The sequence below is a fragment of the Grammomys surdaster genome, unplaced genomic scaffold (assembly GCF_004785775.1).
Source record: "Grammomys surdaster isolate TR1022 unplaced genomic scaffold, NIH_TR_1.0 126660, whole genome shotgun sequence".
Taxonomy (NCBI): domain Eukaryota; kingdom Metazoa; phylum Chordata; class Mammalia; order Rodentia; family Muridae; genus Grammomys; species Grammomys surdaster.
This window is the reverse complement of record NW_021621449.1, coordinates 2,390,451-2,462,539: the sequence shown is the minus strand read 5'-3', so window position 1 is coordinate 2,462,539 and position 72,089 is coordinate 2,390,451. Positions and strand designations below refer to the sequence as shown.

Genomic DNA, 72,089 nt, shown 5'->3' with positions numbered 1-72,089 from the left:
ATTAATTTTCTGTCAGATGAATAACTGGAAAAGTTTGTTTCTCATTCGCTATCGTGTTTCTTCACTCTGTTAGTAGTTGTTTCTTTGCTATTCTGTAGCCTTTTCACTTCATGGAATCCTGTTTGCCAATTTCTGATATTATTTCCTGAGAAATTAGACTCCTATTTAAATCTCTATTTCTCTATATTTTCTTTTAAATGTTTAAAAGTTGAAGTCTTACATTAAGGACTTTGAGCTATTATGATTGATTTTTTAATAGGGTGAGGAATAGGGATTAAATTTTAGTCTCCTAGGTGTGAGTATCCAGTTTTCCCAGCACCACTTGCTAACATGGATTCTTCAGCGTATGCTTTTGGTGCCTTTATGGAGAATCTGTTGATTGCAGCTGTCTGGCTTTATTTCCGTGACTCAGTAGTGTGTTTTGAAATCTCTTTCTTTCTGTTTGTGTGTGCATATGTTTGTTTCTTTATAATGTTTACCTTTTTTTCTATTTCTATGAAGAGGGTAAGTGGAAGAAATTTATTACATCTCTAGATTATTTTTTAACAATATGATCATTTACTGATTTGTGGACTTGGAGGCCATTCATTGTGCCTTCCGATGTCTTCTTCAGCTTCTTCATTTAGGTCTTCTTCACAGAGGTCTTTATATCTTTGATTATGTTTATACTTAGGTTTTTCATCATTTGAGGCTATTGTGAATGTAATATTTGTACCCTAGGTAGTCCTCCTCCTACTTTTCTGACTGTATTTATCAAATATAAGAGTCTATTGGTAGAGTGTGTAGTGTCTATTGAGACCATTGTCATTTTCAAAAGGTAAATTGATGTCCATACTTCTTATTTGCATTTCTTTTATTTGCTCTGTCTTTTCTTCTGTTTCCTTTCCTTTCCTTTCCTTTCCTTTCCTTTCCTTTCCTTTCCTTTCCTTTCCTTTCCTTTCCTTTCCTTTCCTTTCCTTTCGTTTCCTCTTCTTTCCTGTCTTTCCTCTCCTGTCCTCCCCTCCCCCCCCCCCCCCCCCCCCCCCCCTGCCCTCCCCTCCCCTGCCCTCTCCTCTCCTCTGTTTTCCTCCCCTACCCTCCCCTTTTCTCTTCTCTTCTTTTTTCTTTCTTTTGAGATAGGGTCTCACAATGTAGATCAGGCTGGCCTTAAAACTACAGAGATCCATCTGCCCCAGCCTACAAGTGCTGGGATTCAAGGCATGTACCATCATGCCTGATGTGGTTCAAGTACTATATTCAATAAGAATGGCCAAAATGGACATCTTTGTCTCATTCTTGATGTCAGAGGAAAAGCTTCATGTTTCTCTATTTAGCAGAATGTTGCCTATCTGTTTGTTGTATATAGTCTTTATGAAGCTGAGATGTGTTCTTTCTGTTCCTTGTTTCTTCATGTTTTTTGATAATGGAGGAATACCTGATTTAGTGAAAGGCTTTTATGTGTATTGGAATGATCGTGTGCTTCAGGACACTTACTAATTGATCAAGCCATCTTTGTATTCAAGAACAAGAGGCGCGTGACTTTTTGTTTTCTTTATTCTTTTTTGGTTTTGTTTCTTCATTTATTTCTTAAAATTTTATTGGATATTTTATTTACATTTCACATGTTCTCCCCTTAACCCATTTCCTCCCTCCCACCCAGGAGTCCCCTATCTCATCCTCCCTCCTCCTGCTTCTATGAGGATGTCCCCTCACCTACCACCCCACTCCTACCTCCCCACCCCCAAATTCCCCCTTACACAGTGCCCAGCCTTCTTGGGACCAAAGATCTCCTCTCTCATCTATACCTGACAGGACCATCCTACATTGCATATATAGCTGGAGCCATGGGTCCCACCCTAAGTGCTCCCAGGCTGGTGGTTTAGATCCTGGGGGCTGTGGTTTGTTGGTATTCTTCCTCTCCTCATGGGGTCACAAACCCTTTCAACTCCTTCAGTCTTCACTCTAACTCCTCCATTGGGAACCCCATGATCAGTTCAATGGTTAGCTGTGAGCATCTGCCTCTGAATGTGTCAGACTCTTGCAGACGTCTAAGGAGATAGCCATATCAGGCTCCTGTCAGCATGTACTTCCTGACATCCACATCAGTGTTTACCTTTGGTGACTGCACATGGAATGGGACCCAGGTGAATTGGTCTGCAGGTGGCCCCTCCTTCAGTTCCTATCCTACAATTTGTCTCCATATTTGCTCCCTTGAGTATTTTGCTACTCCTTCTAAGAAGGACCGAAGCACCCCCCACTTGATCTTCATTCTTCATGAGCTTTATGTGGTCTGTGAGTTGAATCTTAGGTATGTCAAGCTTCAGTGCTAAATCCAATAATCAGTGAGTGAATACCATGTGTGTTCTTTTGTGATTGGGTTACCTCACTCAGGATGATATTTTCTAGTTCCATCCATTTACCTAAGAATTTCTCGAATTCATTGTTTTTAATAGCTGAGTAATATTCCATTGTGTAAATGTACCATGTTTTCTGTATCCATTCCTCTGTTGAAGGACATCCACTATGTTGCTATGAACATAGTGGAGCATGTGTCCTTGTTGTATGTTGAAGCATCTTCTGGGTATATGCCCAGGAGTGGTATAGCTGGGTCCTCAGGTAATGATATGTCCAATTTTCTGAGCAACTGCCACACTGTTTTCCAGAGTTGTTGCACCATCTTGAATTCCCACCAACAATGGGGGAGTGTTCCCCTTTCTTCAGATCCTCACCAGCATCTACTATTTCCTGAGTATTTGATCTTAGCCATTCTGACAGCTGTGAGGTGGAATCTCAGGGTTGTTTTGATTTGCATTTCCCTGATGACTAAGGATACTGAACATTTCTTTAGGTGCTTCTAGTAATTCCCATTTCCTCAGTTGAGAATTCTTTGTTTAGGTCTATACCCCATTTTAAAATAGGGTTATTTGGTTGTCTAGAGTCTAATTTCTTGAGTTCTTTGTACATATTGGATATTAGTCCTCTATCGGATGTGGGATTGGTAAAGATCTTTTCCCAATCTGTTGGTTGCCCTTTTGTCCTATTGACAGTGTCCTTTTCCTTACAGAAACTTTGCAATTTTATGAAGTCCCATTTGTCAATTCTTGATCTTAAAGCACAAGCCACTGGTGTTCCGTTCAGGTATTTTTCCCCTATACTTAGGTACTCAAGGGGCTTCCCCACGTTCTCTTCTATTAGTTTCAGTGTATCTGGTTTTATGTGGAGGTCCTTTATCCACTTGGACTTCAACTTTGTACAAGGAGATAAGAATGGATCGATTTGCATTCTTCTACATGCTGTCCTCCAGTTGAACCAGCACCATTTGTTGAAAATGCTGTCCTTATTTCACTGGATGGTTTTAGCTCCTTTGTCAAAGATCAAATGACCATAGGTGTGTGGGTTCATTTTTGGGTCTTCAATTCTATTCCACTGATCTTCCTGCCTGTCTTTGTACCAATACAATGCAGTTTTTATTACTATTGCTCTGTAGTACAGCTTGAGGTCAGGGATGATGATTCCTCCAGAAGTTCTTTTATTGTCGAAAATAGTTGTCGCTTTCCTGCTTTATTTTGTTATTCCAAATTAAATTGAGAATTTCTCTTTCTAACTCTGAAGAATTGAGTTGGGATTTTGATGGGGATTGCTTTGAATCTGTAGACTGCTTTTGCAAGATGTCTATTTTTACTATATTAATCCTGCTAATCCATGAGCATGGGAGATCTTTCCATTTTCTGAGACCTTCGATTTTATTCTTCAGACTTGAAGTTCTTGTCATACAGATCTCTCACTTGCTTGGTTAGATTCACACCAAGGTATTTTATGTTATTCGTGACTATTGTAAAGGATGTCATTTCCCTAATTTCTTTTTCAGACTGTTTATCTTTTGAGTAGAGGAAGGTTACTGATTTGTTTGAGTTGATTTAATATCCAGCCACTTTGCTGAAGTTGTTTATCAGGTTTAGGAGTTCTCTGGTAGAAGTTCTGGGGTCACTTAAGTATACTATCATATCATCTACAAACAGTGATATTCTGACTTCTTCCTTTCCTATTTGTATCCCTTTGACTTCTTTTTGTTTTCTAATTGCTCTGGGTAGGACATCCAGTACTATATTGAATAGGTAGGGAGAAAGTGGGCAGCCTTGTGTAGTCCCTGATCTTAGTGGGATTGCTTCAGGTTTATCTCTATTTAGTTTGATGTTGGCTACTGGTTTGCTGTAAATTGCTTTTACTATGTTTAGGTATGGGCCTTGAATTCCTTATCTTTCCAGGACTTTTGCCATGAAGGGATGATGAGTTTTGTCAAATGCTTTCTCAGGATCTAGTGAGATGATCATGTGGTTTTTTTCTTTGAGTTTGTTTATATAGTGGATTACATTGATGGATTTCCAAATATTGAACCATCCCTGCATTCTTAGAATAAAGCCCACTTGATCATGATGGATGATTCTTTTGATGTGTTCTTGGATTTGGTTTGCTAAAATTTTATTGAGTATTTTTGCATTGATATTCATAAGGGAGATTGGTCTGAACTTCTCTTTCTTTGTTGGATATTTGTGGGGTTTAGGTATGAGTGTGATTGTAGCTTCATAGAATGAATTGGGTAGTGTTCCTTCTGTTTCTATTTTGTGGAATAGGTTGAAGAGAATTGGTATTAGGTCTTCCTTGAAGGTCTGATAGAATTCTGCACTAAAACCATCTGGTCCTGGGCTTTTTTTGGTGGGGAGACTTTTAGTAACTGCTGCTATTTCTTTAGGGGCTATGGAACTGTTTAGATGGTTTATCTGTTCCTGATTTAACTTTGATACCTGGTATCTGTCTAGAAAATTGTCCATTTCATCGAGATTTTTCAGGTTTTTTTTGAGTATAGGTCATTGTAGTAGGATCTGATAATTTTTTGAATTTCCTCAATTTCTGTTGTTATGTCTCCCTTTTCAGTTCTGATTTTATTAATTTGGATACTGTCTCTGTGCCCTCTGGTTAATCGGGCTAAGGGTTTATCTGTCTTGTTGATTTTCTCAAAGAACCAATTCCTGGTTTTGTTGATAGTTTGTATAGTTCTTCCTGTTTCTACTTGGTTGATTCCAGCCTTGAGTTTGATTACTTCCTGACATCTACTCATCTTCGGTGTATTTGCTTCTTTTTGTTCTAGAGCTTTCAGATTTACTGTCAAGTTGTTAATGTATGCTCCCTCCAATTTCTTTTTTAGGCAATTGGAGCTATGAGTTTTCCTCTTAGCTCTACTTTCATGGAGTCCCACAAGTTTTGGTATGATGTGTCCTCATTTTCATTAAATTCTAAAAAGTCTTTAATTTCTTTCTTTCTTTCTTCCTTGACTAAGTCATCATTGAGTAGAGCATTGTTCAGTTTCCACATGCATGTTGGTTTTCCATTGGTTTTGTCATTATTAAAGACCAGCTGTAGTCCATGGTGATTTGATAGGATGCAAGGGATTGTTTTAATCTTTTTTAAAAATCTGTTTAGGCTAGTTTTGTGACCAATTATATGGTCTGTTTTGGAGAAGGTACCATGAGGTGATGAGAAAAAGGTATATTCTTTTGTTTTAGAATGAAATGTTCTATAAATATCTGTTAAATCCATTTGGTTCATAACTTCTGTTAATTTCAATGTATCTTTGTTTAGTTTCTGTTTCCATGATTTGTCCATTGCAGAGAGTGGTGTGTTAAAATCCCCAACTATTATTGTGTGAAATGCAATGTGTGCTTTGAGCTTTAGTAAAGTTTCTTTTATGTATGTGGGTGCCCTTGCATTTGGAGCATAGGTGTTCAGAATTGAGAGTTCATCTTGGTAGATTTTTCCTTTGATGAATATGATGTGTCTTTCCTTATCTTTTTTGATTACTTTTGGTTGAAAGTCGATTTTATTTGATTTTAGAATGGGTACTCCAGCTTGTTTCTTGTGACCATTTGCTTGGAAAATTGTTTTCCATCCTTTTACTCTGAGGTAGTGTCTGTCTTTGTCACTGAGGTGTGTTTCCTGTATGCAAGAAAATTCTGGGTCCTGTTTATGTATCCAGTCTGAAGTCTACGTCTTTTTATTGGAGAATTGAGTCCATTGATGTTAAGAGATACTTAGGAAAAATGATTGTTGCTTCCTATTATTTTTGTTATTAGAGGTATAATTATGTTTGTGTAGCTGTTTTCTTTTAGGGTTGTTGGAAGATTACTTCCTTGCTTTTTAATAGATTGTAGTTTTCTTCCTTGTTTTGGCATTTTCCATCAATTATCCTTTGAAGTGATGGGTTTGTGGGAAGCTGGTGTGGAAATTTGGTTTTGTCATGGAATATCTTGGTTTCACCATCTATAGTGATTGAGAGTTTTGCTGGGTATAGAAATCTGAGCTGACATTTGTGTTCCCTTAGGGTCTGTATGATATCAGTCCAGGATTTTCTGGCTTTTATAGTTTCTGGTGAGAAGTCTGGTGTAATTCTTATAGGTCTGCCTTTATATGTTACTTGACCCTTTTCCCTTACTGCTTTTAGTATTTTTTCTTTGTTTTGTGCATTTGATGTTTTGATTATTATGTGACAGGAGGTATTTCTTTTCTGGTCTAGTCTGTTTGGCGTTCTGTAGTCTTCTTGTATGTTTATGGTCATCTCATTCTTTAGGTTAGGGAAGTTTTCCTTTATAATTTTTTGAAGATATTTACTTACCCTTTAAGTTGGGAATCTTCACTCTCATCTATACCTATTATCCTTAGGTTTGGTCTTATTATGTCCTGGATTTCTTGTATGTTTTGGGTTAGGAGCTTTTTGCATTTTCCATTTTCTTTGACAGTTGTGTCAATGTTTTCCATGGTATCTTCTGCACCTGAGATTTTCTCTTCTATCTCTTGTATTCTGTTGGTGATGCTTGTGTCTATGACTTTTGATCTCTTTCCTTCATTTACTATCTTCATGGTAGTCTCCCTTTGAGATTTCTTTATTGTTTCTATTTCCATTTTTAGATCCTGGATGGTTTTGTTTAATTCCTTTACCTGTTTGGTTGTGTTTTTTTTTTTTTTGCAATTCTTTAAGGGATTTTTTTATTTCCTCTTTAAGGGCTTCTACCTGTTTACCTGTGTTCTCCTGTACTTCTTTAAGGGAGTTACTTATGTCCTTCTTAAAATCCTCTATCATCATCATGAGAAGTGATTTTAATTCTGAATCCTGCTTTTCCTGTGTGATGGGGTGTTCAGGGCTTGATATGGTGGGAGAACTGGGTTCTGATGATGCCAAGTAACTTTGGTTTCTGTTGCTTGTGTTCTTGCGCTTGCCTTTTGCCATCTGGTTAACTCTAGTGTTATCTGTGCTCACTGTGTCTGACTGTAGTCTGTGTTTCCAGTTATCTTGATTGTGTCAGAACTCCTCAGAGTCCAGATGTCTCTGTGTGTCTGTGATCCTAAGCTCCTGCTGCTCTCAGTGCAGTGGCTCTTCTAGGATGACTTCTGCCTGGTCCTTTTGGCTGGGGCAGACACTTAACATGTCTGCTCCTGTGGAGAATCCCCTTTCGTGAGCCATCCTAGAGGAGCTACTGCACTCAGATTAGAGAATAAGAAACGTTGCCCACTATCCCAAGCCCCAGATTCATACCTTGGAGCCAGGGGTGCTCAGGAACCATCAGCCACCCAAATCCCGCCCCTATGGAATACTACTTCCCTTCAGCCCTGAGTCTGGTCCTTTTGGCTCGGGCAGACACCTATGGGTCTGCTTCTGTGGAGACACCTTATCCTGAGTGCATGACTTTTCTAAAGTGAAATTACATTTGTGATTTTTTAAAGACCTTTGTGTTCATGTTCATCTTTGTGTTTATGTGTTTATCAACATCTGTGATGTTCATCAAAGAAAGTGTTTTTTGCATATTACTTTGTGGGTGTGTGTCCTTATCCCGTTTTGGTGTCAGGATAATGCCAATTGTAGAAATGTTTAATTTGAGCATTTCCTTTCGTTCATGTGAGTTGAGGAGGCATTCCTTCCCTCTCTAGTTATGGAACAATGTGAGGGATATTTATGTTAGTCCTTTTCTAAAGGTTTTATAGATTTCAGAAGTGGATCTATTAGTTCTTCAGTTCCTCTGAGGGGATGCTATGGCCTTGGTATTGTTTCATTGCTCATTGTAGTGAAATCGCTAAGGTGTCAGCACCGTGCCATGTCTCTGTTTTGTTCTTGCCTCGACAATGTTCAGCCTTCCACTTCCCCTTCCCCAAGTAGCCACCACCTCCTTGTCAATACTTTTGAGACTGTCTATGACCCTGACCATGGTCCAGACCAGTTAAACAAAATTATTTGTGTTTGTGCTGGTTAAAACATAAAACTAAAATAACTAAGAGGAAGTGTAAGCCAAAAATAATTTTCTTGTGGTGTCTAGAAAAACCAGTAAGACCTAAAAAAAGACTTATGCTGCTCTGACCCCATCAAACACTGATGTAATTGTGGTTTTTTTGTCTTTAAAAAATATTGTCCCTCTGAGCTGTGGCCCCAAGAGGCCTTGAAGTGAGAGTCTGCTCTTGGTCACTTGTTAATAAAACTATTCACATATTTTTAATTGGCTTAATTAGCATGGTTGTCAATAACTCTCTTCTGTGGATTATTAGTTCTGTTTTCACTGTTGATGTTGCCTTTGTCTATATCATACATATGTCTAGAAATATATACGATCTAGTCATATGTTTGTTTACTCTAGACTTTCTGGTTACAGGAGTTTAATCTTTTAAATTTGGCTCTGGAAGCTGGGACTGTGGATTTGGTGGGTTAAAGAGAGTGGAATATTATGCTTTAAATGTTATTTTTTTATTTTACCACTTTTGCATTTTATGGTTATTTTCTTTTCCCCCATCTCTCTTCCTTTTGAGTACTTTATTTCATTTATTCTTTGATCATCTTGTCTACCTCATGTTACTCTCTGAACTTCATCTTCTTTTTTTGCTAGTAATGCCAGTTTGGGAACAGCCTATTTGCCTTTAGATGATCAAATTAGTCCCCTAGAAGGAGATAGAAATATATCTTTGAAGGGCGCTTTGTGCTTTCTTTTTGTTGCCTCCATAAATCAGTCCGACTGGTGTGTGCGGCTGCTTAATCAATCTGCTGGATGGTTTGAACTGTCCTGGACCCCTGCCATCTTTTCTGTTAATGCTTCCTGGATCTCTGTGAGATGGCCTACTGACGCTAATTCCTCATCTCACACTCCACCCCAGCCTAAATGGGCCCCTTATTGCTGGGGGCAAATTGCTGGTAATGGAATTTTTCCTTGGACTGGGTGCCAAAGCAGAGAAGTTATGTGGGCTGTGGAAAACCATTTCACCTTCTCCCTGTATATAGGCACTGAGTATAATATCACTTATGGAGGAAACAATTTTACTAATCAACAACCCACGTATACACAAAAGGTTAATTCTTTTGATTTGTGGATATTGTGTGGAGTTAATGGTAGCTGTTCAGATCTCAGCCCATTTGCCATGATAGGGGGAGGAGTTCAAGGATTGGGGCGCTTTAATGCATCACAAAATAGTGCATTCACTTTTTTTTGGACCACCTAAGCTGATGCCTACGGCTGGCTCATTTACTAGCCGACAAACCTTTGAAGGGTGGTATAACATCTCCTTTTCACCAACCCCAGTGTGCGTATGGCCTTCCTTCATCTGGATTGTTAGTAATGCTACTGGAGAGAAGGATGTGCTGACTTGTACTAATTCAACATGCTTTTATGCACTGTGCTGGAATGCAACATTGTTTCACAGAGCTGTTGTGGTACCTTGCCTCGCTTTGTTCCTTTTCCGGTGGAAGCGCCCAGCTCGATGACATTATTTAGGCAAAAGAGGGATTTTGGAATAACTGCTGCAATCATGGCTGCCTTCACGATAGCTGCTGCTGGGGCTGAGCCTCTGCCATAGCATTATCTAGTACTGTTCAGACTGCAGCAACCCTTAATAATCTGTAAGCTATGGTCACTCAGGCATTGGAAGCCCAGACCTCCCTTGATGCACAGTTAAAAGGTGGGTTGCTGATAGTGAACCAGCACATAGATTTGGTTCAAGAACAAGTGGATATTCTTTGGCAATTAGCACAATTGGGGTGCGAGTGGAAAATGCCAGGGCTGTGCATCACTTCAGTCCAGTATGTCAATTATACATATGCTGCACAGCTATCTAGGAATCTTTCTGAGTTTTTGTTGCAGAATTGGTCAGCAGGTTTTGAAGCTACCCTGAGAGATCTCCGACTGGCCATCATGCATGCGAATTCCTCCCGTGTGGACCTATCTCTGGCTGAAGGACTGACTACGTGGATTGCATCAGCTGTGGATCACTTGAAGGAGTGGGTGGGTTTAGGATCCTTGGCGATACTCATGGTGCTAGCCTCCTCTATCTGCCTGTGGTTTATTTGCAAGATTAGGGCTACACAGAAATGGAATGCAGCCGTGATTATCCAAGCCTTTACTGCCTTTGAGGCTGGTCAGTCCCCCCAGGCATGGCTGGCAGCCATCAAGCCTTGAATCATCACGTTCAGGTTGCGAGGCTGAGCACTGCACTTGAGGTATGCTGTCGGCTGCTAGCAGCCTCAAGGAGAGCAAGTCTGATTGATGCGGGTTAGTGCTGTCCTTTCCCCCAACCGGTCCCACCTTCATTCCCGCCTCAGCAAAAATCGGCACTGGACAGGTCTGACACTGCCTGGGCAGGGATGCTCAGGGAGGATTAGTACAATGTCCGTTGTTCTTTCTGAGATCAGACCTCTACTCTCACCTGTTTCATTCAAAAACAAAAAGGGGGAACTGTGGGGAGCTGCGCGGTGCCACGCCTTAAAGATGGCGCTGGTTTCTGCCTTCACCCAGCCTGATGGCGGGTACTCTCAGTGCCTTATTTGGCTTGGGCTGATGACCTGGTTTTGTTTCCGCATATGTGTGCCTATCTGTATTTGCCATGTGGCATTCCTGGGGTTAGCCGCCCATGAAGTATTTAGCCTATGGTCAGGGACTCCCCGGGGTCAGAAGATTGTTAAAAGATTCCTGAATAAACTGTAGAAGAAGAGCTCCAGTGTTGCATCTTCCTTGCGGGAGGAGGGTGAACGTGACACATAGGGAACACACATTAAATAAGAAACAACAGCACATAGAATATGAGACATGCATCCAGCATATACCATCTTTCTCTCATAATAGTATTTATGCTTTAAAATCCCACTAATCTGCACCTAACCTAATTTGAATAGTCTCCCATTCCTAACTCCACTTCAAAATAAGATACACCCACCTAGGGATCCATCCCATCTGCAGACACCAAACCCTCACACTATTGCTGATGTCAAGAAGTGCTTGTTGACAGGAAGCTGTTAACACTGTTCCTTGAGAGGTTCTATGAGCACCTGACCAATATGGATGCAGATTCTTACAGCCAACCATCTGACTGAGCCTATGGACCCCAATGGAAGAGCTCTGGGAAGGACTGAAGGAGCTGAAGGAGATCAAAACCCCATATGAAGAACACATCAACTAACTGGATCACCTAGAGCTCCCAGGGACTAAACTATCAACCAAAGAGTGTACATGACAAGAGTGTACATTCAAGACTCCAGACACACATGTAGCAGAGGATGGCCTTATCTGACATCGGGGGGGGGGGGGCGAAGGCTTGATGCCCCAGCATAGTGGAATGCTAGAGGAGTGAGGTGGGAGTAGGTGAGTCGGTGAAGGAATACCCTCGTAGAGGCAAAGGGGAGAAGGCCAGGGTCATGGAACAGGGGTGATTGAGAAGGGGGCATATCATTTGAAATGTAAATGAATAAAATGATTAATAAGAATAATAAAAAGAAAAAAAAAAGAATAATAAAAAGATATGCAATGACTCTAGAAACACGTTTTCCATCCTGTTTCCTTACCTAAATGGAATCTAAAAAATTTTGCACAGGAATCTGGGCTAGTCTTCAGTTAAAAAGTCTGCTGTTAAAATCCCTTAGGAGACTTTGATATTGTCTCGTAAGAGACAAAACTAGAACTTGTTGTATTGGCTGAAACCATTTTGGCTTTCCCTAAAAATTAAATAACAAATGTTCTAAAGAAGTTGAATATATTTGTATCCAGTCTTCCAAACTTTCCATGAGACAGATCTGCTGTAAGCTTCCCACCGCACCTCTGTTTGCCATTTGTTGCCCTCCAAAAACATGTAATTACACAACTATGATAAAGACCCTTGATACATTACCCTCAACTCATTTCCCCAGTCTCACAGTGGCACGAATAAACCCTGCCCTCTTGCTTCTGCTAGGACAGCCTTTTGTTTACTGGAGCATGTATCTGCCACAATCAACTTAGAAAGGAAAAGTTTCATTCTGATCAATTGATGGTCCCTGCTCTTTTAGATTCTGTGCTGAGGGAGCACAGAGGCCAGAGGACACAGCAAACCAAAGCAAAACTAAGTCAAGCTCTTACCTCACGGTGACCAAAGAAAAACAATAAGACAATGGGGAGGAGCCAGCTCCCATTAGCCCTGTGAGGACATCATTCAGGTCTTAAATCCCCATCACCTCTGAAAAGGACACATTAACAACTATGGCCTTTACAGCTCTATACTTGTTTTTAAGGTTTGGCCCTCAGCCTGTGGTGCCATTGGGAGGTGGTGGAACTTTTAAAAGGGGTTGACCAATGTGCAAAACATAATTCACAGAGGGAATTATAGGACTCTGCCCTCTCCTTTCTCTCCTTGAATTTTGACCCTTAAGTGAGTGGATCCCTCCTGTGACATGCTGCCTTGCCACAGGCTCCAGGCTAACTCACTGTTAGGGTTTGAATCTCAAATATCTCCATAGACTCATCTGTGTAAATGCCTGGTCATCAGCTGATGGTTCCCAGGTCCAGGGGACAATAGCCTGTTATGGTAGGGAAGCATAGTGGCTTGGAATGTTTAGCTTCAAGGATGGAAAAACTTGTGAAATGGATTCCTCCTATTTCATAGGTCAAGAAGCAAACAGAACTTGGCTGGGCTAGAATTCTTAAGCTTCACCTCTACTTCCAGCTAGGACCATCCCCCAAAGATTTTACAGCCTTGCAGATCAGCACCAGCTTGGGATCAAACAAGTGCTCAAACACCCAAGCCAGTCATGGACATTTTGCATTCAATCAGTATGCCTTCCATTATATATCTTAATAGATTTATCATTGCGGTTTTCAACATGGCACCCCGCTGGTCAGTAAGGCAAGCATAGCTATTTTCCTGGCACTAAAGCCCTGTTTTTTCCCTTTGATAGAAACTGAGTCCAGAGATTTGAAAATGGTCAAGTATTTTATCATCAAGCCATAATCCTTGCCTTTTGATTTTTTGATAGACAGTCTTGGTATGAAGTCCAGGCTCACTTGATACTTGCAATGTAGAGTGGGTCACTCTTAAATTTGTGACTCTTCTGCCTCATCCCCCAGACATGTTCTGGATGCAAGCCTGAATCACCATTTCTTGCTTGCGGTATAGTCTTGTTTCACTAATACACCATTATGATTTTCTTGTGGAGGTAAAGTTGCCAGCACGTTATGCCTCATGTTCGGAGCACTGTTTAATTGAAGCAGTTGTAATGTGTTCCCCGTGTTCACAATGCATGCTCTTCTCTTTAAATGTCATTTCTGCTCATCACAAATGTAGGGTATAGGGAAAAACACTACCTGAACACAGAACAAATTTGGATTAAGTGAAAAATAATCAAGCTAGAGACTCTCAAGAACTATGCATTTATTTACCAAGCTTGTTCAGTATTTGTATTTCAGAGACAAACACAAGTCACCATCTTGAAGGTTCCTGGGTCTGGGATTCCAGGAATGCTTTGTCCACAGATAGGAGTCTCAAACATTTAGGTTGTCTGTGTATGTATGGGAAGAGAAGAAAACAGCACATGTGGTGAGTGTAATCTAACTGGATACAGACAGCAGGGTTCTCTGCAGAAAAGCAAACTGGCCTTGGTGGAGAATGGGATCCTTCAAATTTTCTACCATGAACTACCATACACTTTGGTAAGAGAGTTAGAGGAGTCTTTGTAGGTTAGTACACCATTCCAAAGGTGCACATTTCTGCATTTTCACTCACTGATAATTGTCTGAGCTCATCTCACAAAAGTTCTGGGTAGTTTTGAGGGGAAGGAGGTCAGAGGAATGCTTGTGGTAGGGATGCTAGGTGCTCACCTGAGCTGCAGGGGCTGCTGTATTCAGCAAAAGCCACTTCATCTGAAAGACACAGGAGTCAAATGTGAGAATGGGATTTTTGAGAGGATTTTGTGGAGAATAGGTGATTAGGACTGATCACTTTCCTCAATCAGGACCTGGATGATTACTGAAAAGTCATCTCTCTGGGGACATCAGATAAACCAAAGGAGGGATTTTCTCCCCTTGAATTCGCTGGTTGACACTTTTACCCTGGGCCAGCAAGATGGTTCAGTGGGGAAAGGTGCTTGCTGCCATGCCTGATGACCTCAGTGAGTTCAGTCTTCAGGATCCTCATGGCAGAAGCAGAGAACACATTTCCCCAAAAGGCTGTCTGACCTCCACAGGCACAGTGATGCATCAGCCTCTCACACAATAAAGAAATGAATGTATAACAACACTGGAATCATTTACCCTGTAGAGAAAAATCAAAGTGTGCTTCTCCTACAGTGTGAGCAGGATACTAGCCACAATCCTTGTAGACACACATCCTTTATGATTCTGTTCTATGTTTCTGCTTTTCCTTCAATATTTATTGAATTATTCTTGTCTGAAACATTTATTTTATCTCTTCACTTGACTGAAAACCCACCATTTAATTCCCTAGCTCTGGCTTTGCTTTCTTTCTGTGTTCACCGCTGAACACACAGGCTACAATTCTTTCATCTTTTTATTCCTCTTGTGATTGCTTGTATAACTATTCATTTTTCCCATTGCTGTATTCATAAGAAGATTTGTACATCTTTCAACTTATAGACTGCTTTGTATAACGTTTGGTCCCTTGGGTTATTTGGACATGGCACATGATTGCTTGGACAAACAACGTATGTGTAGCTGAGTAAACTGAAAATTTATAAATTGTTGTCTGGCCTATGTAATGGGTCAGTGTCTGAAAAAACAATTGTTTTTAATGGATATGATGGCGTATGCCTGTAATATTACCATTTGGGAGGCTGAGTCAGGAGACCTGAGAATTTGTGCCAGACTGTGCTGCATAGTGAGAAACTGTAAAAAGAAAATCAAAACAACAAAAAGGACAACAAGTTTCTTTGGGATCCACTACCATTTCTCGCTCACCTGTCTCATAGTAGTCATAGACTTTCACAATGGCTGGCTGCAGGTTTTTTACTGGGATGTCTTGTTGAATGATGAAGGAGAAGACCAGTGTCTGATTGGTCACCTGGGAAAGAGGAAAAATGATCGAGACTCAGCAAAGGGGCCAGTGTTTTTCTTCAGCATGACTCTGTTATGTGTTGGATAGCATTTAACCCCACAATCACTGTACTCTGTAACTTCTCACATATGTGAACTGTGGTATGGTGATATGGATGTTAGACTGGGACTTGAGGTACTGAAGTAGAAGCTTCTGGGATTATATGAAACTTTTCCAGGCTATTAAACCATTCTAAAAATCCATATTCCTCCTTAATGTATGATATTTGACTTTGTCCACTGTGAGAGTTAAACCTTTGACTTGTTGACTTGGGACTCTGTGCTAAGTCCCAGGAAAGCCAGCAATGAAGAAAGAAATTTTAAAGATTTGTTTTATTATGTGTGTGTGTGTGTTTTTTTTACAAGCTAATGTGTGTGTGTGTGTGTGTATGTATGTATGTATGTGTGTGTGTGTGTGTATGTGTGTGTATGTACACTGATAGGTTCCAGAAGAGGGAATCAGATCCCCCTGGAACTGGAGTTAACGACAGTTTTGAGTTGGTATGGCTCCTATGAACTGAATTCTGGGTTTCTGCAAGAACAGTAAGTGCCCTTAACTGCTGAGTCATGAATCCAGGCCAGAGAAAAAGAACTCAAAGTATCATGTAGTATGAGGGAGTGATGTACCTCTAATTCTAAAGGCGTCCTTTAGAATTGCTTCTCTTCTGCCATGGGCTTCCCACATGTATTCACCAAGAAAGACTGTCCACCTCAGAATGTATAGGAAGACAGGAAAGACCCTCATCTAACCTACATAGATCAAGCAAGGACTGTCCATCTCGGCATGTCTAAGGAGGCAGGAAAGAACAGTACCTGATCCAGATATAATAAGACGTTGCTGTTGCTCACTTCCGTTCTGCTCAAGTGCTCTAATTTTTCAAGCTGAAAATGAGAGAAAACCTCCACGTTACTGAAAATGCAAAGGCCTTGGGGGTGAGAGAGGTAAATGAACTGTGGGACTGCAGGTGATAAAAAGGGGATGTTATTGAATTCACTTAAAGGAATGGGAAGAAACCTGTCCAGTAATAATGAACATATATTTAGAAAATTGTGAATGCTACTCTACTAAAGACTGAATATGATCTGGTGTAGTAATAGTTATTTTTGACTTTTGTTTGAACATAAAAATCGTCATCCATTTGGCAGTACTTACCCCATATTCTCTGAGCTCTGCTATCAACCTTACCTTGTTAGTTTTCATAGTTCTTAAAACATCTAAAACTACAACTTCAATTTTGTCATTTAATAATATTTTTCCTTGAATCATATTGACCAGTTTAATTATACTTTAAAAGTTACTTTTAGCTAGATTGTGGACTCAATGATCTCAGACACCTTTCTTATGTTTCTTATGCTGGCTGCTATCACAATCCATACCTATATCAATCAGTATTTTAACAACATCAAGTGTGGTAAATGAGTGCTAACATTGCTTTGACATGGGTTGACATACTTATGATGGTGTTGGTAGGCTCCTAGTCTGAGGATACAGAGAATCCAAACATCTCATCTCTGCTTACCTTTTTCACTGTTGGTTTCAATGGGATGAAACCAGATACCATCTTCACATCAGCAATAACCATGTTGGAGGCTGGACGGCTCCCAGTGTAACTACAGACCAGAGAAGCAGACAAAAGGAGTCATTTTAATAGTTTGAATCTTGCCTCCTTTGGGGTCCAGCAGTAATTTCTGATATAGCCTTTGTGATTTTCCATATCTTAAAATATACGGCCTGTATAGCCAATATAAATAGACTGCACAACAATATCATCTGGAGAGTGCTTGGAAATGGCTGGACCTTCCAAGCGTGCTGGTGAGCCAACAGAGTCTGCTTACCTGGTGAGAGAACTAATATAAAGAACAAGTATGTATGGAACCTGAGGGCTGATGGCTGATATTGTTCTTTGTCGTACACACAGATGCTGGCATACACACACACACACACACACACACACACACACACACACACACACACGTATGGATGATGATAAGTCAGGCTATGGATATATTCTTTACATCAAAGATGCCTTCATTTTCTGCAGTTGGACCCTGTTGCTGGTTATATATTATACGAAGTTTTTGATGAGTGTCAGAAGAACTGAATATCTTTTTCTTCTAGAAAAATGGAAATTTAAAAGACCAGGAAGGTTATTCTTCGTTCTCATGGAAAAAATAATGTATTATTTTATTATGATAATGGTAATGAAAGGAACCCTAAAACTAGACTAATTAGAAATTGTAATTCTACAATTCTTCATTGTTCATTTTGTTGAAGTCTAGTATATTTTTTTTTACAGACAAAGCAATATGTTAATGAAGAGACACCTTTTATATATCTTCGAACATGTTTCATGAAGAGGTCTAGAAAGACAGATCTATAGTAGCTGAGAGACAGAGACAGATGTTCATACAGAGACACAGACACCTGCCTATCTCATACCTGATTTCTAGTGAGATCTGGAAGCTGTTGTGGCCTTTGGGGTTATTACAGGTTAGAGGTGTTGTCTGTACTTGTAGAGCAAATGCAGCCTGCTGTTTCTCCACGTGCATGTTGTATCTCAGTGCAGTCTGATAAGTAGTGAACAGAAATACTTCACTTCCATTGCACTGTGCCCTTGGATCAATTTTTCCCAATTTGAGCATAATGTGTGCAGGTAGGCAAAGCCAGACTTTCCATTTTGGGGAAGGAGGCTCACAGCTGCATACCCACAACTTCCCAGCATCTTACCTGAGCACACACACATCCTTTACCCGACACACTGATGGTATAGTCCCCAGGAATGTCTGGTAATGGGACCTGCTGCAGTAACAGGCGATTACTGTTCCCTACTTGGAACTTTTGGGAAAATGATCCTGAAGACTGGATGGTCACCAAAGCATTTTTCTGGCTTCTGGAAAAAGTAACTGCTCCATATTTGGACAGAGCATCAAGGGCCACCACAGTGTCCTGATAGGAATGAATAAAAACTTTTAGGATAGCATCCATTTGGAAGGTCTGGAGCTCTCCCGAAAGTTCATTCTAGCTATGACAGTCTCTCAAGAGATTTTGTCTCTAATTTGAGCTCTAGAATTTATTTCAGGCTTTAATACAGAATACATGTGAGAGTCAAATTCACATGTTTTTTCCTCTCTAGAGTATCCTAGCATATGCAATCCCCCTCAACAACCAGCAGAAAATATAAATAAAAATTAGATTTTCTTCCCAGCATTCATTGTTTTTCTTCCTCTGTCCCAGGTTCCCATGGTTACACCCTCCATCTTCCCACAAAATCATGCCCCTGGTCTCCTCAACAAACTTGCTTTTTCCCTTGCTGAGTCAACAAGACATACAAACAGCACGGCCACGTGCCTGTCCTGATTCAGTCCTATTAAAAAGAAAAAAAAAATCTATGATCTAGTATTGTCCTTCACTGCCTTGTTCCTCAGTGGCATGCTCTGTGCAAGTGTACTTCATGCTTCAAGAAGGATCTCTGTAACATGATCCTTCCTTATCCAGGGAGCTCCAGATGCTGTCCTGAGAACAGAGTCCAAAAAGAGAGCAGATGCATATATCGAGAGTTTTATAATCACAACACTTACTGTCTATTAAAAGAAGAGAGGGAAAGATCTGGATTGCAAAGCAGAAGTTTTCTTTTCATACATTGTATTTCTCCTTTAGAGGACCCTACTATGTCACAATACTTCTCTGGAGATTATTTCTGCCCTAGATGCCCAGAATACCTGGAGCATAAATTATAGTTATTATGGTAGATGAATATTTTTTGAGGTGGGAAATATTACCTCTTGAGAGTTATACTGTCTAGATGATAAAGTGAATAGTTTGCAGTCCTGGCTGTTCTCAAGCATCAAGAGGTAAAGCCAAATAGTAGGACCTCCAGCTAGCTTCCAGAAAACCTGAGGGTCATCTCCCGTTCCATAAGACTAAGCAGAATCTATCAGGAGGAGGGAAACAACCGTACCTAAGGTCAGTAGGGCAATAGATATGTTGGTTTGGTCTTAGGTCTCCACATTCTGTTCTACAGTATGTAAACTATGTCTAGGATTCTGGATATTCCAGGATTTTTGCCATTGTTTATATTAAGGATTGGATCTGGGTTAGAAGTTCTAGGCAACGTAGGCCTGTTTCACTAACTGTGGTCTGAAGAGAACTCCTGTGGCTGGGCATAGGAACTAGGGCAATTTATTATAGAATACAGAAGCCCTCATTTCCTACAGACACAAAATATCCATGAATAACATGTCCTTGTTTTCTCTCCTCTTTCCCTTTTTATGGTCCCTGTATCTCTTGTTCAAATACCATAAGTCCATGGGGACTCTGATGAAAAACCACTGACCTGTGTGGAGGAGAAGCCACCATGGGAATTCTGCTGCTTTGTGAGCCACTTGATGGTGCTCATTGACAAAGTCAGGTCCTCAGGGGCTGGGGCTGGCTGGGCAGTGAGTCGAGCCAGGACAACATAGGAACTCATCTCTACCTCAGCAGAGGCAGCCTGGGGTTTGTACCAAGTGTCCTCGGACTTCCTGGGTTTCTGAGGTCTTTCCCAATGGATGGAGTTGTCTTAGGGTAAAAATCGAGAAATAATGAAAAGACTGAGTGGTCAATGACTGCATGTCCTTATGCAGAAAGAAGGAACTAAAAAAGGTTGTAGGGTTTTTAAAAATTTCACTCAGAATACGCCCACATTTACTATTCTACAGTAAAAATCTGCAGTTGGTGTGATGGGTCGTTATTGAGGAAGACCATGGACAGAAATGTGTAAATTATTAACTAAATTACATCCTCAATGGTGCTCTAGCAGAGCTGATGAAGGGACAGTAACAGATTCTTCTACTCCTTAACTCCATCATACCAACCACAGGTCACTTGTTCAGCTTTCAAACCAAATGACTTAGTAAAGTTTCCCAGTGGGGTCAGAGTTGCCATTGAAATAGCAAAACCTTGATGCATCTTTCCTCTCTGTGTTCTTCACAGTCTTTGCTTCTCCTCGTAGGTTTATAGGTAGCAGAGAAAAGCTGGGCTTTAACTACATTCACCTTTGTAACCAAGTTAGACTTGTGTGCCTTCTACTGTGATATTATATTTATGATTTTTGGTCACACTATCAGAAAATACCAAACAGAAGGCTTTTGTTTACGAGGAAGACTCATTTCTTAATGGGGCAGCCCAAGGAGAAACCTCAGTGTGCCATAGAGATTGACTGACATGGAATGCTCTTTCCACACTCCATATGCACCCCTGTTTTCCTTCACTGGAGCTGGATGGAGACACACATGAGAACACACATTCCTACCTTCTTTTATAGCTTCCTTATCAAGTGACTTCAGGATTTCATTTCTTTTATCCTGGTTCCCCGCCAGGGCAAAAGCATAGGCCATCAATGCCTTGGTGTACACAAAGCTGCCATTTCCTCCTTGCTCTATGGTCTTCCAGGATGATTCTAGGCAGCTCAGGGCTTTGGAGACAACGGGGTGCTGTTGGCAGAACAAGGAAAACTGAGCTATGGGAAAAGATCCTAGCAGGTTTGAGGACAAATATGGAGGCTAAGTGTTTATGCTTTTCAAATCAATCTGCCCTCCCCTCCCCTTTCTTTCCCTTCCTTTCTCCTCCCTCCCCACACTTTCTCCACCCCTCCTTCCCTTTTCCCTCCCCTTCCCTTCTTCCCTCTCACTCCCTTCAACCTTTTCTCCTTCCCTACCTTACTTCCTATTTCTTCCCCTACCATCTTCTCCCTCCATGCTCTTCCCTCCTTTCCTACTCCCCATTCTTTCTCCTTCTCTCTCTTTCCCTTGTCCCTCCCTCTGCTTTTCCCTCCCTTTCTCTCCATCCCTTGCTTTTCCCTCCTGCCTTTTCTTCCTGTTCCCAATTCTTCACTTTTCCTCTTTCCCTTCCTCCCTTCTTTCTTTCTTTCCTATCTTATTCCTGTCATTGATTATCTGTCTACCATCTCATCTATATTTTGGGAGCCATTCCTTTTTATAAACTACCTTTTATTTAGGATACAGACTAACAGGGACAGTATCAGAGCTTGTGTTTTCAGGTTGATCTTTGTAACATATCCAGGATTTCATTCAGCAAGTGGATGCTCATTAATGGAATCAGACAAATGCAAAACATTATAAAAAACAAGAAAGCTGCCATTCTGGTTTAGAGAGGATAGAAAGCCACAGGCTTTCCACCAATTTGGGATGCTGGAAAAGCAATGTGGCACCTACCGTGTCTGGGTGTGAACTTTCCAGGAGGGCTATGGTTATGTAGGCAGAGAGGGTCATTTCATCATCTACTCCCCCCTGCAAACAAGGAGTGAGATCATCAGAATACACAGCAAGCAATCCATCAACACTGCCTTCCCTGCTCATGGCCAATCCATGTATTCAATGGAAGTTCCCATTCATACCCCCATTATGAAAAAGTACATTCCCAACCTAGAGGCTTATTCCTCCCCATGGTAAGCAGTATGACCTGACTTTAAGGTTTTATTAAGTCACCATGCTTATAAGCAGTTGAGAAAAATCACCCTCATGGCATTGTTGAAGAGTGACCCAGAGTTCCGGAAGCAGCCATTGTCCTTCTGCTGCTGGGAGAGCCAGGTGAAGGCTTGGGTGATGTGTGACTCATCAATGAAGATGAAGGCTCGAGCTTGGGCAAAAGACTTGAGCACAAAGGCTGTGAGCCTGATGGGAGAGAGAGGGAGAATGGGAGATGAAGCTTGAGTTCTGAGTCAGCTTCTCCACACATGGGTTTCCAGGGGCTGGGTCCACACCCGTGAGCAATCAGTCTAAGTGTCTCCAAGAAGAACAGCTGGACAGTGACTCTGGCTCTTCCAAAGAAGTCTTCCATTCCTTGGTCCATTTGGACAAAAGACTCTCCCTCATGGCATTGTTGGTCCATGGGCACTCACTAAGTGTGGTTTCAGGTGCTTCCTGCTTTCCTTTCTCATTGCTTCTATCCTGCTCCCTCTGGTGTTTAAATGACACACCTACATGCTTATCCTAGGCTTTCCCAATTTCCTGTGATTTCCTTTTATAGATAAAAATAATCTGCTTTCCTAAAAACCCCAACTATATGTTTTCTGCTTCAAAAAATTAGATTCCTTTTCTTGGTTTATCTCTCATTTATGCCAGTCTCTTTTTTTTTTTTCTGTCACCTCTTCGTCATGTTTTTATCTCAATAACACAGTCTTTTTGTACTGTTCTGTTTTTTGCTTTTAAGTGAGGCAGTAATTTTTTTTAAAAAAGATTTATTTATTTATTTTACCTATGTGAGCACACTGTTGCTTAATTCAGACAAACCAGAAGAGGGCATCGGATCCCATTACAGATGGTTGTGAGCCACCGTGTGGTTGCTGGGAGTTGAACTCAGGACCTTTGGAAGAGTAGTCAGTGCTCTTAACCACTGAGCCATCTCTACAGTCATCAATAATACATTCTTATGCAATGCAAGGTCACATGAAGAATGGCATCAGCTTTTCAAGTCTCAGTTATCAGCATCTTTGGATGCTCAGCCAAGTGTAGCCAGGCGTTTACTGATGAATGATGTTGGAGAGAAATGAAAACGCCAGCTTACTGAAGCCAGTAAAGCACATGGTACAGAGTCAAAGCAGATGAGCCTCGAGGGGATCTTACTCCTGCAATCTATGACTTGTGTTACCTCAGACATGTCCCTCTCAGGTCCAGGCATCTGCTAGACTTCCATGAAATAAGATGCATGTATAGCTGCTGTGAGGAACAAGAGTTGTACAAGGCCTGACATACAGTGGACCATTCTTACCAAGTGTTTCCTTGACTCTGGTCATATTGATCCCCGAAGGCGCTGTAGGAACCATCCTTGTGTTTGTAGTTCAGCTCTGTCTGATAACCTGGAATAGAAGGCTTTGGGTGTGTTCTGAAGACACTGATACGTCACAGAATGGCAGGAAGCAGATCTGCCATCAGAGAGACACTCATGTGTCCTGGCTTATAGAACTGACTGAGAACATTGCTCAGCGCTCTCCTCCAATGCTAAGCCCATTTCTAGACACTTCTAGAGAGAATATTTACAAGAACAAGGTGGAATTTCTGAGCCTTACTGACCAGCTCTGAGAAAGCCAAGGGTCTTGGACTTGATCTTCAGAGTCAGCTGATTGGTTTCATTCAGATATTTCAGTACATAGATGTTGGGAGCAAAAAGGACCATGTTCTGCTCCCCACAGCCATAGGGCATCTGGAGAAGATTTTGTGTGTTTTTTATGGCTGAACTCAAGATATCACCTGGAAGTGAGAATCATGACATCAGAATAGCCATTATCTTCAAAAACAAAATAACTTCTTTAATAAAACCACTTCCCACTGGTGTGAAGAAATTTTATGTATGATGTGTTCTGGAAGTCAGTGAGTATTGAGGATGTTAAAGAGATCAAGTGAAGTAATTCAGAAGCTACATTTGGAATCATGGAGGGGACAGGGCAGTGGTAGTGACTACTGTTCCAAGTCTCCCGGGGATGAATTGACTCACCCATCACAGAGAAATGGGCTCTGGCTGAATCTTTCACTACCATTGGTGGGAGCACCAGGGACAATTTTTCTGATACCTCGGCATCTTAATAAGCAAAACAAACAGGTAGATGATCATCTCTGTTCTCTGCACATCTAAAGTGCCCTGAGATCAGTGGATTCAGAACCGTGTCTTAAGCTCTGAGTTCTTGCTTCTCTGGAGAAGTAATATTGAGGTAAGTATCACACATCCACATTTCCTGGTACGACAGGCTTGTCAAGCTCCATCACCTTCCCTTTCATCACCCATTGCTTTGAAGCAAAGCATCTGTACAAAATGGAGTGTGTGAGGCTCTGGGATCTGTTTTCCTCTACTTCTATCAATGTGCTAGTTATTTAATAAACACATGAAAATGTGTTACTGACTGATTTTCATTTAGGTAAGTCCCCCCACCCCCTCTGTGTGTGTGTCTCTATGTGTGTACTTTGACATAAGTTATTGTTTTCTGGCAATGGAGAACCTCAGCTGAGACAATGCCTCCCTAACACTGGGCTGTAAGCCAGTCTTGAAGCTTTTCTTTATTAGTAATAGGTGTGGCAGGTCCTGGCCCAGTGTACACCATCTGTGGTGTATAAGAAAGCAAACTGAGCAAGGGCAGAGCAAGCTAGGAAGCTGCACCACTCCACAGCTTCTGCTTCAGTTCCTGCTTCCAGATTCCTGCCTTGACTTCACTTCATGATGGACTGTGGTCATGTAAGCTGATCAACTTTCCAAGTTGCTTTTGGTTATGATGTTTTATCACAAGGATGGAACCCTAAAACAAAGCAATGTGTGACTAAACATCCCATATGTTTGAATAAGGGAATGGAGAAACCCTGAGCAAGCTTTTGTTCTTCCTGGCTCCCTGAGTTGCTAGGGAGGCTCTCTGATCTCTTCCATGCAGCTGTCATTGATGCTTTCCTATGGCAGGGATAGCAGGTAGAAGATTACATTGTAATCAGTAACTATGAGTGGAAGCAGAGCTGACCAGTGGCAAGAATAGGGCTTTTGTTATCCTATATTTGGCTTTAAAAATATTATCTCCAGTGACGCCTCACCCCTTCCTGCTTTTTCTTTCATGGAAAACATTTAAAGAATTTTAGTATTATAGGATGATTTTCTTCCACCCACCATATTAGGAACTGTTACATTATTTTCCCTGCTTTACACAGAAATTTGCTTTATTTAGTCTCTTTTGCTAAGTTTCATATAATAATGGATTTTACATTAAATTAAAGTTATTATTCTAATTTCTTTATTCTTTTGATAAATATGTTTTGAGTAGACACTACAAGCACTTGCTAACAGAGGTGCCGGCAATGCTCATTATTGTTAGTGGACATTTCTTGACCTTATGCTTGTCTGTCCTAGAGGACAGTGAGCTTTCTCTTGTGTGATATGTTGCTATATTTCCATTGTAATATTTAGCTTCCGGTGAGGAGCAGGAATAAAAAAGCAAGGCATAAAAAGAAGCACTAGAGAAAAATGTTATGCTAAGTACATACCATGATTTAGCTGGCTCATGTATGAAGCTTTTTCAGCCATATAAATCTTTGTTTTCTATGTATGATCTAACACGAAACAGATATGGTACTTCCCAAGACAGTCTCTATCTCTCCACCTTCTCTTTTTAGAGAAAATCTCAGTTGTGACCTCTTCTCAGTCTATCCTTTTCTATAACTTTCTAAGTACAGAGATGGATGAAGCGGCTTCTGAAATCAAAAGAGGGTTCTAAAACCAAAAGAGGGTACAGTGAACCGTGAAGCCCTCAGTGAACAATACTCTTGAGAGCTCCATCAGGTAAACGATAATCTTAATTTTTTTTTGATGGTACCAACGTATTGTACTTGTTTCGACGGGAAAAACAAGAGAGACATTTATAATCATGAACTTCAGTATGATAGGATATGTAATCTTCATTTTCAAATAGCTTTACAGAATTGGTAATCAGTGGTTCACAAAGAGGCACTAACTTGGTAGTTATGGAGTGACATCAAGTTAAACTGGATAATCACTTCCAAAACTTTTTTTTTTATCCTTTTATTTTCTTTAAAATTTTTTTTTTATTTTTTAAATCAAATCATAATTTTTACTTATTCACACAGGGGTTATAAACACAAAAAGGCAGAACATAGGGAAGGGGATGACACTGGAGCATGAGTGTTCAGGGGGAGTACATATATCTATCAGAACATGATATCAGCTGGGTGAAGGTTCAGGGGACAGGTCACTATGACTCTGTCTATGATTCATTTGTCCTTATCTAAGTTAATATTATCCACAAAGGCTACCTATTTACAAGGACTATGACTACTCAGGCTGGTAAATTTCCACAAAAGCTGCCAGTTTATACTAGTTTATAGCCCTCTGTTTCAATGTTTTTCCAAAGAGACCCAAGACTAGGTGTTAGTATACATGTATGATAGGGTTATTGCTGATTTTAGGCCTATGGCTGATTTTAGGCCTTCAGTGTATAAGCAGGGCTGCCCCTGACATCTCCTCCCTTCTCTAAGTATAGAAAGGCTGTGGTGATTCTAATCTTGCAAAGGCGGGGATAGAGGCCTGGCCTCCAGTAATTGAAGGGGACTTTGTAATGGCTCCGGTCCCCCTGTTGTTGTCCAGTGAGGCATGAGGGCCACACCCATCCCCATGTCTTTTTCCTGGAGAGGGGATACTTTTGACATCAACCCCTGTGCAGTCAGGCTTGTCCCTCAGGGAACCCATAGAGATATTTTAAACTTTTATTTATATTCCCTTGCAGTGCTTAGCCTTGCAGCCTAAGCAAGAAGCCAAATCGCCAGTCAGAGGGGGTTCTGGATGGCCCCTCTCTGCTTGGTCTAGGGGCGGAAGTCCCCTCTTTTAGTTTGGGTGGAGATGGGTTTTGGGAACACCCTGGATAGAGTTAACAACCTCATCTTGAGTCTCGTGGTCCTCCATAGCTAACTTATGATAATGTATCTGAATAGGTTTTGCTACCAAATTATTTATCTGTTGTTTCACAAAGTTGGTCAGTCTATTTAAGGCCCAGAGACCAAAAATAAATAAGCAAAACCAACCCAATTAATGGTCCTAAGATGGGAAGAAGTAGGGTTGACAACCATGGAGAGATTGAAAGCCAATGCTTGTACCAGCTCTCATCTTTCTCTTTTTGTCTCTGTCTTTTTCTCAGGGCCTTCTCTGACCTTTTTCATGCTCTCTTTAACCATCCCTGTCTTGTCTATGTAAAGGCAACATTCTTCTTTAAGGGCCATACACAGTCAAGAGCTGTACACAGTCTTTTCTATTGTAGAAGAGTAAATCAAGTCCAATAAAGTCCTTTGAAATTTTTGGAGGTCTTTTCAGACAGCGAAACAAGGGATTTCTTCAGATTGGTCATGTCAATCTCTAGCTGTTTGATATTCCTGTCAATAACCCATCGAAGGTCTGAGTGGTATTAGGTCAGAGGCCAGCATCTGGATTAGAACTTCTAACAGTAGACATCATGGGTGATTCATTTTTACCTGAGATACTGCCCAGGTTAGAGCTCCTGGGTGGCCCTCTTCCTCTGGGTTTTGTGAGGTTGGGTACCCAATAATCTTAATTTAATAGACTCAGTTTTCTTAGTGTTTTAGGATTATAAGGTATACAGTATTATGATTTTCTTATCGGAGTACTGCAAGATCTCTTATTAAGTGACTTAAGTCAGTATCTCATTTTGTTTTGACAGGTTCTCACCTGATGCGCAGAGCAGTGAGCTGAAGGTATGCTCTTTCTTGATTCCTTCAGGCTTGGATAAAAAGATAAAAAATTCAGTCATGAGAAATCAAACAGTGAGTGTGCAAACACAGAACTTTTGGAGGTAGTTTTTGCTTTGTTTTCTTTTTTGAGACACAGGTTTACTTGTGAGTCGGTGGGCTGTAATGGCTTCAGCATGTGAGAATTTGGTCATGCCAGGTAAAAAAAGAAACCAATGGTATAGCTTTGAGAAGATAAACTGTCTTAGATTATTTTTCCTGTCCCCAAAGCTTCAGTTTAAAGACTAGGAAGGGAAAAGAAAACAATACACATAATGAGTTTAAAGCATGGTCTTTCCAGGTATGATCTATCTCAAAGTTGTGTGTTATTCTCTTTTATTTTTCATCTAAATATAGTCAACATTGCTCCATTTTCTGGACTCAGCACACTGCCAACTGAGGAGTGTTACTCACCTCAACTATCAGGACTTTGACTACTGTGTCCTTTCTCCCAGTTTCAGGAACTGTGGCCACCTCAGAACCACAGAGCTCTGGGGACTGTTGTGCTTCTGCAGACACCGAGAAATTCACATTCCCTGAAACAAATGGTCCAGAGAGCTGAGCTCAGATCTGCCAGGAACCTGGCATCCACCAAGCCCCAAGATCTGCAGGGTATCCTCAGTTCTAGGAGTGGTTCAAGAGCCTGTGTTTTATTTAAGAAAGTGGTAAGCACACACCACCAGCAGCAATGACTGTGAGCTTCCTCTTGGGGACCCAGTAAGAATAAAGTAACTGAAGAAACTTCCTACACTCACCTTTTCTGGGTAGAGCCTCCTTACAAAATTTTCACTCACCTAAAGTTTTGGGAGTTACCAACCAGGATGAGGTGTGCCTCCCATTGGCACCAAGGCAGTAAGAATTTTGGTCTTTTCCTTCTGGGACAGCTGTGAAATCAGGAGAGGCTTCTAGTTGCACACCCATCTGTGACCCCACAGGGAAAAAGAAAGAAAAAAAAAGATGTCACTGTGAAAGGACAAGGTGTTATACATGGGAGTAGGTAGATAAAAGTGTGTGAAGGGAATTTGTGTTACAACAAGAACAGGAGAAGATGTGTTTGGAAAACATGTCTAAAATGTCATGTAAGTTGACACAGAAGGCTTGCATAGATTTCATCCACACATATATGTCTTAAACTTTATTTAGCTATTGTCTATGTATTATCTACATAAACCATTAAGGAGATAATTACATATGTGACTACTTATATTTGTTTTATTTTGATGGCAGAAGTACATTTACTGTACTAGATTTTTAACTACTATTTTGAAGTGTACACCTACTTCTAACGAAAGCAAAATCCATTGTAAAACAATATGTCATTTTATCCTGACAACAACCCCCTATATCTATGTGGACCATGTCCTTTGATTGTATACAGAGACTACAATGGAATATCCTATTTCTGTCAGTACAGTTTGTGCTGTTTAAATAGTAAACATCACATTATTTTATGTTGCATCCATATTGTTAAACAACTCTTTGTTCTATATAGGTAACTAGAATCTGGGAATTTTTAAGCATTTAAAACCACTTGCTGACTTGCTTTTTCTTTGACTATTTGTGTTTATTGTCTTGCGTATTCCTTGACTATTTGCTTCTATTGTATTGCTAGACCCTCAACCTAGAACTGACTTTAATACATGCATGTAATTAAAATGGTATAAAAGCATAAAGGAGGAGGGGAAATGGGATGGAGGTTCTAGGGATGGGAAATGGGGAAAGGGGATGATATCTGTCTTGTAAATAAATAAAATATCAAATAAAATTTTTTTTTAAAAAAGGAAAAAAAACACTTGCTGAGTAATCCAATACAATCTCTTCCCCACTTTCTTTCTTCTTTTCCTTTAAGTCTTAGTTATAATTTACACACACTAATTTTCCTCTTCCCCTCTGGTCATGATTAATTCAGAAAGGTGTTCACCCGCATGCTTGTAGGGAGGTAGTTCATCACAGTGGCTTTGAGCATGAAGGTTTCTCCACGGATCACAGAGTAGGGCATTGTGAGCTCCACAAAGAAGGGCTGGAAGGCTTGGAGAGTTGCCACTGAGGAGAGGCCAAGGCCAGTATCACTGGACAGGCAGAAGGCTCCGGCCTTCCATTCAGTGATGGTGTCAGGGACTGTCATTTCCACTTCAGCCATTCCAGAGGAGCTGGGAGAGTGAGTGTAAAGCACAGAAAGTGAGCTAATGAATTTGTTATCTCTGAAATGGTAACTCTGTGTGTGACAAGACACCATCCCTTTGAGTCCTTGAAAGGAATGATAGGAAGGGAACAGAGTAAATGGGACTCCAGATGGCAAAAGAAAATGCCTTTCTCTAATCTTGTTTTACCAACTTAAGTCATAGCCCCAAAACATCTCAAATTTCATAGGTTAGTGGAAATCTGAACATAGATTTGAAGTTTTCTCTTAATCCCCATCTTCAAAATATCATACAACAGTTTTATGACATACATAGCCTACTCCATATAGCCATCCCATAGTCTGCCCCATGTAAGACTGCCACATCTATTTGTCATTATGGTGATCTTGAATAGTTTTAACTATCACAAAGGTTTGTGATAGTTTTTATGGACATTTTCTGGGGGCGATGGTAGTAGGTGTGTTTTATAATTGATGTGTTGATATGGTATGCTTTTCTATATGTCCAGTTTCCTTTGTTTATGATAAAAATTAGAGAAATCCAGGAAAATGAAAAAAATTTTTTTACCCCACCCAAATCATACAGATGGAAATCACTTACTTTACTGTGACTATATCCCAGACCCAGGTTTCTGGAAAATATTTCCGAATGGTCTCAGTAAGTGGATCTTTAGGTGGTGGATCTTTCCGTGGTTGCTTTTTAGGTGGTGGATTTCTATTTGCTACCGTGTGGAAATTTGCAGACATTTCACTGTGAAGTAGTGCTACACCAGATTCCAAATCAGGGACTATGAAGTTACAAAGGAAGAAATTAGCATAGTACTTGAATACAATGGGATGTGATGGTGCAATGTAAATGCAGCTTAACTTTCAGTTTCTTCCTGACTTTTAAACACTCTTAATGTTACACTGGAAACAATGCATTGAATCACTCATTTTGGAGGAGACTAGATAACATCTTTGCCAAAGGAGAAATCTCACCTAGAGTAGTTGAATTTGGAAGAAATCATCATACATATTTTCTTCTTATACTGAATGCTTACAGATATAATGCTGAATGCTGATACTGCTGAGTTAGTGAATGCTTACAGATACAATGGGCCCCCTAGGAGCAATGAAGATCCACAATATAATCCTAGGTAACAGGTCTTGTGGCTACAGTGAGATTCACTCCAGACAAAAGCTGAATAATGTATTATTCAGCAGAGATATTCTTGCAATATTTTTTTTCTTAAAGTCTATAGGTTTAACCCAGTATTTTAACAGGTTTTCAATTTGTACAAAAACTGAAAGAGGTATAAGTATAAACTCTTCAGTTAGAAATAGGAAGTTTATTATCCAAGAATCATAGCATTGGCTTGCGTTTGTCCTGGCAAGAAATGTAGGATTTAAAGGTGGTGATGAAGTGTCTGTCCTCTTCTTTTTTTTTTTTTCAAGAACAAATATACATGCAGACTTAGCTAGGGCTTCACCTAAGTATTTCCCAACTGCCTTCTAAGCATAGAAAATTTCTCCCAATTTCTTAATTCAAGCACACACACACACACAGGGCTTCATTTCTGTAGGTCCTTCTCTGTTATAGCCACAACCTGCAACCTGACCTCAGTCTTTCTATTTGCCTTCAAGAACTAAGTGTTTTCTAGTGTTTTAAGTCTTCACCCATTACATTAACAGCTACAGGGATAGTTGCCCAATTATTCGATTGTCTAGAGTAGTCTCAATGCCTCAGGTCCTGTTGCTTTTAGAAACTTGTGAAAAATTTTAATTTTCTTTCAAATTAGTATGAGGAAATTTAATATAGTCCAGTCAGAATAATGTTTCACTTATGCTAACACAAATATGAAAATCAATTTTAGCATTTAGAATACAAATAATAATAAAGATATGTTTTCATGATTTCAAGTTATATTACAGAGGTTATAGTAATAAAAACAGCATGGTAAAGTCACAAAAATAGACATGTCGATCAATTGAACAAAATACAAGACCCAAACACACTCAAGTAATTACAGGCATCTGGTAGTTATCATACATGCCAAGACATAGAACAGAGGAAACACAGCATCTTCAACAAATGATGCTGGGAAAACTGGATGCTCACACCTAGAGGAATGAAGGTAGACCTATATCTATGACCCTGCACAAAAATCAACTACAAATGCTTCAAGAACCTCAACATGAAACAGGCAACTGCTAAGGGAAGAACTATAGGTACAAGCCTTCAAAATGCATGTGTGGGCAAGGACTCTGAATGACACCCATTCACTTAGAAATCAAGGTAAGTACTTGACAAATGGGAACTTCACAAAACTGAAATGCTTTTTGCACAACTAGGGAACAATCAATTGAGTGAAGTGGAAGCCCAGAGAGTGAGAGAAAATCTTTCTAGCTGTACATCTGATAGAGGATAGATACTCTACCTATATAAAGAACTCAAAAACCAAAGAGTCAAGAAAGCAAACAGCCCAACTTAAAACTTTCAGGGCTGTGGATCTGAAAGGCGGTTTAAAAAGAAACTTTAAAAGATTAAGACATATCTTCTAACAGTGTTTGTTATGCAGGCAATTAGGGAAATATAAATTAAAGCAACTCAGTTTTCATCTTATCCCAATCAGGATGGCTAAGGTCAATAAAACTACAGACAACAAGTTCTGGAGAAGATACAGGGAAAGGGAGCCCTCATTCACTCTTGGTGGGGATGCAAATAGTGCAGTCATTCTGAAAGGGACTCAGATGAGAGGAACAGGGAAAGATTAAATGGTCCATTGGTTAATCTATGAGTGTGCATGTATCCTTTGACTTAAGTGCATTTTTTTCTTCCTGTCCTCACCTTTATTTACAATGGCTGGATTTTCTGTCTCTTTCCTCTGTAATGCTTAGGGACCTCTCTTCACTTCTCATGACACATCTACAGAAGTTCTTCCTACTTCACACAATGATCCTGTATCACAATAACTATTGTATTTTGTCTTATTTTAACATTGAAGGGAGGACCTCCAGCCTTTAACTTCCTTGTAGTATCAGCATACATCTGAGCACATTTAGCTCTGGTTAGGTTGGATTCTATTTCTCTTACTTGGATGCTAAACATGTACTACAGCTTTTTTTCCCAGCTTCAATAAATAAATCACATTTATTTTGTTCTGAAAATACTGATTTGTTATTTTTACCTGCCACTGGAACCATGCCATATTCAAAACAATATGTAGGATATTTGATCTTCAAGTTGGTGAATGCAGTTAAACCCACGTCCTAGAAAGAAAATTAGTAATCAAGTGAAATACCTCAAAATTCTAAAAAAAAAGGAGGTATAAAAATCTCAGTAAATACTTCACATGTAGTTTTCCATGTTGAAGTAGATTTCCTACTCAAATTGTGTGTCTCATACTCATGAGGGAGTATAGTGAGGAACACAGAATTCATAATGAGGCATATGTGCAGGCCTTCTTTCTGATGCAAGGCTGCTACATTTAGAAGTCCCTCACAGCCATGCATGGTGACACACACACCTTTAATCCCAGCACTTGAGAGGCAGAGGCAGACAGATCTCTGTGCGTTTGAGGCCAGCCTGGTCTACAGAGTGAGAGCCAGGACAACCAGAGCTACATAATGAGAGCCTGTCTGAAAAACTGTTAATACGACTACAACAACAACAACAACGACTACTACTACTACTACTGCTACTAAGCAGTTGTCTCCCACTCTGTGCCAGTTTCTGCAATAGAGGGAGACAAATAGTCTAGACTGGCCACTTTCCAAGATGTAGATTTACATGTAAGGTGGGTGGTCTGCCAGTGACTCATATCCTTGGTCTAAGCCTGAAATTCTTTACTAATGTAGCATCTCATTAAACCTAAATAATTCACAGAGCAGGATGCCGATAGATAATAGGGCTTACCTCCACAAATCTGTAGACATCCATCTCTTCTCTGTGTCGGAATGAGTCTGGGTGCTCATTAGTTTCCCATGTTCTGTACCACACACAATCATCTTTTTCAGACATTCGGGAACTTGGAATGAATTTCTTGTGCTGCATACCTGGCAGATCGAATATCTGTAAGAGATGGGAGATGAGGGGGGAATGTAGGGACCACTTCCTGAGTTAGTTTTGGCTGACATTGTGGTTCCGAAGTTGACTGACTTGTTGGCTTCTTCGAAGATACTATTACTATTCCTCCTCCTCCTCCTCCTCCTCCTCCTCCTCCTCCTCACCATCATCATCATCACTACAAATGTGATCAAATAGCTGAATGTTCAAGAATAGCTGTCCTTATCAGAAGTACAGACAGCCAGTGCATGGAGAGGGCATGATGGGGGAGACAGGGAACTCCACCTGCTGTTAAATTTACAGATCAACTGTACATTCTAAAACATGCTATTAGCCAGTGTCAGTAATAATTTTTACACTATTAGAGTGATCATGTAATTATTCCTAATAAGCCTTGTTTTTAGTTCAATATAAAGAAGAATTTTACTGTTATTATCTTGGGCAAGACTCCTGTAAATAGTGTATGGTTTCATTTGTGCTTCTGAGAATTTTGAAACCAAGTTGAGAAACTTGCATTCTAAAATTTCAAAATTTTAATATCCATTTTTTCTTATTTGGGGAACCCTTGAGATGTGCAAGATTCTCTTTGTAGAAACAGTTTCCTTTGCCTCCCACATACAGTGTGACTCTGAAACGCTCCATCATGAGCATCTGAAGGTACAAGCCACTCCTGGGGCAGGACAGCTGCAGTAAGACACAGAGGGTTTGCAGCTCACAGAGCGCCTTATTTCCTTCTTTGTCTTCAGTTTATTAGCTAAAGTTTTCTGATCTGTTCTTCAGGATTTTATAATGAAGAGCTTCCTTAATGATGCTGTCAGCGTTAAATGCAGTATTTTTACACTCAAGAGCCCGAGTGGCTGAACAATCACTGTTTCATCAGAACCGGGGTCACTTCTGGTCTCTGCTGACCTGTTTTAGACAGAGGCTGAAGAGGACTCACCGAGGAAGGGGAGAGCTCAGCCTCGGGTTTCAGGAGCAGCATGCTTTGGTCCACAGCTCTCAGACCACAGAGGGACTGAGGAGAAGCTGTGACCCTCAGATGGGTTTGTGAGCCAGGAAGACTTTGAGATGAGCTGAAGCTCAGGTCCACCTGGGAGAAGGAAAATCAAACTTAGGAGGGTGGGGTCCTGCTTTTGCAGGGCAGAGTCACCCTGGAACTCTGTATGCATATCTGTTTTTCCAGATTATGAATATTGTCAGAAGCACAACTGAGATTCATTGCTTCCTTTTCTCCCATGGAATTGATTTAGGAAAACAGGAAATGTGTCAGTCAAACTCCAAAGAAACAAAGACAAATTTTGACTCCTTGAAATTCTTGCAAATAGCTCATCTTTGGTGTGTGTGCACATATATGTGACTGTGATGTAATGCACATGTCAGATGTATGTACTCATGCACCCAACATAGGGGAAAGGAGGGTGTGGGTGCCCTTTTCCCACTCTCTCCCTTATTCTTTTGAGAATGTCCCTCATAATCCTGGAGCTAAACTGGCAGCAGGCAAGTTCTAGAAATTCTCTTGCCTCTAGCCTTCAGGGTTATAGGACCCTGTGGTCTGCCTGGTTTTTATATGTGTGCTGGAATCAGAATTCAGTGCAGGAAGTGCTAATACCTGTTGAGCCATCTCTGCAGCCCTGAAGTTAACCTCTCGCTTCTCTCCCCATCTTCTCTTTTTTCCCTCTCCCTCTATCTCCCAAACCCCTCTCTCTCCCTCTCTGTCTCTGTCTCCCTCTTTCTGTCTTTCCCTCCCTCCTCACCACCTTCTCTCTCTGATGAGGTTTTTTTGAGACAATGTATCTTTGTGTAGCCCTGGCTGTCCTGGAACTCACTCTATAGACCATGCTGGCCTCAAACTCAGAGATCTTCCTCCCTAAGAGAGCTGGGATTAAAGGCTCATACCACAACCAACCAACAAAGTTTTTCATTTTAAAGGACTTTTTCATGATGAATCTCATACCTGGGGTGGAAAAATCAGTATTCTAATTGGAAATATGTCTACATCTCCCTCTCTGGCTACCAGGTGATCTGCATTCACCTTCATCTCATAATGCTTCCTACTTAATTTTGGCCAGTGAAGCAAACTGCCATACACTGGGTTGTACTGAAAGGGGCTGATGAAAGCATATCAGAGGTGTGGTTGACTACTCTAGGGTAAGGAAAGCATAGATGCTCACCAGCAGACATAGTTCCAACTGCCTAATGTTAACAGGTACTGAAGAACTATGAAATAGCACACATTCAATATGCTGTATCATAAAATTTAAGGGGCTTATATTCTTATCACACATATAGAAAAATCATAAGAAAAATCTTGAGAGAAAATAAATATACTAACAATTGATAGGCCTGGATCCTGTGACTGGTCTCATGTAAGACTGTAACATTAAGGGTCTTTGAGATAGCTCAGTGGGCAAAGGTGCCTGCTGAGAAGCCTGTTGAGCTGAGCTTGACCACTCAGACTCATGAGGAAGGAGAACACAGACTTCTAAAACTTGTTCTCTTTCCTCCACGTGTGTACATTCAGATGCACATGTGCACACGCAGATAAATACAATAAAGATGTAATTTATGCAACTTTAAATTAGTAATTAAGGATTCGGTTCTCCTCTCTGGCTCTCCACTTCCTTGCTTCCTCTCTCTTAAACCTCCAACCATGTGTGGGGTTTGTGAATTGAAATCTGGCACTCTGGTAATGTCCACATCTTTGCCACTGAGGCACACACCAGTGACTGGGTTTAGCATATTCATCTGAAATCTGTGTCCTTAAGACTTCCCCGCCCTTTTAAATAGAAATTTTAGGTAACAAATCCCTCACTTTGTTGCGAAGACACTTTTCAACTTCAAATGTTTCAGAATCTGCAATCACTTCTCCATCAGGCAGGATGGTGTAGATGAGCATTTTAGCCACGGGGACCATGCTGAACTCCACAGGGATCTCCAAGGCAAAGCTGCCTTTTACTGGAGTTGGAGGGAATGGGAAGAGACGGTTATGGGTCAGACTACTGTCAGGAAAACCAAATATCTGAGCACAGGGATTTGGAGGACTGTCTGTATGTGTAAGACAGTCTTCCTGTCCTGCAGCTGGTTGTTTGCATGCTAATGATCTCAGGAGGATATCACAAAGATGTCTTCCACCAAGATGTTCACTGTCAAAAGTTATCTTGGTTATTTACAGCTAGACATATGCTAACCTCTTATCTCTTTTATTCCTTAGCATCCCAAACAGCATGCTAGATATTCCTGTTATAAAAAGGGAAGAGACAACCTTGGCTGATGTCTCACTTATTATTCAGGTAAAAGGAAGACTAATGGAGAGGAAAGCCTGGTACTCGGGAAGCTGAAAATTAACAATCATCTCAGAGGACCAAGCCACATTTGGCAATAATAAGCATATTTTTGGTATTAAACTTTTTCTCAATGCAATGTTCACAGTATTTACATCTCTTGAGAGAAATTTATGCATCTTTGCAGTCTCGCATATGGTTTCTCAAGATGGGTGCTATGATTCCTACTTAGTGTTTGTTAAAGAAATAATTGCATATTTTATTAAATAGCTAAATAGTTTTTATAATTGGTCAATAACAGGGAAACCACTTTTCAGTAAATTTGTTGAGCATTCACTGAGTATCTACCACTTCTAGAAATTACTTGAAAGATATCTGTGACTGTATGGAGCAAGCAAGTTTACACCTAAAACATGCTATTAGCCAGTGTCAATGATTATTTTTAAGCTATTAGAGTAATAGCACAATTGTTCCTAATAAGTCTTAATAATATTTTAATTCAATATAAATAGTAGTTTTGCTGCACTAACTTGAATGAGACTCCTGTAAATAGTATACGGTTTGAATTATGCTCCATGTAGTTGATTTGGTCATCAAAAGAAATGAATAATAAAAGGTAAAGCATAGAACCCATGTTTGCATGTGGTAGGTGCTCTTTGGGAAGGAAAGGATGGCAAGGTCAGAGCATCGAGATTACCAGGATTCAGTGGTAACTTGGGAACTTAATAGGATCGGGTGCAAGAGGCCCGATTAAGGGAGTGACAGATGAGTCACATTTTGTTAGAACTGAGCAAGTATCACCAGGAGATGACAGGATGGCATCACTCACAAAGTCACAGCAGCTATGGGTCCCTGCTCAAGAGCTTACCACAACAAGCCAGTAAATATTCCAGTATGGAAGGGGAGGGGTTTGTGAAGACCCACTCTTAGCTGAGGAGCTATTGACAGTTGATGGGTGTGGAGGGGAGGAAGAGTCAGATCTCACTAGTGATGTAACCCTTGGTAGACTGTCCATGTTTCAGGGGCTGGTCCAATACCTTATCATATATGGGCAGCACTAACTGAACTCAATAGGTTAAAAAAAAAGACATAAAGTAGGGAAGGAGCCTGGTGAAATAGGCAGGGAGGAGTCGGGGGTGGGTTCTAGTTTGGAGATGGTATGATTAAAATACATTGTATAAATATATGTAACTTTCAAATAATGAAAAAAATTTCATGAGTGACAGCATACACTGGACAGCAGAGCCATGAGTTCCTACTGTGGAGAGTGTCTATGGAGACACACAAGTACGATGGCACTGTTTGTTAGTAAGATTCCATTGGTGAGTATGTGGACTCTCAGTTGGAGAAATGTTACTGTGTGGGAGACACTTACATTCTCCTGGTTCCATGAGATAAGTGTGGTTTCCAGTCTGGATGATGCTGCCCTGGGCCATGACCTAAAATGGAAAGTATTTTCCAAGCTTACATTTATATTTTACAAGGCTTTCTTTTAAGTGTGCAAGAAGACATAGAAGAATCTATTGTATTCCAGGCAGAAATCCCCAGCCTAGAACCCAACGTGTCAGGAGAGACATGGTCAGGAGAGGAGGTCTGTTTTGTTTTGTTTTGTTTTGTTTTTGTTTTTCCAATATGGAGCCAGAACTTACCAGGTAATGGAAAAGGAGCTCTCTCAGCACTCCCAAGTTCTTCCCCTTCAGAATAAAATGTGCCTGAACTGTGTGAATCTGGTTGCAGGGCAAGATGCTGCTGGTCTCTGTCTCAAGGTAGATGTAGCTCTTGCTTAGGGAGTGAACAGCATAGGCCACATGGTGTGCCTCTGCGTGTCTTTCTTCCATGCAAAAGGAATGGGAATTTTCCTCCTTGTGGTAGACCTGGAGAAACAACAAAGTACTGTGCTGTAGATTGCCCAGCAGGCAGAATCTCTCTTCTCTGATAAATCAGTATGTTTTCCCATCTCATTTAAAGATTTAATATTTTGTACATCGTATTAAAAATGGAGTGGAATTTTATTAAATGTATTATTGTCTATACCCTGAATTTTCAGAATGGAAGCAAATATTTATACCAGGGAAGAGAGAAAAGGGAAGTTTTCTATTTTTATGAGAATAGGAAAATATTTATTGTGCACCTAATAATATAATGAAAAAATTTTGCATATATAAATTTTAGTGCCTTATGAATGTGCAAAATAATGGGTTGACAGAAACATTTTCATATATTAATGTAATGTACTCTGAGAGTACTCATCCATCCTAGTACCCAATCCTATGCTTCCCACTGGTTCCCTTCCTCCTTAATAGACCCTCTCTGCCTTCATTCCTGTCCTTTCTCTAGATTCCACGTATGGGGACAGATGGGGGATAATTTCTCCTAGACTAATACTTTTTTCTTAAGTTGACAATTTCTAAATCCATTCACTTCTCTATAGACAAGATGACTCTATCATAAATATCTGTGTAAAAAGTCCAATGTGCACATACTTCTAATATTCTCTGTTCTATCCACTCACATAATGGTGGGCTTCTCCACCTGTGCCCAAGTTCACGAAATAATGACTCTGAGACTGAATTATTATTAGTAATTGTTTAGTCCAAAAACTTTGGCTTCTCCTGTTAGCTCCTAATTCAATTATCCTGTTTATTCTTTTCTGTGGTTCCCCATACTCAGTTTGGGGTGAATCTCCCACATCTGACTGTATCCCAGAAATTCTCCCTGTACCAAAACTCTAGCCTCTCTGTTTCCTTTCTAAGCTAATAGGCCAACAGCATTTTATTGACATGTGATGCTTCCATACATTGTCCAAGAGATTCTCTCTAAACACTCATCCTCCAATAGGCATTAAAGTTGACTCCGTAGCCCAAGTGTTGAGAACTGCTGAGATTGCCATGGGATGTAGATGTCCCTAATATATATTAGCTTTCTTTCATATGGGCATGTACATGGGTGTGGTATACCTGTACTGTATACTGGCTTCCCTTTGGAATTTTGTAGAAGCTCTGAGCTCAATGGTCATACTAATTTATCTTTTTACCAGCTGTGCTTATAGGTTCATTTATTCCCAATACCTTGCCAACATTTGCTTTCCTGTTGATAGCCATTTTGATGGGTGAGATGAACTTTCAGCATAGTGTTAGCATGCATTTTTTTATTGAGAGTCACCTGCCCTGTGCATCTTCACATGTGTTTTTGACTATTTGTCACTGATGTTTTAAAAATAGGCTATTTGTTGGATCTACTGAGATGAAAATGTGATTTTAAGTCTTGATTCTACTTCTATGCCATTTACAGTTGTCAGCTTAGAAATGTGAACCCATCTATGTCATCTTGTTATGAAATCAGTTTGATCATGGTACGTGATTTGCTTAATGTGTGGTTGAATTTGACATGGAGGAATTTCAATGCAGACTTTCCTTTAATGCCCATTGGGTAAATTAGTCTGAAGATTTCTTGTCACTGTATCCTCATCTAGTTTTGGTCCTAGGGTTATTCTAGATTCATAGAATGCTTTGGAGGCATTTCTTCTTTTGAATGTTTATACAATAATATTTCATTTTTGAAGTTTGGTTCAATTAAGCAATGAGTTTTTCCCAGTCTCAGCTCTTAATGTACTGGGTACCTTTAATTATTTCTTCAATTCTATTTCATGTTTCTGATCTGTTAGGTTTTTTATATTCTCCTGGTTCACTTTTGGTAGAGTATAAATATCGAGAAATTCATTTGTTTCTTCTGGATTTTTTTACATTTATTGAAATGAAAGTTTTCACATTATTCTGTAAGAACCCCATGGATTTCATAGTATGTGCTCTAATAGTTATCTCTAATTTGTTAATTTGGGTTTTAACTTTCTTTGGGTTTTGATGAGGGCTAATCAATTTCACTTATTTTTGTGACTTCAGAATCATCGTTGGTTCCACTGGACCTTTTTACTGTTCCTTTTGGTCCCCATGATTACTCTCAGTCATATTTATTATTTCCTTCCTTTCATCAATTTTGTATTTGCCCTGTTCTAGTTCTGTTAACAATAAGAGGTACAGCAGAAGGTACATTATTTATTTGATAGATATCTGATTATTTATTTTAGAATTTTATTCCTTGTAGACCATACAAATTCTTTTTCTTTTTCTCAGACTTCCTTTTCTGCTACGTTAGTAATAAAGTTTATCTTTATTTTAAAATTTAACAATTTAATTTACAGTGTATTTTCCATTTTCTATTTATTGGAGCTTGGAGTGTAGTGACTGTTTTTAATTGTTTTTAAACTATATTCATACTTATTGTTATTATACTTAATGTGTTTGAAAGATAAACTAAAAAATCATGGCCACAACTTTCAAGGCACCTGCAACCCAGTTCAGAGACAAAGCATGAGGATGTTGGTATGGCACAGAGGTAATGAATTTGAGGATACACAACACCTAGCCTTGACTAAATAGACAAAAATGGAATTTTAATCACTTTTTACTTGAAAGTCCTAACTTGAGATATTTAAAACATAAATAAAGTAAAAGAGACCATGAAAAAAACTATTGTGCTAAAAATGTGTTCACAACATATGATCGTACTTCAACTAATGATCAGAAACTTTTTGTGTTTTGTCTTAAAGTAAGAGAGTTTGGCATGGAATATTCTTTTCATTAAGTTATCCATTATTGAGTTCACACTGTTGCAAAGCCTCACTTTGAGTCTTATGCCCTCCTCATTTCTGACTTACTTTGATATTGAGGGAATGATCTGAGATGCTGCTGGTGTCTATGGAGAACTTTGCCAGGCCATGCTGATCAGTGGTAGTAGCACTGGTATAGCTAATTTCTTGTGCTTTGATGAATACTTGCTCATTTGAGATAGGAGCTCCTTTGATATCCACTAGGCGGACCTAAATTGAACAAGAAAAGTACAGTGTAGACATGGAAATATGACACAGAATGTAAGAGAAAACCCTGTTTCAGCATTATATAAAGATTCAAAAGATGCACCAACTAGCTGTGCTGTGAAAGTATAGGAACTGAAGGTATAATATTCTTTTTCATTGGATATTTTTTAAATTTACATTTCAGATGTTATCCCCTTTCCCCATTCTCCTCTAGAAACCCCCTATCCCATCACCCCTCCTCCTGCTTCTATGGGGTTGGAACCCCACTCACCCATTCCTACCTCCCCTCCCTTATATTCCCCCACACTAGGGCATCCAGCCTTCACTGGTTCAAGGGCTTCCTCTTATACCAATGCCCGACAAGGCCATCTTCCGCTACATATAGTGCTGGAGCAGTGGATCCCTCCATGTGTGTTCCCAGGCTGGCAGTTTAGACCTTGGGAGCTCTGGTTGGGTGGTATTGTTGCTCTCCCCATATCATATTCTTAACTTCATAACAGATGCTTTATAGATGCTTTCTACTTTCCTATTATTCATAAGAAACCATCAACAAATCCATTGGGTAAACTACAGGAAGTAGATGCTCTGACAAAATCAGAAGAACAACTTGTGAAGGTGCAGAGGCTAATGGAGAGCATGGATTTGTTATGGATGTGTAGCACATTTTAATTCACCATTTAAAAACAATGATACTTTGGGGTTTAAGGCACAGTAGTTATCAGTAAATCTTTGCTATACATGTTTTATATTTGGAGCCTCTTGATAACCTTTCTAAGTCTTCAGTTTAGTTCTGGGAATTGCATGTGATGTACAAACTCCACCTCTAAGCTCCATTTTTTGTGTTGCAACCAATGATGTCAGACACATTTAACATTGAGCACAGTGGTCTCTGTTGAGATACCACCTTACAGTTTGACCATTTATGAACCAAAAAGCACCGTACTTTCACAGAGAATGGAATCCCGTGTCTAAAGTGTGAATCTGCTTTCAGAAATATGACCTTGCTTGTGGTCCTTTCAATTTCAGTTGTTCTGGATCCACTGTACTCCAATCCTGTAGAAGAAATTAGTGACAACACTGAAAGCCCAAGCCGGTTATAGAGTTGCTTGCTTTCTGCATCCTTTGAGCCACCATCTCAATGTGAGAAGGTGTCAGTTTTCACAGTTTCATCTTCTATGTTCTTTGGTTACTCACATACCTGTCCCTTCTTCTATAACAGTTGCCGTCACATGAAAGAGCTGCAATCTGCAAGTTATTTTGTTTGTTCTGTATAATTGGAGACCCGTGATGTTAACTTTTTGTGTTACGCAGCCATTGTTGTCTAGCTTCTATGTGAGATAGACAAGGTAACATTGCACACTGTCAGATTGATGGTCTACTCAAACCCACACATGAGGACTTTTTTCAGGAAAATGAGCACTTAGTGCATGGTTTTCTGGTTATAAGCATGGAACTCAGCTCAAAGTGTAGGCTGTTGTGTGCCATGATCATGACCAGTCTCAATGCTGCCTTGGCTTAGTCATCTATAAAAATAGAGATTTTTCTATTAAATATTAAGTGATATTTTCTAAGAAGAATTAAGTAAACCCTCAATTATAATGTATGGAACACTTAACTTGTATGCCATTAGGATTTAATAATTACTTTCTAATATGAAAATAGCAACCACAGGTATGGATATAGCTCAATGCTATATTTTACAAGCAGGCATGAAACTGTTGTCTTGATCCTTAGTGGCAGTAAGTAAAGTGAAATCCATTTCCATAGTGAAATGTTGCTTAGAAGCTGCCAGCATGTGGTTCTGTGAGTTAGAAAAATCTTCATAAGAAAGAAGTGATATCATTCTGAACAGTGAACAGGTCACCAGAAAGATTATTTTGTTCTTAATTAAATATTGGCTTCACAGCTTACTTCCCTCCCCCCGTTTTCACTGTTACAATTATTCTTGGCATAGTAGTATACATTATTTCATTTAAATGACATTGCTCTAACAACTTTTGTTTTCTGCTGTTATAGCAGTTTGTCTGGATCCCTTTCCCCTTTCTGGGTTGCCTCATCTGTCAAGCCTTCATAGAAGATGTCCCTGGTCTTACTGCAACTTGATATGCTAAAGCTGGTTGAAATCCATGGGAGGCCTTCCCTTTTCTGCGAGGAAGGAAGGAGGGGTAGGTGGGTGCGATGAGAGGAGGTGAGAAGGAGGGACTGGGTAGAGAGAAGGGAGGGGAAGCTGTGGACAGAATATAAAGTAAATAAATAACTTAATTAAAAAAAAAGAAATACAGGAAAAATGACCTAGGAGGGAAGTATGACATGTACAAAAGTGTATAGCTGTTCACTAACTAAATCCTAGGATACACAAATTGTCATAGTGTTGGACAAATAATCTAGTAGTCTAGTTTTGGAAATGACTAGTGACATCAAAGAGAATTTAAACAAGTGGATGGTGATATGAATGCTACCAATTCAGAAAAAGACTGAGAAAATCAGCAACAGATGTGATGGTTAATAAAAGATAAATAGTATGTGAACCAACCAGAACATCCAATAAAGTCATAGGAATAAACACATAATCATCAACATTAATCCAAAATATAAATGATTTTAACACTTTAATTAAGAGACACAGGGTAGGTCTCTTGCTGTAGAATGTGAGTGTGAGCACCTGAAGCACTAGCTTAGAACAAGACTTGAGTTGTAAGAAAATGGTAGACAAGCCAGCTGTGGGGGAAATTGCCAGCTTCAATAAGGCCAAGCTGAAGAAAACCGGGATGCATGAGAAGAACACCCTGACAAACAAAGAGATCTTTGAATAGGAAAAGAGGAGTGAAATTTCCTAGAAGCCTAGGAGGATTTTCCGATTCTACCCTGTCATCTCTGAGACTCCCCCTCATGATGTGGAAGAAGGGTCACCTGCAAGATGTAAGGATAGAAGACACAGGAAGATACAAGATGCATTTTGAACCCACTCAGGTACTTTTTTCACCTTGTGATATTATAGAAAATTATTTGTATGATTGATGAAAATAAAGCACATCTCATGGCCCCCCAAAAAACAAAGGCTAGCTAATTAGACTAAAAAGAAGGGAGCACACACACACACACTCACACACACACACACACTCACACACACACACATCAAAAATGAAAAGCTAGGAATGGATAGATCAAGGAAATCCAAGATGAGAAGAAACAGTCATATCAATACTCATATATGATGAAATAGACCAGTCCAAATGTAGTTACAAGAAATAAAATAGTCACTGCCTATTAGTGAAAGGAATAAACCAAAAAAGAGAATATTGAGTAAACATGTCAATGCATCACATTTCAGAAAAGAAGTACTGCTAAACAAAGGATAGATATGTCCAGGTACAATAATAATGGGTGACTTTACAGCCACACACTCGTTAATTGATCAATTGGTCAAAATTAATAATTCTTAGGGCATTGTATAGAAATTTCATCTGAATTTAAATAGTCCATCTCGAAGGAGGCATTCTTAGACTCAGGACATATACAAGACTTATAAAACTCAGGGTATGAACAACTTACAAAGATGAAGTTCCTAAAACTGACAAAATGGTAAACAGGCTATTCATGTCCACCAAACCAGCTCTACAGAGAATACTAAAATCAATTCTTTGGACTGAAGAAGGAAAAAGCAAAGCTGACAGGCTACAGAAAGAAAACAAATGCAACTATAATTACTGAAACATAAAGTAAGATTAAATACAAAAGTAAAATAACAGCAATCAACACACGCCTTTCAATAATAACTTTAAATATTAATGGCCTCAACTCTTTAATCAAAAGACATAGGATAGTTGAGTGGGTTAAGAAACAAAATCAGTCATTCTGTTGTTTTTAAGAAACTCATTTTATCTTCAAAGTTAGATACCTCAGAGTGAAGGGATTGGAAAAGTATTCAAAGCAAATGACCAGAAAGCAAGCAGGTATTACCATTATAATATCTGACCAAACTGATTTGAAGCAAAAACTGATGACATGAAATAAAGAAGGACACTTTAGTCTGATAAAGAGAACAATGAACTGAGAAGACATTATAATTATGAACCAAGTTCTAGCACAGACACTTTCATAAAAAGCATACCACTTGATTTCAAGACACTGATGAAACCCAACTCAGTGGTTATAGTTGATGTCTGCACCCTAATTTCTCCAATAGGATTTTGAACAAAAAATAAACACAGAATCAGCAGAATTAAAGACATCAATTTATCACTTGGAACTAACAGATATTTATTGAACATTCCACTGAAACACCAAAGAATATTTATTCTTTGTAGTAGTGAATGGAAGTTTCTCTAAAATAGATAACAAAGCAAGAAACAAACAAAATCTGAACAAATACAGAAAAGTTGAAATAACCCAGTGCATCCTATGTGACCTCAATGCAATAAAGATTAAAATCAACAGCACAAGGATCTGTAGAAATTACATAAATTGATGAAAATCAAACAACACCCTACCTAATAATGAATGAATCAGAGAAGAACTGAGAGAGAAAAATGTTCTGGATTTAAACGAAAATAACAGCACGACACAAAAACCTTTGGAAGATATTCAATGTGAGAGAGACATAGCTGGTTCTGAGTTCTGCTGAAAACAAAGACAAGATATAACACAAATAAATGACTCAATGATATAAATCAAGGATTCAGAAAAAAAGGATCAATCCAAACTCTGTATTAGCAGAGAGGAAAAAATAATAAAAACAAGAGCTGAAACTAATGGAGAAGAAATAAAGAATACAAAAAGTGAATCTAAGAGATGGTTATTTATGAAGATAAGATCAAGAACAATATTTGACACAATTAACCAAAAGAAAGAAAATTACCCAAATTGATAGAGTCAGGAATGTGTAGGGTACCATTACACAGACATTAAAGTGATTTGGAATATTGTAAGGGAATACTTCAAAGACCTGTACCAAATTAATTTATAAAACTTTAAACAAGTGGACAGATTTCTATATTCATCCAAAACACAAGTGTTAAACTAAGAAGAAATGGATAACTTCAACAATCACATAGAGTCTGTAGAGAGAAACCTACTACCACCATTTTCCTTAATCAATATAGTTCCCTACTGTATCCAAAGACTTATCCTTATCTTTACAGAAGCATGTGGCTCTCACCTCATCAAAGAATCTTATTTTTCAAGAGACAGAGACCTTTATAGAGATCCACAGCCTATGAAAGTACAGAAACTGCCTAGGATTGTCCAACCCCAACAATACATCTCCAACATAACCCCTACATCTAAGGATAAGGGAAAATTATGGAACAAGGGTCAGAAAGATTGTAAAAGAGCAGAAAGTCTGTTGCAAAAATAGTGTCTGACAGACACAAAAGGGACAAGACACCCATAAAATCCCAACAATGTGGTTGCCTGAACAAGACTTAAATAATGGTAAAGCAAGTTATCCTGCTAATGTAGTAGAAAGGGGAAATTTCACAACACACCACTCCTAGATCAAGAGCTACAGGGAATCTATAGCTGTTGAGCATACTCGGGATAAATATAAAAGTCTGTGGGAGTCAGAAGTCACTTGGTCCTACAGATAACATACAGGTCACACAGGCTGTTTTAAAGTACAAATGATATCTCCCATAATGATAGGTTTTAATGATTGAGAAACTACTCTAGATAGAAGTCTAGATTCTGTCTGGAATAGATTCAGGTGTGGCCTTGTCTCCTGTGTTGAGGAGACAAGCTTGTGTGTTTAATATTCCTGTTTTCTCTAATGCTTATCTGTGAGTACAAGAGCCTCACATCCTAAACATTTCATATGTTGTGGGTGAGATTACAACCTGGTACAACCACTACCCATACCGGTATAGAAGCTCCTAAGAAAATGAAAGATTGAGGTACCATATGCTCAGCTGTCAGGAATCTACAAGTGGAATCTATATCAGCACACCAAAATGTGTTCCCATGGATGGCTTGTCATTTATGTGAGTTACAGACAAGAGAGTCCACCAGCTGACAAATTGATAATCAAAACCAAGTAGGAGAATATTATAGGTATGGAGATTATCACCTTTTACAAAATATACCAGACTCCAACACACAACAGTGCATGTTTTCTGTCTTATGGGATAAAACAAAAGAGAAGCAAAAGACAGCAAAACAGAAGTTCTTCCACTTGGAAAGAGAGAAGGTCTGGCAGGAGGAGGGAAGGAAAGAAACAGATACATAATAAAGGAGATAATCAAGTACATGATACACTTGAATGAATATATAGTAAAAAAGCCTATTTAACTTACTTATACTTTATACGTGCGAATTGAGATACACCTTCAAAGGAGAGTCTATAAGGCACAAAAGTAGTAGGGGTTACATAGGAAGAGGAGAAGGACACATAAAAGTGAGATCCTAAGGGAGCAGAGGTAGCAATGGGACAAGGGAATGTGGTTAAAATACATGGCACTCGTGTATGATAATGTCATATACCTATTATTTTATATAATGAAAATATTCTTAAAATAAATTTGGTGGTCAAGCGAAGTTGTTGAAATATGCCTTTAATAGTAGTGGGTCTGAGGATTATCACTTTTGTCAGTGAGCAGCTTCTGAGGATTACACACATGCCTGGCTAGTGTTCCATTCCTGAGCTACAGCTCAAGGTCCCAGACATCCTCCTTCAATGTCTGGGTATGCATTTCCTCCCATCTTTGCTGTCTGCCTTTCTGTTAGTTAACCTTGGATATTTAAAACAGGCCTTTGAACAGATTCACTCACCTGGGAGAGGAACAAACCGCCTACAGACTCAGTCACAGAGCCAGGTAATTGTTTTTCATGACGTACGTTTATCTGTACACTTCCCTGGACAGGCTTCCCATAGGTATATCTGTCACAAGACACAAGATAAATTCACGAAGACCAAGGGTCTTTCTAAAGCAGACACCCACTGTCTTCTCACTGATTCTGTGGTTTCATAATGACACAAACATGGCCCATTATTATTACATACTGACACTTTCTAACTGTATAGGTTAAGAATTTGCAGTGTAAATAAATAAATAAATTAATTAATAAAAATTAGCCCTATTAAGAACCTATTGAAAACATGGTTTTCTCCCTTTTGTGGTTCTGAAAAAGACTAAGTATCTAAACCAGAATCCCCGGCTACTAAATCATGGGGATGAGATGAAGGAGGAGCATGAGAAAGGACTCAGAACTATTCTAACAAAACTCCTTAATCCTTTGTCTTTGTTCTTTCCTTTTAAGTTTTTGAGCCTGTCCACTGTAAGGACAAGCAGCTATGAGCAGAGATGTGTGTCTTCTGTTTATTTAGGCACATATTGCAAGTTCCTTCTCTTATGGTTCTAGACTTCAATAGAAATTTTAGTTGTAGTACAATGTCCTCATTCATCAGGCACAGAAATGCAAGCAGAAGCCTGAGGTGTCTGAAGGTTAAACTTGGGTGGCAGTGGTTAGCTCTGGAGGCAGATGGGGAGCTCTTGTTTCTCTGCTTTCTGTCAGCCCATAAGAGGGCAACAAGATGCCTAGATTTAGTGCCTGTATTCTCTTTACAAGGCTCAGTGGATCTTATTAGATCCCATCCTGTTTTCAGAGGCAGCAACTGCCTCATACAATTGATTCTATCCATAGATATCAGCAACATATGCAGTGCATGATTGCGCAGTAATCCATGCAGAGTAGTAAGGGACACAAATGAACACCACAGGGGAAACATTCTAGTGGGAAAAGGACACAACATTTCTACGTATTCTTCAATGATACATTATTCCAGAGATTTTCTGTATCTGAGTACATTCTTAAGGATAGAAGGACAGAAGCAAGCCGGGCGGTGGTGGCACACACCTTTAATCCCAGCACTTGGGAGGCAGAGGCAGGCGGATTTCTGAGTTTGAGAGTTCGAGGCTAGCCTGGTCTACAGAGTGAGTTCCAGGACAGCCAGGGCTACACAGAGAAACCCTGTCTCGAAAAACCAACCAACCAACAAAACAAACAAAACAACAACAACAACAACAACAACAACAAAGGAAGGACAGAAGCAGGTAACTCACTTCGCACATGCAGTCACATTGACTACTTCATTATGCACAGAGATGACATCTGGGATTGTCACTTCAACATCAAATCTGGGAAGCACTATTGGGAGAGAGAGGACACACTCAGGTGTGGAGTTACTTGTCTAGTTGCCTAAATGATGAGTCTCAGCCCAGAAATGGTGATTTCCAATTATTAAGGCATGTCCACCCAATAAAGTTAGAATGTTGAGTGGTTATACATTATGTCACTTCCTGAAAATCACAAGGGTATGTACTTAAACAGGAAAAACAAACAACAAATGAATAATTTGCTTCTGAAAAATCCTAGAACTTCCTGGAAGTCCCATGTTGCTACATGGATAGCTTTAGCTAGAGTCAGATGAAACCCAGCCTTTAGCATTTGTAACTCAATTTGTTTAAAATAATTCATTCTATGGTAACCAGAAACCTATGACACCCACTCTCTCTTTTTGGTCTTCCCAATCCTTACCAAATTCCATCACGGTGAAGGAGTGCTTTTCTTTCACTCCTGACTGTTTGAGCAAAACTATCTTGTAGGGGCCCTGAATGGGCTCTGCTGCCAGGTTGAAGGACATTTGCTTAAGCCCATTCTCCGTCTTAATATCCCGCCACTGCATAATTCGGTTCATTTTTGGATCCTGTGAAAGAGGTTGTAAATTCTCTGAGTCAATAAAATATTAAGTACAACTAGGATCACTGTGTTGGCGATGGAAGCATTTTAAGCTTGGTAATATTCTTTTTGGGAAGGAAGAAATAAGGGAGACCTGGGAAATAACAAACCAGTTAACGACATACCAATGTCAGGTTACTTTCAAAAGACTGATTTCTCTCTGATTATGAAACACTTAATTATCTTACCTCAATGTAAGCCAGAGGGAACTGAAACACAAGGAAAACAATGTTAGTTTAGAACAGCAGGCAAACCTGTTTCCAAAAATATTTGCATTGTAATTTATAACTATCAAAATTATAGCCATGAAGTAGCAACAAAAATAAAAAAAAATGTGGTTTGGGGGTCACCACAACATGAGGAACTGCATTAAAGTGTCACAGTATCAGGAAGGATAAGAACCACTGATTTAGAAATTTCACACTCACAGCAAATTCAATAGATTTATAGAATAGACCATAGGATGGGAGTTTCAGCCAAACTGTAATGAACTTAATATCTAGTAACAAAGTCAATTGTAAGCCTATTCACCACCGTAGAGAACTTTAAGTATATTTTCTAGAACTATCTGAGTCATATGAATCACTCAATGGATAGGGACCCACAAAGGTAATTTTGAGGGACATCATGTGCAGGATTTCTCTGATGTTCTGTGAGACCCGCCTGCCCTGAGACCTTACAGTATGGAGATTATGAAATGCCATGTCAAAATCAGGAATATTTTTAGTGTGAAGTGGGCTTACTAGTGTTAAATATATCTAATCAAAATGTATGACTTGGGGGTGTCCCAGGCAAGCCATATACACCCACTGTGCACCAGGCAGTACCTTCTTATTCCTTGTCTGATAAGATACTAAGGGATCAGCTTGTACCATCAATACTCACCTCCTGAGCACAGTTCAACAGAATACATTAGTGCCTAACTCTCCTCAAGAAATATCAAGAAACAGCTCAGTAGCTGCTCTTGCTTCAGAGAGTTGCTGCTGACCAGGGAAAGGGGTGTATGTTCAGAGCTTTGGTGGGTGAAGTGTTTCTGATCAATCAGATGAAGTGTACACAGTAAAGACAGACAGTGACAAAGTCATTTAAGGTTCTCTAGTAACTGAGCTGTCTCAAGAGGGAAGCTTACTTCAGGTGAGCATAAGCTTAAAGAAGACACAGCCACTTCTAGCATTGAATAAGGGAGCCACCAATGGCAGTTGTAAGGGAATTTTAGTGATGTTGAACTCATTTCTGAAAGTAAAGAAAAGAAGCCATGAAATAGATGATGAAAATATGGCACAGGTGTTCAAAATAGAATTTTATTTAGTTGTAAAAGCAAAGTCATAAAACCTGGAGGCAAATAGATAAAACTTGAAAAAAGATACACAGATAAGGCAGGCTCAGAGAGAGAATGGCTGTGTTTCCTTTCTCAAATGTGGCTCATCACTTCAAATATTTAGTTATGTGTTTAATCTGGAGTACCTGTGGAACCAAGGAAACCAGAAGAGGGCCACCTTGGGGGGGGGAATTCCTCACGCAGGAGAGATGGCATGATGTAGGTGACATGAAAGCACAGTGTACTGGAAGACATACAGAAAGTTGAAACAGGAATCTGTGTGTGGGGTGGGAGAGGTGGGAGGGGAGGGTTGAAGAGGGGAGAGGGGAGCATGAGAAAGGGAAGAGGAGAAGTTGGAAAAAGTGAGAGGGTAGGGTGAGAGAGGTGAGATGGGATATGGGAGGGTTACCCAACACTAAGCATCTTTGAAAAAGCCATGTGGAAACTTACTACTTTATACATGGATTAAGAAACATAAATTAAAAGGAGAGCATGTAGGAAGACACCCTACATGTCTAGATGATGCTGTACCTGAAGGTCAAAGGTCATTAAACAACGCTCTTAGTACTAGGCATGAGGTACTCCTTCAGTGAGTTGTTTGTCAGGGAGATCCTAAAGATCCCCAAACAATAATACATCTTGTCACTCTTCTTGATTGCCTGCAATAACTAGTCAATAATATGCTACTGTGGAAGACACCACACACCTGAGGTAAAGGGTGTAGAGAAATGAAGCTGATACTTTGGCTTCCACCCCTGCTGCCAAGCCTTCTGCATTGCTGCAGGAGAGGAGACCTCAATGGTCTCATCCAGCTGAGAACTGTATGATGTATAATATCGACCTGCTAGGTAAACTGTGCCCATGCAATAGTGGCACAACTTTCATGGTGGAAACCAACTGATCTCTGATTAATTGAATGTTGTTCTGCAAGACGGAATTCATACCAGGTACTGAAAACCCAATCAACAACCCATGCCTGAGGAAGTCTTAAGCCAAGTCAAGGGGTCAGGGGTTGAGGGATTATGCTTTTGTTTAGCTAAATTGTCATGGTGCCAAGTTTCCTTCTCAATAATTTTTTCTTATATTCATAGATAAATACTACACTCAGATTGAATGAGGAAAGCTTCTCTGCAGTATAACCTGGCTTCTGGTCACTAGGTATCCTCTATTTTCTGTGTGCCTTATTTACTGACCTTCTGGACTAATTGGTACCTAGGACAGATACCCTTTCCTTCCTGTTCTCACTCTCACCTTTAAGTACTGAGGAGGATGAGGAAGAGGAAGGGACAGAGGCAGAGGCAATTGAATATCTCTGAATTCCAGGCTAGTCAGAATTACATGGTGAAACCATGACTCAGAGAAAACAAAACAAACAAAACAATTGACACTGCAAAATAATCAAATTTGTGAAGTGAAAAAAAAAAAACGTGTCACAGAAAGTCTGGAGGCCTTGCCGTAAATGGCCAGCAAAGAAAATTAAGTTATAAAAACTGTGAGTGAAGAAGTAAAATTGTTACTGTCAGACCGAGGGACTAAAAATTAGACCAGTTCCTGGTAGGTTGACAGATATAAAGAGGAACCACAAACAGACAATAAAAATTGTATAATTCTGGTTTCCTCCTCACACTCCTGATCTAAGACAAATAGCTAAAGGCCTACCATGGGGCTCTACTTCCTAAAATGAGGGCACCTCTGCAGTAGAACAGTCTGACACATTCAAGGCCAAGACCAGAACAAATTCGCCCTAAAGTCTCTGTCTTCAATCAAGCTGATCAATGCTAAATTAAAGAAAGAAGACATCTCAAAGATCCTTAAAGCCCCCAGTCTTAGAGAGAGACAGGACTTCCCAATCCCCTTCTGCAGAGTCTTCCCACCCATGTGCCTGCAGTGTGTGTGTTTCCTCACGTCTAATAAAAGCCCTTCTTCACTGGATGATTTTGCCTACTGTGCTCAAGATTTTTCCTGCCTTTTAATTCTTTAATTTGCAGAGACATGATCCTCAAACAGTAGTAGAAAGACCAGTTTATAACCAGCACACAACACCTATTGGAATCCAAGGTAAGTCATTTTTACTAGTAAATTCAGTAAGTTCAATGTGATAAAAACTAATAAGGTACTTGGAATGATTGTAGAGCCAAGAACCTGGGATTTGATGCATCAAATTCCCAGGAGAGAATTCAATATTACTATGCTGCTAAAAGATGCAGTATTAAGCCAACTGTTACTAATTTACCTTTATATTTATAGATTAAAGCATCCCTTGGCCTTTATCAGAGAAGCTTCTATTCATTCTAGACGGTATTTAACACAGATACCCACAACTTTCCTAAGTACAGAGAACAAGAGACTGAAACACAATTTTATTCTTAAAGGAGCCTAATTAGGGAAGCACCCAAGTGTTAAATATGAAGTTATAAAAATATTAGGACTATGTGTGAAATACCTCTGCTATACTAAAAATGGATTTCTTAAGGATGACACAAAGTAACAGAATCTGCAAAACAAATGACTGAAAAACATGAGGTTCTATACAGTATAAGTCTCCACAAAATATAAAGAAAACCCATAGATGCTTACCCACTAATGGACTACAAAATACAGACACTCACATATAAGGAAGGCATAGGATGGCCTATGGTAACTGGGTGTCGGGTATAAACTGGCAAAAGAGCAGAATAATAAAAAAGACCAACTCATGCTTAAAAGGGGACTGGAAATTAGGATATTGCATTGAAATCTTGTCCTGAAGAACCCACCAATACCTATAGATAAAAGACTCACCAACTCATTCAGGGGATGTAGATTTCTATCCATAGAGACAACCCGAAATTTAACTGAAAAGACAGAGAAAGAGAGAGAGAGAGAGAGAGAAAGAGAGAGAGAGAGAGAGAGAGAGAGAGAGAGAGAGAGAGAGAGAGAGAGAGAGAGAGAGAATTTTCTTTGAGGGCCAAAGACCCAGGCCTTCTTCGTGCCATGTTGAGGATGGCATCTTAATTCCTTTGCCCACTGTGGAGCTTCTTACCTGACTGTCCTGGCTTGTACACTGGCTTATCTGTCTGGATGAAGACAACACTTTCTTTGTTTTTCACAAGCACAGTATTCCTTTTGCTGAATTTATGTGTTGACCCTTTGATGTCGATGTCAAGAGAATCCTTCCCTTCAGAAGAGGAGAGTCTGGGGATCTGAGAACAACAAGAACACGAGATGCTTCACCATCTGAGTCTGCATTTCTTAGATTACCTCATTAACTTTCTCACCTTCCACCTCACAGGAAAGAGATGGAGGATCCATCAGTTTCTGTTTAAGTATTACATGGAGGGAAAACAGTCTCAGGAAAAAAAAGATGAAAAGAAGACAACCGTTTATGTAAGTCAATGTGAGTTTATGTAACAGCAACACAGTCATTTTTAGTGAGTAAATAGAATTTTATTAAGAATTATCTCTAAGAAATGAAAGAAAATTAGCTCTAACTCTGAAACTGAGGTAGAGAGAAAGGTAATGTATTAATGGTGGTAGGTTGTATGTCTTGCAGATAGGTTCTTAAGAAGAAACCCAGCATTTACTTGGTATATCAGAATTACACATAGAAGATGTGGTCCTAATTAGCTGGAGTGCTGTTTCAAAGTTTATTAACTCACTAGCAGGAAGTACTATGAATTGGAGAGGCCTTTCTTTCTCTGGGCAATGGGCTTATTTGAGGGAATTCAGTGGGAAAGCAGCACATGCACAAGTATTGATTCTTCTCATTTTGAAGTGAGATGCTCTAAGGTAATTGTTTATTGGGTAAATGTTCTAAATTTCTATTGTTTTGAGTTCACAAATATGCTTCTAGATTAACCTTTTAAAAATATGTATGGATACTATATATACATATTCATGCACATGTTCATAAGTATATAAAACAAATCAGAACAAATATCTAGTACTCACAAGGAAGGAAACACAGTGGAACAAGTCCTTGTCAATCACCAGATCATCAAACAGTTGTCTCCTTCCCCACTGTGATATCAAGGAAGCTGTGACAGTCACTGTCTCATTCAGATGGTAGAGATGGAGGCAGATTTTCTCAGTGGTCTCAGTGTAGAGCTGGGAAGGGGCCAGCACCATATACTTCCTGGAAAGCAAGGAGTTCCAGCCAGCTGATGGCAGATCTCATTGTCTATAACTGGAGTTTATCACAGTAACCATTATCTTTCATGTTTGGATAGCCTGAGATAGCAGGTTGACACTGTGGCAGCTGTCAGGTTTGCCGCACAGCAGAGTGGCAAGCCAATTATCAGCTCATCAATCGTCAGCTTCAGCAGTGATAGCTGCCAAGGCAGGTTCGAATGGCATGTACTCACTACACTAAGCAGCCAGCATTCAAGTTCCAGAATTTTTTTTTAAATGAAAATATGGGAAAAGTAATTATTCTATTCATAAAAATTTATGATGATTGTTTTTCATTACCATTTTAAAATTCTTAGAAAATAACTCAATACCCTGTTTTCGTTTTCGGGTACTCTTCAACCTAAGAGTTATAATGTAAATGTGAAATTCAAACTTGCATGATTCACCTATGCTACACTTGAGCAAGTGCCAAAGGCTTCTGTAGGAATCATTCTCTATCTTTTTCTAGAATTAAAGATTTTTGTCCCCCGAAATTTAGCCTGTCACTGCTATATCACTGTATTAAAATATATCACCAATTTGCTTATTATTTTTTCCACCTTAAATCGGTTTTCAGAACACAGATACAAAAACAAAAACCACATTCAGCAATATAATCTTAATTATATGGTTATTTTGGACATCAAATAACAAATTCTCCTGGTACTTTAATCCCAGGTCTTTGACCATAATAGGAATATTGTTTTAGGACACAAACATCCACAGGTTCTGATGTGCCTGAAGTCTTATCTGACTCAGGGTTAAACCAAAGGCTGCACATTCCCAACCAAGAATGTAAGCAATTTAAATGTTTATTTTCAAAGTGATTAAATAGTTTGAACATCCAACAATGTCTCTGACCATTGGGATTTGAGACACTGCTGATTCACTAATAAGGGGTACACTATTTGAAATCACACCACACCTCAGTTTAGACACACTGCTTTAGAGTTGGAAAAAAAGATAACCTAGAATCATGTAATACTAAAGTTGGAGAACATATATACAGGTATTTGTTAATTAAGAAGCAAAAAGAATTTAGGGAGGTTTTCAGGGGAAGGGACTGAAAAGAAAGGGATAGCATTTTGATTGGAGGAGGGAGAGTATTGAAGAGGGCCTTGGAAGTACTCACGGGTTTCCATTGAGCACAGAAGAAGAAGGCAGGAAGGCAAGAAGAACTGAAAAAAGGCACAGCTGAGCCTGTCTGTTTTTCCACATGTTGTGGTAAGAGAGGACAGGAGGACAGGGCTTATGTTGTCTTCCTCCTTAACACTGTGTCCAGAGTTCTCCAATCTACAGCAGCTTATTTATGAGTCCTCTGTGTGAACAGAATGCTCTGCCCAAGGTGTATGAAGGGCAACATAGAATATTTGCTCTCTGTCAATGTCACTGTGTTCAGTGGTTGCCTAAGAACAACTCAAATAAATTACAACAGTCTCAGGAAAGGTGCCAGAGGATCTGTGGATGGTGTTGGTAAAGGATCAAGGCCACAGTTAGAGCAGACTCTCTCAGTCCTATTGTCCAGTAAATCTTTGCAGTAGGTGGCTATGCTATGACTGTGTGACGTGTGCCACTTCCCTTCTTATACTCATTTAGAATCTAGTAGCACTCTCTGTGATGTGACATCTCTGTTTTTCTCTTTCCTTATTTGAGAGTCACTAGAATCATCCAGATAGGAGATTTTAAGTTCTCCTGTCTATGATCATTCAAGCATGTACTTTTATGGGTCTTGTGTATAAAAAGTGGACTGTGGATACTGGGCAAGCTCAAAAACTCACCTATTACAAGTCACTGTGCCTAAACCATCTTTGTTAGAACAGAATTCCACAAACCTCATCTAGAATCTCAATTCTCTCTCTACAGTTTAACCAAGTATAACCTGTGCAACTAAAGGTGATTGCTTCAAATGTGGAGGCATCAGTATTTGGGATGCAGCTCAGTTTCTCTGGAAGGATATTAAGATATGAGTTGAGAACCACATTAGAATTTCTAGACTAGATCATGGGGCTGTTTATTTTTGCAAAGATTCTGTGATATTGGCTTGAGAAGGACATAGCACAAGTTGAATCAATTATAATGTTGAGGCATTAAATAAAAAGAAAGAAAATGCTAGATGGGAATGTAATGTAAGCATGTAAGGATGAAAAAGAGATAAAACTTATGCCTGGCATTGTGGGTCACCCCTTTACTCCCAAATCTAAGGGGGGCAGAGGCAGGCATATCTCTCTGAGTTTGAGGACAGCGTGGTCTACAAAGCCAGTCCAGGACAGCCAGGGTTTGCACAGAGAAATCCCTGGTCTGAAAAAAAAGAACAACATAAAACTTATGTATTTCATTGATGGACCTCTCAATCCCAATTAACCAGTAGGAGACTAGTGCTAAATGCAGGCTTGTTGGTTATCTGTAGTTCAACCTTAAGTAAAGTTCTCTAAGATGGAGCCTGAACCCAAGATGGAGTTGGTCTGGTCTCTCATACTGACCATGAGAATCAGAGACATGCGGGTGTGAAAGAAACAGAACATGCATTAAGATGTATTGTACATTTTAGTGCTTCAAGTTATATGTGTGAATCCTAACACTCACCCAAAATGAAAACAACAGAAAAATACATGTGGTAGTTTTATATTTAAGAATTTTTTTTGATATTTTATTTACATTTCAGATGTAATCCCCTTTCCCTATGTCTCCGCGTGCCCTCCCCCCAGCCTTGAGCAGGCATGAAAGACCTTGTTTACCGTAATAGACCAAATAATAGGACCTAGGTCAAGTTACCCACCTTGGCTGCATGTACAGCCTGCTACAGGAACTTAGAAGAATAGACTGCTCGCGGAGCATGTCTTGAGACATCTCTGGCTGTGACTAAGGATGGGTTCCCCCACACACCTCTGGCTGAAACAAGGGGTTTGGTGGTGGGGCTTCCCCTTTAAATTGAGAGCTGAACATTAAACTTAGAGTCTTGATCAGAGAACTTTGTCTTGGCTTCATCTTTTCTCACCCTCCTTCCCTTTTTCATTTCCAGCCCCCCTTTCAGGAGAACCCAGTTGGTCTGTGGTCACAGGCAGCTATAGGTGCCACCCAATGTGGGGCATGAAAACAGGTGACCCACTGAGAAACACTGTCTTAGGTGGAGCTCCATGTATAGTGGAAGAAGACTATCCCACACTTGGTAAGCAATAAATAGCATTGATGCTAGCGCTAGTTATTTTTTTGGAGGCTCTGTTTGCAGGAAGTGTGTTCAAGGGGATATGGTCTAGGTTGAATAGCTGTTGACCCAACGCCAACTTCACCTAGGGGGTGACAATGAAACATGGGACAGGAGAATTTTAAATAGACATTCACCTGCAGCCTAAGAGCCGCCTCAGATGAGTGGAGCAGGGATAGAAGGAATTAGGAAACTGAGAAAGCAGAGCACTGAGGAGTAACTATCAATAGCCAGTGCTACACGTCTCTTTCTTTAGAAAGAGATAGACCTTGAATATGAGAGAGAGAGAAAGAGTTTTAGAAAAGCAGTTGTCCTTTCTCTGAGCTGTGTTAGCAAAAAAGAAGGAAAAGGCTATTTCAGAACTCTCCTAGGAACAGGAGAAAATCAGGAGATGTCCTGAGTTTCTCTGTCGTCTACAAGAGAAATTCTTAGATCTGTTTTGTCTATTGTCTGTCCTTGGTGTCCCAATATGTCCACGTGTGTCAATTGTCTGTTTTTATTTCATTCTCTCAATGATTGGTGTTCTATGTTTCATGTTCAAGGGAAAGAATCATTAAAATTGCTAGGTAACCACCCCTTGATCTAGTTTAACTTTAACGGCAGTCTTAATGTGAACAGCAGAAGCTGATAAGTTACCCTGCACTGTAACCAGGGGTCAACCTCACCTGGAGAAGCCTTTTCAGGAAGTGATTGGTTGCATAAGCTGCTTTTAAAGGGACCAGCAGCTTTTTGGATTCTATGATAAGGAAGCTGAGAGCTGTTTTTCCTAGAAAAATCTCAATGACAAGGTGCTTTCTCTTGAAATTACAGCAAGAAAAAGCAAGAAAATTTTGTTTCATCTAAATATATATGATGGGTAGCGACTTCATTTTTGTTCCGACTGGTTTTAAAGGTATAATTATGTTCTACATGTCTTGGTTATAGATTATTGGCCTATAAGTTATTAGGTATGATTAAAAGTTTGCAACTTAAGTAACAGAAAGTTGTTGTAAAACTGGCAACTCAGAGTTGGAGTCATTCAGAAACCTTTAGTGGCTGATCCATCTCTACAGCCCCAACTATCCATTCTTACTGGAATTTTCTGTGCCACAAATCTGCTTAGGATATAACTGAGGTCCCATATATTGAAAAGATATTGCCTTTGAATCTTTTCTGGAGCAAAAAGCACTCCAAAATTTTAAAAGCTCATTGAATGAGAGTAAAGGCTTGCAGAAAAACTCCTTCAGAGAGATTATAGACCTTACTAAACAATTGACCATACAATCTTATTCTTTACATTATCAAAATAGTAATAGCTTGAGACAATAATTTGATATTTCTAATAAGTGTGCAAGTCAAATTGCAAAAAACTTGTTCTCAGTGTTCTCAAGTTTTTCATAATGATGTTAAGCCTTGAGGCCTATACGTAATCAATTTTGGAAAATAGATGTTACTCATTTTTGGTTTTGGAAAATTTAAATACATAAATGTGACTTGACACCTTTTCAGGCTTTCTAGTTGCAACTGCTTTAACAAGAGAAGCAAGTAAAGCTATAATTAGTTATTGCCTACATTATTTTTCTATGTTTTGTGTTTCATATCAGATTAGAGAGAATGGAACTGGCTATTGCAGTCAAACATTTGAGACATTTTGTTGAAAATTTAATATTACTCATATTACTGAGATTCCTTATTATCCTCAAGGACAAGGAATTGTGAAACAGATATTATGGAACTTTAAAATAATATCTTCATAACTTTCTGAGTGTAGGAGGAGCAGCTACTGGTGCTTCTGCTCTGGCTTTGGAAGGAGCTGTGAAAAATTGGCTTTTAAGAACTAAAGGGGGGAATTATACCCTCCAAGGTCACTAATAACACAGTTTGCTTTTGTCTTATTTGTTTTAATCTTTTTGCAAACTGATGCTAAAAGTCAGTCTTCAGTGGATTGCCACAGGCAGCCATTCACTTCCAGCTCATTTGCCAGTGTCAAATGGAGAGACCCCCTAATTAATACATGGGATGGTCCTGACCGTGCTTTAATTTGGGGCCATGGTTCTGTGTGCTTTTCCACAAAAAGAAAATGGAGCCCAATGGCTGCCTGAAAGATTGGTCCGTCAGGAGGACACAGATCTTGAGCCTAATAATTATGATTTTAATGATGAAGATGGCTCAAAATCCCTATGAGCCAGCGGATTTAACATGGCATATAGTCTCTGTCAGGAGCCATAATGCGACAAGCTAATAATTAGCAGTTGATCATCCTGAAATGCTTGCCTCGGATTATTATATAATCTGTCACGAGTGTGTCCCATTCAGCAAGGCTGTGGCAGACGTATTTTAGGAAAGATCCTGCTATTAATATGCATTTCCTATTATTATTATTATTATTATTATTATTATTATTAAACATATGTAACAATCACTAAGCAATAGCACACCCTTTTGGAGAAGATCTCTGCAGACCCACAAAGATGTACTGTCTTGTAGTGATGCTATACAGACAAATAGATGACTTCTTAAGTCTTAATGATGATCCTATAAGAATTCCTAAAATTATATCAATGATTATTTAGCTCTTTTTATAGTGGGATTGGTATTGTGTCCCTTTCTGATAGTCAAAACTGCTATGAGAACTCTGCCAGTCTCCCAAGTGTCATTAGTTAACAGCCCTTAGATAGTAACCAGACTCTCTCCTGCTCAGGGCACATTCCAAGGTGGTTGTAAAACAATTAACCAAGGGTCACTAAAGGGAACTCATGATTTATTATAGGTACTAGGACAGAAGAGAAAATATTGCCTGGGTTTATCTATACAAAACGTCATTAATTTCTTAGTTATAGTTTTAAACCTTCAGTGAACCTGTGGAGCTAGACAGATGATGGATGTTTAGCCAGATAGTTACTCCTAATGGATATGCATGTAAACATTATCTGCTGTAAAATTCTGTTTCAATTTATGATTTGAATTTTGGTGTGAACTTGTGATGAACTTTGTAACATGTGACCATGTACTCTGTAAGATGTATAAGTACTGAGGACAAAGAGATGAGAGTTAGTTAGTTAGATATAGAATAGAGTTAGATATAGAATTAGAATAGAAGATAGAATAGAGATAGAATAGGGTTTTTCCCTTTTCCCATATAGAATAGAAGTTTTCCTTTTTCCCCACTTAGGACCTTCCTGCTTTTTCTCTTAGATAGCTTTCATAGAAAATTTTTTACACCTAGTAATAAACTCTATATAATAATTTCTTTAAGTGTCTTTTCTTCCTGTGACCTCAAACCATCAGACCTAAGTTAGAGCTTAGGAGCACCTGCAGAGACAGAACAAAGGCATTGCCTAATCCTCTGCTGTCTTTGGGCTGAGGTGCTAGTGGCCAGAAACTGCAGTTTCTGGCCTCAGAGGATCAAACAGATAGCAGGTCAGCTACAGTAGCCTAGTAAGTAAACTTTAGTAATGTAGACAAGGGAGATTTTATTAAACAGCAACCCTAAATATCTTGTAAGACCAAAGTCTTACCCCGAATCTCGTAAAGCCCAGTCTTGCCCCCCACCAATGCTCTTCCAATTCCTGTTACCCTTGACTCCCTCAAGGAGAACTGACCAGAGGAGAAGAAAGAAGAAGCACCTTCTCCTCCCACCAAGCCGGAGGTGGCTCCCAGCAGTCTCCACTCTTACTGGAGAGTAAGTGGTTTTTATCATTACTTAAAGCCACCCACTATATACTTGGTGGCCAGACTTTGTGTCTGATCCCTGCCAACCTGCAGTTGGATTAGATGAATGAAACATTCCCACTTACAACTTTATTTTCTATACTACTTGGACAGTCTTGTTGGTTTTATTCTTTGAACCTTGTATCTCAAACAGATTGGTTGTCTTCACACAGGATCACTCTCACCAAGCTCAGTTATTTATCATGGCAGTTATCCATCAGTATGGAGAAATGCATTGAGTGCATGCTTACAGGTTCTTTGGTCTGAATGTGGCTTTGGTCTGTATGGGAAAGAGTGTGCCAAAGATGGCTGGTAGTCAAAGATGGGTAAGAGTGTTCTTGAGCTCCTATAGACCTAAGACAGAGGCATATATCAATAATGTTATGTATGTTCTCCATGACAGGTAATAAGGAGCAATATAGACGGCAACCTAAGCCAGGCACAGTCGCCTGGCCACTCTTTACCCTAGATGGGATGAAATCTTGTGCTCTGTCCAAGCTGCTGGCACTGCTTATCTTTAAAAAATGAAAAAGGGTAAATTGTGCCCTCTCCCCAGCCTTGAGCAGGCCTGAAAGACCTTGTTTACCACAATAGACCAAATAATAGGACCTAGGTGGAGTTACCCACCTTGGTTGCACTTACAGCCTGCTACAGGAACTAAGAAGAATAGACTGCCTGCTGAGCTTGCTTAGAAATATCTCTAGCTGTGACTAAGTATGGGTTCCCCCACACACCTCTGACTGAAACAAGGGGTTTGGTGGTGGGGCTTTCCCTTTAAATTGAGAGCTGAACATTAAACTTTGAGCCTTTATCAGAGAACATTGTCTTGGCTTCATCTTTTCTCACCCTCCATCCCTTTTTCATTTCCAACCTCCCTTTCAGGGAACTCAGTTGGTCTGTGGCCGCAGACAGCTACAACTCCCCCAACCATGAACCCCCTATCCTATCCACCCTCCTCCTGCTTCTATGAGGATATACCCTCACCCACCCTCCCACTCTCACCTCCCCACCCACGATTCCCCCCACACTGGGGTGTCCAGCTTTCACTGGACCAAGGACTTCCTTACCCACCTATGCCTGACAATGTCATCCTCCCCTACATATACAGCTGGGGCCATGGATTCCTCCCAATGTGCTCCCAGGCTGGTGGTTTAGACCCTGGGAGCTCTGGTTGATTGGGATTGTTGCTCTCCCCATGGGGCCACAAACTCTTTCAGCTCCTTCATTCTTCTGTCTCACTCCTCCATTGGGAACACCATGATCAGCTCAATGGTTAGCTGTGAGCATCTGCCTCTGTATATTTTAGGCTCTGGCAGACTTCTAAGGAGACAGCTATATTAAGCTCCTGTCAAAATGCACTTCCTGGCATCCACATCAGTGTCTAACGTTGATGACTGCACAAGGGATGGATACATAGGTGGAGAAGTCTCTGGACAGCCCCTCCTTCAGTTTCTGTTCCAGGTTTTGTCTCCATATTTTCTCCCATGAGTATTTTGTTACCCCTTCTATGAAGGGCCAAAGCACTCACACTTTGATCTTCCTTCTTCATGAGCTTCATATGGTCTGTGAGTTGTATCTTGGATATTGCAAGCTTTGGGGTTAATATCCAATTATCAGTGAGTGCATACAATGAGTGTTCTTTTGTGATTGGGTTACCTCACTCAAGAGGATATTTTCTGTGCCCTTCCCCCAGCCTTGAGAAGGCTTGAAAGACTTTGTTTACAACAACAGACCAAGTGATAGGATCTAGGTGGAGTTACCCACCTTCGGTGCATAGGAACTTACAAGAATAACTGCCTGCTGGGCTTGCCTTGGGATACCTCTGCCTGTGACCAAGGATGGATTCCCCCACCCATATCTGGCTGAAAGAAGAAAGGATTTGAGAGGGGCCTTTCCCTTTAAATTGAGAGCTGAACATTAAACTTAGAGTCTTGATCAGAGAACTTTGTCTTGACTTCATCTTTTCTCTTTCTCCGTCCTTTTTCTCATTTCCAGCCCCCCTTTCAGGTGAACCCAGTTAATCCATGGCTGCAGGCAGCTACAATTTTCTTGTTCCATCCATTTACCTAAGAATTTCTCAAATTCATTGTTTTAATGGCTGAGTAATATTACATTGTGTAAATGTACTTCGATTTTTTGTATCCATTCCTTTGTTGAAGGGCATATGGGTTCTATCCAGCTTATGGCCATTATAAAGCTGCTATGAACATAGTGGAGCATATGTCCTTGTTATCTGTTAGAGCATCTTCTGGGTAAATGCCCAGGAGTGGTATAGCTGGGTCCTCAGGTAATGCTATGTCCAATTTTCTGAGAAACCGCCAGACTGATTTCCAAAGTGGTTGCACCATCTTGCAGTCCCACCAACAATGGAGGAGTGTTCCTCTTTCTCCACACCCTCACCAGCATCTACTATCACCTGAGTTTTTAATCTTAGCCATTCTGACTGGTGTGAGGTGGAATCTCAGGGTTGTTTTGATTTGCATTTCCCTGATGACTAAGGATGTTGGATGCTTCTTTAGGTGCTTCTTGGCCAGTCAAGTTTCCTCAGTTGAGAATTCTTTGTTTAGCTTCATACCCCATTTTTTAATACAGTTATTTGGTTGTCTGGAGCCTAATTACTTGAGTTATTTGCATATATTGGATATTAGTCCTCTATCGGATGTGGGATTGGTAAAGATCTTTTCCCAATCTGTTGGTTGCCCTTTTGTCCTATTGACAGTGTCCTTTGCCTTACAGAAACTTTGCAATTTTATGAAATCCCATTTGTCAATTCTTGATCATAGAGCATATGCCATTGATATTCTGTTCAGGACCTTTTCCCCTGTGCCTAGGTAATCGAGAGTCTTCACTACCTCTTCTTCTATTACTTTCAGTGTATCTGGTTTTATGTGGAGGTCCTTTATCCACTTGGACTTCAGCTTTGTACAAGGAGATAAGAATGTATCGATTTGCATTCTTCTACATGTTGTTCTCCAGTTGAACCAGCACCATTTGTTGAATATGATGCCCTTTTTTCACTGGACAATTTTAGCTTCTTTGTCAAAGATCAAGTGACCATAGGTATTTGGGTTTATTTCTGGATCTTCAATTTTATTAAATTGACCTTCCTGCCTGTCTCTGTACCAATACCAATACCATGCAGTTTTTATCACTATTGCTCTGTAGTACAACTTGAGGTCAGGGATGGTGATTTCTCCAGAAGTTCCTTTATTGTTGAAAATAATTGTCGCTATCCTGGGTTTTTTGTTATTCCAAATGAATTTGAGAATTTCTCTTTCTAACTCTGTGAAGAATTGAGTTGGGATTTTAATGGGAATTGCATTGAATCTGCAGATTACTTTTGGGTAGATGACCATTTTTACTGTATTAATCCTACCAATCCATGAGCATGGGAGATCTTTCCATCTTCTGAGATCTTCGATTTCTTTCTTCAGAGACTTGAAGTTCTTGTCATACAGATCTTTCACTTGCTTGGTAAGATTCAGACCAAGGTATTTTGTATTATTTGTGACTATTGTGAAGGGTGTCATTTTCCTAATTTCATTTTCAGCCTGTTTATCTTTTGAGTAGAGGAAGGCTACTGATTTGTTTGAGTTGATTTTATAAACTGCCACTTTGCTGAAGTTGTTTATCAGGTTTAGGAGTTCTCTGGTGGAAGTTCTGGGGTCACTTATGTATACTTTCATATCATCTGCAAATAGTGAAATTTTGACTTCTTCCTTTCCTATTTGTATTTTTTTGAGTTCTTTTTGTTGTCTAATTGCTCTGGCTAGGACTTCCAGTACTATATTGAATAGGTAGGGAGAGAGTGGGCAGTCTTGTCTAGTCCCTGATCTTAGTAGGATTGCTTCAAGTTTATCTCTATTTAGTTTGATGTTGGCTACTGGTTTGCTGTAAATTGCTTTTACTATGTTTAGGTATGGGCCTTGAATTCCTGATCTTTCCAGGACTTTTACCATAAAGGGATATTGAATTTTGTCAAATGATTTCCCAGCATCTAGTGAGTTGTTCATGTGTTTTTTTCCCCTTGAGTTTGTTTATATAGTGGATTACATTGATGGATTTCTGAATATTGAACCATCCCTGTCTTCCTGGAATAAAGCTCACTTGATCATGATGAGTAATTGTTTTGATGTGTTCTTGGATTCTGTTTGCTAGAATTTTATTGAGTATTTTTGCATCGATATTCATAAGGGAGATTGGTCTGAACTTCTCTTTCTTTATTGGGTCTTTGTGAGGTTTAGGTATGAGTGTGATTGTAGCTTCATAGAACAAATTGGGTAGTGTTTCTTCCATTTCAATTTTGTGGAATAGGTTGAAGAGAATTGGTATTAGATCTTCCTTGAAGGTCTGATAGAATTCAACACTAAAACCATCTTTTTTGGTGGGGAGACTTTTAATGACTGTTGATATTTCTTTAGGGTTTATGAGACAGTTTAGATGGTTTATTTGCTCCTGATTTAACTTTGATACCTGGTATCTGTCTAGAAAATTGTCCATTTCATCCGGATTTTCCAGTTTTGTTGAGTGTAGGCCTTTGTAGTAGGATCTGATGATTTTTGATTTTCCTCAGTTTCTGTTGTTATGCCTCCCTTTTCAGTTTTGATTTTATTAATTTGGATACTGTTGCTGTGCCCTCTGGTTAATCTGACTAAGGGTTTATCTAGTTGATTTTCTCAAAGAACCAACTCCTGGTTTTGTTGATATTTTGTATAGTTCTTTCTGTTTCTACTTGGTTGATTTCAGCCCTGAGTTTGATTATTTCCTGCTTTCTACTCCTCTTGGGTGTACTTGCTTCTTTTTGTTCTAGGGCTTTCAGGTGTACTGTCAAGTTGTTAATGTATGCTCTCTCCAATTTCTTTTTGTAGGCACTTAGAGCTATGAGTTTTCCTCTTAGCACTGCTTTCATGGAGTCCCACAAGTTTTGGTATGATGTGTCCTCATTTTCATTAAATTCTTAAAAGTCTTTAATTTCTTTCTGTATTTCTCCCTTGACCAAGTCATCATTCAGTAGAGTACTGTTCAATTTCCACATGCATGTGGGTTTTCCATGGTTTTGTCATTATTAAAGACCAGCCTTAGTCTGTGGTGATCTGATAGGATGCAAGGGAGTGTTTCAATCTTTTTGTATCTGTTTTGTGACCAATTATATGGTCTGTTTTGGAGAAGGTACCGTGAGGTGCTGAGAGAAAGGTATATTCTTTTGTTTTAGGATGAAATGTTCTACAGATATCTGTTAAATCCATTTGGTTCTTAACTTCTGTTAATTTCACTGTGTCTCTGTTTAGTTTCTGTTTCCATGATTTGTTCATTGCAGAGAGCAGTGTGTTAAAATCCTCCACTATTATTGTGTGAGGTGCAATGTGTGCTTTGAGCTTTAGTAAAGTTTCTTTTATATGTGTGAGTTCCCTTTCATTTGAAGCATAGATGTTCAGAATTGAGAGTTCATCTCGGTAGATTTTTCCTTTGATGAGTATGATGTGTCCTTCCTTATCTTTTTGATTACTTTTGGTTGAAAGTTGATTTTATTTGATATTAGAATGGCTACTCCAGCTTGTTTCTTGGGACCATTTGCTTGGAAAATTGTTTTCCATCCTTTTACTCTGAGGTAGTTTCTGTCTTTGTCACTGAGGTGCGTTTCTTGTATGCAGCAAAATTCTGGGTCCTGTTTATGTATCGAGTCTGATAGTCTACGTTTTTTGTTTTTTTTTTTTTTTTAAAGAATTGAGTCAATTGATGTTAAGAGATACTTAGGAAAAATCATTGTTGCTTCCTCTTATTTTTGTTATGTGTAGCTATCTTCTTATGGGGTTGTTGGAAGATTACTTCCTTGCTTTTTCTAGGTTGAAGTTTCCTTCCTTGTGTTGGCATTTTCCATCAATCATCCTTTGAAGTGCTGGGTTTGTGGGAAGATATTGTGCAAATTTGATTTTGTCATAGAATATCTTGGTTTCTCCATCTACAGTGATTGAGTTTTGTTGGGTATAGTAGTCTGGGTTGGCATATGTTTTCTCTTAAGGTCTATATGTTATCAGTCCAGGCTCTTCTGGCTTTTATAGTCTCTGGTGAGAAGTCTGGTGCAATTCTTATAGGTCTGCCTTTATATGTTACTTGATCCTTTTCCCTTACTGCTTTTAGTATTTTTTCTTTGTTTTGTGCATCTGATGTTATGATTATTATGTGACAGGAGGTATTTCTTTTCTGTTCTAATCTTTTTTGTGTTCTGTAGGCTTCTTGTATGGATATCTTGTTCTTTAGCTTAGGGAAGTTTTCCTCAATAATTTTGTTGAAAATATTTACCAGCCCTTTAAGTTGGAAATCTTCACTCTCAACTATACCTATTATCCTTAGGTTTGGTCTTCTCATTGTGTCCTTGATTTCTGGATGTTTTGGGTTAGGACCTTTGTGCACTTTGCATTTTCTTTGACAGTTGTTTCATTGTTTTCTACGGTATATTCTGCACATGAGATTCTCTCTTCTATCTCTTGTATTCTGTTGGTGATACTTGCATCTATGACTCTTGATCTCTTTCCTACGTTTTCTATCTTCAGGGTAGTCACCCTTTGAGATTTCTTTATTGTTTCTATTTCCATTTTTAGATCCTAGATGGTTTTGTTTAATTCCTTCACCTGTTTGGTTGTGTTCTCCTGTACTTCTTTAAGGGAGTTACTTATGTCCTTCTTAAAATCCTCTATCATCATCATGAGAAGTGATTTTAATTCTGAATCCTGCTTTTCCTGTGTGATGTTGTTTCCAGTACTTTCTATAGTGGGAGAACTGGGTTCTAATGATGCCACGTAACTTTGGTTTCTGTTGCTTGTGTTCTTGCACTTGCCCTTTGCCATCCGGTTAACTCTAGTGTTACCTGTGCTTACTGTGTCTGACCTGTTTCTGTCTTTCCAGTTATCTTGCTTGTGTCAGAACTCCTCAGAGTCAAGATGTCTCTGTGATCCTAAGCTCCTTGGTGGATGACCTCCTGGGACTCAGGCCCCCTCTGGGATCCTGAATCCTGCTTCTCTGAGTGCAGTGGTTCCTCTAGGATGGCTCAGAATATGGTGTCTCCACAGGAGCAGACCAGCTAGGTGTCTGCCCCAGCCAAAAGGACCCGGTGTGGGGTGGTAGGGAAGTGGTATTCTGGAGGGGTGGGGTTTTGGTGGCTGATGGTTCTTGAGCACCCCTGGCTCCCAGTTGTAACTCTGGGGCATGGAGTATTGGGTAAGGTTTCTTACCCACTGCTCTGTGTGCATTGGCTCCTCTAGCATGGCTCAGAATACGGTGTCTCAACAGGAGCAGACCAGCTAGGTGTCTTCCCCAGCCAAAAGGCAGTATATGAGTTTCTATGTGTGGTTTAGATCAGTTGCACGTGTTTATTCATGTGTGAATAGGACAGAGGTCTTGTGTCATTTTTACCTTGCTTACTGAGACACTTTCCTTGATGCTGAAAGTTGTAAAATAGGTGAGACTATTTAACACAGAAATCTGAAGGGATCTGTCTCCTTCTATCTCCATAGAGATGAGATTATAGGCACACCACTTTTATGCAAGGGTTTTATGTGGTTACTGATTCTAAGTTCATGTCCTTCCATTTGGAGAGGCATTTGTCTAGTGAGCTTTCATCCTTGACACAAGAAGGGTAGTTCTGCTGGCTAGATTCTCATTGCATGCCTTCTCTCATGAGCCTAAATTAACCCACAGAGCATTTGGTTCATAAACGTTGTGCCGTGGTTAATGCTTTTTGCAGCTCTGTACAAGATGCAGTACATGCTGGTAGTAGAGTATGGTCTTTGCATTGTGTAGAGTGTATGACTAATAAAAGCCTGCAAACTAAGGAGCACCATCGGTTATTATCAGTGTCTAGTCATTTTAGAATACTTGTGAATCAGGGAGTGTAACTTTAAAAGTTGTATCTTTAATATCAAAAATGGATATTCTGGCTGAAATAGACACATCCACGAACATGTCCAGGCCCAAACAACGGCCTCATAGCATATGAGACTTTGTGCCTAGGAAGTATTGAAGGGAAGTAGCCTGGGTAAATGGAGGGCATTCATAGTTGCTCTTGTGACCTCATCTATGAGGTACTAACTTTTCTCATATTTCATAAAATTAGGTAACCTTTGTCTTGAGAGGTGATTGTCCCATATATGACAGTTTATGTGCTTACATGTTATTCAAAGTAACATTGTCTCACATACTACTCACTGTGACAGAAAACTGATAACTACAGTTATCACGAATTTATTATATCTTCCACTTCCATGTCCTAGATAGTTGTGATCCAGGCTCTGAAAACCTTCCATTGTTTGTTTAGCAGACTTTCCCAAGCCAGGTTGCTCATGGACAGAAGGCTCCCTAAACACCATGGTGCACTGCACTGGGCCATAATATATGTTCACACTGACATACTGTGTCTGGTAATGTTAGGGGCTGAAAGACATTGACACTGAAGGTCCCACCTGTTTGAACCAGTTGCCAAAGGGCTATGGCATAGGATGATTGAGTGGTTACTACCATGGTCACATATGGCAGACCACTGATTTTGTTTGTTCTGTCTCTCAGTGAGAATTGTGAGGTGTGCTTTGTGTTTGTCTTTTTTTTTTCCCCTGAAACAGAGTTACACTCAGGATTTATCTCCTTTGGAGCCTGTGAGGTGGATACAAGTCATCCAGTATAGGTGAGGGAAGCCAAACTTGAGTTCTGTATTAGAGCACAAACACAAAAAGTCTTCTTAGGGGAAGAAACTGGAGCACAAGAATCTCTTTTCATATCTTCCTAAGACAGTGTGGGTTCTTCAACCTATGAATCCCTTGGGAGGGTCAGTGACCCTTTCACAGGGGTCACTTAAGTCCATTGGAAAATAATTATTTACATTATGATTCATAACAATAGCAACATTAGAGTTATGAGGTGTCACCAAAAATAATTTTATGGCTTAGGGGTCACCACAACATGAGGAACTGTATTGAAGGGGCACAAGCATTAGGAAGATTGAGAACTGTGTCATAAGATATTCATAGAGG

At 39.7% G+C, this 72,089-nt stretch overlaps 1 protein-coding gene and 1 pseudogene across 1 annotated transcript; one reads left to right on the top strand and one right to left on the bottom strand.

Annotated features, from left to right (window-relative positions):
• Nucleotides 1-13,814: 13,814 nt before the first annotated feature.
• Nucleotides 13,815-57,483, bottom strand: LOC114615339 (murinoglobulin-1-like). Its single transcript, XM_028761055.1, has 35 exons — nt 57,310-57,483; nt 55,959-56,142; nt 55,051-55,210; nt 54,810-54,862; nt 50,899-50,919; nt 50,510-50,678; nt 50,035-50,119; nt 48,767-48,851; nt 43,176-43,305; nt 42,921-43,030; nt 41,819-41,980; nt 38,754-38,978; nt 38,480-38,543; nt 36,636-36,778; nt 34,764-34,913; nt 33,674-33,829; nt 32,946-33,027; nt 30,377-30,563; nt 29,557-29,785; nt 28,430-28,556; nt 28,050-28,171; nt 27,577-27,628; nt 23,845-23,928; nt 23,424-23,600; nt 23,122-23,209; nt 21,869-22,025; nt 21,567-21,641; nt 20,645-20,825; nt 19,688-19,911; nt 18,082-18,300; nt 17,794-17,921; nt 16,874-16,964; nt 16,167-16,235; nt 15,219-15,321; nt 13,815-14,165 (listed from the first exon to the last, which is right to left on the bottom strand). Exons 1-35 carry the CDS (start codon nt 57,393-57,395, stop codon nt 14,086-14,088), a joined length of 4,458 nt encoding a protein of 1,485 aa, XP_028616888.1. The 5' UTR covers nt 57,396-57,483; the 3' UTR covers nt 13,815-14,085.
• On the top strand, nt 44,680-44,790 carry LOC114615338 (annotated as a pseudogene).
• Nucleotides 57,484-72,089: the final 14,606 nt, after the last annotated feature.

Bases quoted from the DNA above. Each gene is read 5' to 3' on its own strand.
- LOC114615339 (XM_028761055.1), bottom strand. From the start codon at position 57,395: ATGTGGAAAAACAGACAGGCTCAGCTGTGCCTTTTTTCAGTTCTTCTT. The intron at 50,920-54,809 runs GTGAGTCTTTTA...CTTGTGTTTCAG, and splicing joins TACATCCCCTGAATGAGTTG to TTCCCTCTGGCTTACATTGA. The intron at 28,172-28,429 runs GTGAGTGAAAAT...CATTTGTTTCAG, and splicing joins GGTAACTCCCAAAACTTTAG to GGAATGTGAATTTCTCGGTG.